A 72,089-nucleotide genomic window follows, 5' to 3' on the forward strand; every position below is an offset into this window, starting at 1 on the left:
GAGGGCCCAATAGCCGAGGCCTGATGAGAAAAAATAGTTTCGACATGCCATTTGGGGGAAGGGAAGCTCCGAGATTATCAGAGTATAAATTCAATGTTGATGCAACCAGCATCGTATCCGTCATCGGGCGCATCAAGGAAACCAAGTAGCCTCGACCATTGCAGTCTGATCCTACCCATAGAGATCCTAACCTGATGTGTAATTATCATGGCACTCATGGCCACATGACCGAGAACTACCGACAATTGAGAGAAGAAGTTGCCCGGTTATTTAATAACGGACACCTGTGGGGATATCTGAGTGATCGAGCCAAAAACCACTTCAGAAATAAGGACGCAAAAAAATAGATTGAACAAGACGAACCCCAACACGTCATCAACATGATCATCGGGGGGGTCGATGTCCCTCAAGGAACGATGATAAAATGAACTAAAGTGTCAATCATAAGGGAGAAATGCAACCGAGATTATATCCCGAAAGGAACCATGTCGTTCAGTGACGAGGATGCAGAGGAAACCGTACAACCTCAAAATGATGCACAGATAATTTTCGTACTTATCAATAAATCTCGAGTTAAACATGTGTTGATTGATCCAGGTAACTCGACCAACATCATCAGATCGAGGGTCGTAGAGTAGTTGGGGCTACAAGATCAAATAGTGCCAGCAGTCCGGGTGTTGAATGGGTTTAACATGGCATGTGAAACTACTAAAGGGGGGATAACTCTACTCGTGAACACCGTCGGGAGCATCCAAAAAATAAAGTTCTATGTGATCGAAGGGGACATGAGATATAACGCTTTATTCGGGAGACCATGAGTTCACAACATGAAGGCTGTACCTTCGACCTTACACCAGGCGTTAAAATTCCCTACTCTGGGAGGAATCAAGACGGTATACGGAGAATAGCCAGCTGCAAAGGACATGTTTGCACTCGATGAAGAACTCTTAGAGCCAATCGTCCCGACATTAAGGAACAGAGAACCAATCAGAAAGGCCGAACTCAAATAACAACCACCGATGTCGGTCCCAGTCGAACCGGAAGATCGAGGAGCTGACGAGGAAGACGATTACGGAATTTTAAGATCTTTCATAGCTCCTGATGATACCGACGCCACCAAATCAACAGTTGAAGAGCTGGAGTAAGTCATATCGATGGAACACCTACCTGACCGGAAGGTATACCTAGGAACGGGGTTAACTCCCCGAGCTCAGTAAAAAAATGCATTGAATTCCTTATAGCTAACAAAGATTGTTTCGCTTGGTCCTATCTTGATATGACAGGGATCCCGCCGGAGGTAACCACTCATAAGATGCGTTTGGACCCAAAGTTCCATCCGATTGAGCAGAAAATGAGGCCGATGTCCGAAGTCAAGCATACCTTTATTAAGGACGAGGTATCTAAACTCCTTAAAATAGGATCAATTCGGGAATTTAAGTACCTGGACTGGTTAGCCAACATAGTAGTAGTACCTAAGAAAGGAAATAAGGTAAGAATGTGTGTAGATTATAAGGATCTGAACAAGGCATGCCCTAAGAATTATTTTCTTTTGCTTAACATCGATGGAATAATCAACGCGATGGCCGGGCACAAGATACTCGGATTTCTCGATGCCTATTCCGGGTATAACCAAATTCGGATGGACCCCGGCGATCAAGAACAAACTTCCTTTATCACTAAATTCGTTACCTATTGTTATAACATAATGTCATTCACATTAAAGAACGCCAGTGCCACTTAACAATGCCTAGTAAACCGAATATTTGAAGAACAAATATGAAAATAAATGAAAGTTTACATTGACGACATGTTAGTTAAGTCCCTGCGAGTAGAGGACCATTTGAAACATTTGCAGGAAACCTTCGACGTATTGAAAAAATAAAATATAAAGCTAAATTCAGAGAAGTACGCGTTCAGGGTCGGATCGGGAAAATTCCTCGGATTCATGGTATCCAATCGAGGGACCGAGATTAATCCCGACAAGATCAAGGCCATAGAATACATCACCATAGTGGACAATGTCAAGGCCGTTCAGAGGCTAACCGGGCGTATAGCCTCCCTGGGCCGGTTCATATCCAGGTCCTCGGACAAAAGCCATCAGTTCTTCTCACTGTTGAAAAAGAAGAATAACTTTCCCTCAACCCCAGAATGACAACAAGATTTGGAAGAACTCAAATGATACCTTTCGAGTCCGCCCCTGCTCCACACTCCTCTACACTCCGAATGAGGATGAGCAATTATACCTCTACTTGGTGGTATCCGAGGTGGAGGTAAGTGGAGTTTTAGTACGGGAAGAGGAAGGTACGCAATTTCCTATTTACTATGCCAGTAGAACTATAGGCAAGGACGAAACAAGATATCCTCACCTGAAAATATTGGCGCTCGCTTTGCTAAATGCCTCCAGGAAACTAAAATTGTACTTTCAATGTCACTCCATAAGTGTCGTTACCTCTTACCCAATGAGGAACATCATGCACAAGCTTGAGCTCTCGGGCTGATTAGACAAATGGGCCATCGAAATCAGCGAAAACGATATCGAGTATGGACCCCGAACTGTCATAAAATCTCAAAATTTGGCCTACTTTACGTCGGACTTAGTGCCCTAAGTCGAAAGAGAACTATTGCTAGCCTCAGGGACTACCTCGGGAACTTGGACCCTTTTTACTAACGGTACCTCGAAAGCAAAGCGGTTCGGGATCGGCATCGTGCTGAAGCCTCCGACAGGGAATGTAGTTAGACATGCTATTAGAACTGTGAAATTGACTAACAATGAGGCCGAGTATGAGGCCATGATTGCAGGTCTCGAATTAGCTAAAAGCCTTGGGGCTGAGGTGTTCGAAGCTAAGTGCGACTCCCTCCTTGCGATAAATCAAGTCAATGGGACGTTCGAAGTAAAAGAGGAACCAAAGCCAAGGTATTTAGACAAGTTACAGGTAACACTGCATTAATTCAAGGAGTGGGCTCTACAGCACGTGCCCCGAAATTAAAATAGCGAGGCCGATGCTCTGGCTAACTTGGGGTCCTCGGTTGATGAAGATGAGTTCAGCTCGGGGACAGTAGTACAAATCATGAAGTGGGTGATAGAAGAAGGTCATGCCGAAGTAAATTCCATGAGTTTAACTTGGGATTGGAGGAACAAGTACATAGATTACTGAAAGACTAGGAAATTGCCCTCGGATCCTAAAGAATCGAGAGCTCTGCATACGAAGGCTACTAGGTTTAGCTTGTCCTAAGGGACCCTATTCAGAAGAACATTTGATGGTCTACTGTCTATATGATTGGGGCCGGGAGATACCGAGTATGCCTTGGGAGAAGTTCACGAAGGCACTTGCGGGAACCATTCGGGAGCGAAATCTTTGGTTCGGAAATTAATCAAGGTCGGCTGCTACTGGATCGACATGGAGAAAGACGCGAAGGACTTTGTACGAAGATGTGACGATTGCCAGAGACATGCACCGATGATCCATCAACCAGGAGAGCTACTCCATTCGGTCTTGTCCCCATGGTCGTTCATGAAATGAGGAATGGACATTGTCGGTCCCCTGGCCTGGGCACCTGGTAATGCTCAATTCATACTATTCATGACCGATTATTTTTCTAAATAGGTCGAAGCTCAAGAATTCAAGAAAGTCCGGAAAAAAGAAGTCATTGACATCATTTGGGACCACATAATATGTCGATTTAGGATACCGGCAGCGATCGTATGCAACAATGGGAAGCAATTTATCGGCAACAAGGTAAATAAGTTTTTTAAAGATCACAAGATTAATAAAATACTATCAACACCTTACCACCCGAGTGGAAACGGAGAAGTATAATCTACGAACAAGACCATTTTCCAAAACCTGAAAAAGAGGTTGACCGATGCCAACGGGAAATGGAAGGAAATCCTGCCCGAAGTCCTATGGGTGTACGGTATGACCTCGAAATCTAGTATCGGGGCCACCCCATTCTCACTAGTCTACGGTGTTGGAGCCTTAATACCAATCGAAATGGGAGAACTGAGCCTCAGGTTCTAATATGCGACTGAAGAATCAAATGGCGAGGCCATGATCACGAGCCTGGAACTATTGGATGAAAGACATGAGGCTGCCCTAGTCTAGTTGACCGCCCAGAAATAACAGATAGAAAGATACTACAACCGAAGAGCCAACCTATGACATTTCAATATCGGGGACTTGGTGTTGAGGAAAGTAACATTACACACCCAGGACCCAATTGGGAAGGACCGTATCGAGGCTTCAGAATTATCGGCAAAGGCTCATACAAACTCGAAGCAGGAAACTGTGTGCAACTACCGAACAACTAGAACGTTACTCACTTAAAGCAATACTGCTGCTAAGGTACGATCTCAATTACTCTTTAATAATATTTTGAATCAGACTAACACTTGCAGGCAATGGCCAAGGGAGAATATGACTATTAGGTCTGAAAGCACGTGTTGCACTCTTTTTTCCTTGAATTGGTTTTGTCCCAAAATGGGTTTTGCGGAAAGGTTTATAATGAGGCAACAGTAAATCGTGCTAACTTAGATTTGAAGGTCGGTCTCCAAATGGAGTCAATGGGCGCATCAACAGTATCATAGCCCTCTCAAGTTCAACCTCGAATACTGGGGGCCATCATCCTTGGGTTAAGGTTTTTAGCAAGGAAAGGAGGACACTTCGTACTTGAGTAGCTAAGGCTTGGTGGTTAGGATACATTATGAGGGCCAAACGATCATAAGAACCAAGCCACGTAGCCCACCTTAGTCATGGTACAAATTTTTATCATGTACTTTACACATTGAAATGAAAGAAAGTTCTGCCTTGTTATTATACATTTTCTTGCCTCTTAAAACACGATCCTAAGAGCCCAATGGCTATCCCTACTCGGGGACTAATGGGCCCAAGGTCTACCCCTACATGGGGACTATCATTTGAAAAAGGTTCAGATAAACCAGGCTACTAAAATCCGGGAGCACCAAACCTATTAGACGGTGCCCAAAAACAAAAGGCTACGGCCACCCAAAAAATGGCACGGAGACGTCCGAAGCTCATAATCAAAAGAAAGGCCTTTATAAAAATTCAAATCTTTCTAAAAGGTTACCTTCGGCAAAATCATCATCTAAATCACTTAAGCATCTTGAAAAAACTTTCGATCGCACTGCGTTTTTAAAGCCTCGAGCAAATAAGGTTGCATCGAAGTCAAGCTCCATTCGAACTTTTGAAAAAACGAACGCGCTATAACTACATTGGATTCTATGCTAAGGCATTAGGAACATTGTAAGAATAGAAATTATTAAAAGATACTAAAAAGGTAAAGACTCGGAATTGCCAGAAAGGGAAACTTCTATATATATTCTGAAATATATTTACAAAGGACCAACAAAAAGGGCCTCAAAATAAACAAAAATATACATAAGACAAAAACCAAAAAAGTACCAAGGCATCTACGCCTGATCTTTATCAGGGCCTGACTCTTCACTAGAGCCTTCGGATCCTTCCAAACCCTAGAAACCCTCAGAGCATTCAGGACTTTCGGGCTCATAAAGCTTCTTCACCTCGGCTTCAGAGTTTTTGGCTTCTTCTATCTCAGTCGACAAGTCAAAGCCTTCGGCGTGAATCTCCTCGAGGGTCTCTCTGAGGAAAGCCGCTTCATGTATTCGTCCTTTGCCTTTAGGCGGACTTCGGTTGCCTCCACATCGGACTTGTATTAGGCCACCATTTCACCGGCATCGGCTGAGGTAGTATCCAACTTGTACTTCACTGCCTCGTATTCTCTACCGAGGGCGTCCCTCTCTACGATAGCCAATATCATATGTGCTCGGAGATTGTCATCTAGTTGGGACCACTTGTCACCTTTCTCCTTCGCCACTTGGAGTTGGACCTCTACTAATTCTAGCTTCGCCTTGGCAGTTTCCTTCCCCGAGGCCAGCAAGTCCATTTTGCTTTTCCACCCATCAGCCATGGCTTGGATCTCGTTCATCTCGACTCGAAGTTGGTCGATCAGGTATATCTTTTATTGGACCTACGAGGTTGTGTTGTTAGTCACCACGACTAGCTCCTCATTTTTAGCTTCAAAAACATTTACCTTTTCAACTAGATCGGCATGTTCCAGCCTCAGGGTCAAAGCTTCCTTTTGAGCCTTGTCCAACTCGGCCTGAAGGTCCTTGATGGCCCCATATTGTTGCTCGCTAAGGAGCTTATGCATATCCTTCTTTTGAGCCTGCTCCTTGAACTCGAACTTGAGCTGGTTGATCACGGAGCGGTACCGGAGGAAGCTCTCGTGGTGAAGAACCGAGGTCTGCAAAACAACGAAAATAGTGAGAGATATCAAAACCTAAGTTGAATTTAAGAGGGAGTATTGATTCCTTACCCGGTTCAGCATATATTGCGCCTAATTGAAGAGACACGATGCGCCTACCTCGTTCATCTTTGCCTGATCCTCCTTGGTCACAAGTCATCGGAGGTAGCTCGTTATGCCCTCGGGAGCGGATAGAACCCGAGCATCCTTCGGGATAGTTAGAATAACCGATCTCTTGTGACCAGGGTCCTCACTCGGAGCGGGAAACTTATTAACCACTTTTGGGCTTGAACTCGTCCTTCCAACTTTCGAAGAAACGTCCTTCCTCGGAATCTCTAAGTCTCCCAGCACCGAAAAGTTTTCCAAAGTAGACGTGTCCACGCCATCGAAGAAGGAATGGAGAGTATCGCCCGTGCTGTGAACTCCCTTACTTGATTTTTTCTTTCCTGCTTGGGCCTCCTCATGTATGGACTCGGTGTATGAAGGAGACTCAATAATGTCTATTACACCGGTCACCTCCTTCGGAATGGAGGCATCTTCTTGGGAGATCTCGACCCCAGTCTCCATAAGTCAGAACGACATGACTGATAGGACGTTTCGGCTTCTTTGTTGTTTTGGTTGTAACATACGAAGGAAGGAACCGAGGAACATCTATTCTTTCCCATCATTTCGGCAAACCTACTCTCTGAGAAACGAGGGGACTATATGTATATGGGTAAAACCGGGGTTAACCTACACCCCGATTTTCCGGTGGGTCAAATGAAGCAAAGGCATGATTATATGGGGTCGGAATCGAAGGTGGAACGCCTCGTACTGAGGTCCGAACGGAGTGGTCACTACCGGGCTTGATAAGACATAACTTCTCTGATCCTGGAACGAGCTTCGAAACCTCGAAAAATACGATAACAGTTACACACGACCAACAGAGGTCTGTGATATCCGCACCCCATCGGGTATCACAGCGCAGATCTCGGTCCGTATCGGCAGCGGATCAGTGATTAACGAAAAAGAATTTTTTTTACCTTTCTTAGAATTGTACTAGGGGTGAAACTCTTCTACTATATAAAGGGGGTAGTTTTTGTTTAATGGACACATTGTAACAAGCATATCAAAGCAATACAGACTTGTTTCTCTGCTTTCAAGTTACTGAGAATTTCTTATTCTAATCATATTTTTTCATACATATTTGGCTCTGAATCGAGGGTCCGGCCTAGGGCAGAACTATTGTTAAGTTTGAATCCGAGCCCGGACTTAACGTCTCAACTGGTTTGGTTATTTATTTTATCTTTAATTCGTTTATCTAACATTCTTTATTACTTGTGTCGACTCAATCCACATATCCTTAAAACCGCATATAAATTTAATTGTTATGCATTTTAAGGGTAAACAATTATAACATAACATAAAACTCGATTCTGAGAAAAATTTGACTTTTATAATGAATGACTACTATTTAAATATGTTGTTATAGGGAGGACTGATTGTATTGAGTTTTGGCTTTTGATCTAGGGTTGGTATATTTCGGGTAAATTCGATAGCCCAAACTGAAAAATACTAGTATTAGGTTATTAGTTTTGGGTTATTGAATTACTCGTTCGATAATGTTTTAATTAGTATTATTTGACTATTGAGCTATTGGTTTGGGACATGGTTTGCCTAATTTTATTGAATGTTTAACCAAATATGTTTTATTACAATTATAATTTTATCTTAGATATATAAAACTACCTTAGGGCTTGGAGACCTTTATTCTCAATTTCTCACGCTTGTAGCATCCTCACTCTTCAGGTCTAGATAAGTTTTAAACTTTCTATTTCTCATTTTCTTCATGCTCCACCTTCACCCATAACAATTTATTTTCAATTTGTGTTCCTCAAGCTCTTCACAAAAATTCTTTTCGGTTGTTTTATTCTTCACAAAAAATTCATGAAGGCATTACTCCGTTTATTGTTTTTTCTATTGCGAACAACATTTGGTTCGATTAAGGCATTACTTATGATCCATTTGCTAAACTCATGAAGCTCCTGGAAAAAGAAAAAACTCATTAATTATCTATTTATTTCTTTTACTACTTAAGGCGTTGCTTCGTCTATTGATCGGTATCTGCGAACTAATATCTTATAGGGTCGATTATCGATTTAACAAGTTCATAACGGATAATAGATATGCCGAACCAATAACATTCAAAATCGAACCGAATCGGGCAATATTCACCCCTATTTTGATCTTCGACTATGTATCACTTTTTACTTTCAACTATAACGAATTCAGAATTCTAAAGTGATGAATTAGAATAAATGCGATCTTATTTTATGCGAATAGTTTAAATTATTTTATACATATATATTACTTCGTATGTTTCAATTTGTTTGAACTTTTTCGAAGTATAAAGGTTAAATTGACTAATGTTTTTATTTGAACTCAAAAATATATTTTTTTTTAAAGTTTTTTTGAAAAAAATTTACCATATTTGAATTAGAAGCCTTGAGTACATTTAAACTTAGATACAACTTAAACTAATACACGTTGTCTTAAACTAAATGTACGTACTAATTAAACAAAGACTTGAAAATGGAAAAGGAGTGGAAGCTGAGATAAAGATTGCTTGCAAGATTCTTAAAGATGCGTAGTCCCACCCAATGGATACTTTTCTTGTCAACTTGCCATTCTCTTCCAATATTAGCAATACGACGACTTATTTTAATGATTTTACAAGATTCCTTGCCTTCCTCGCATCACTCTCCCACCTCAATATTTTGCTTTACTTGCCTCTTTGCTTTTCCATCTCTATCAATTTTGCATCATTCTTATTTTTAACTTTGGTTAGTGCCTTGGGGAAGATCACCAAGAGTCTAAATTAGCTAGCTGATGGTCGGTCGCTTACTTGGTCATGTTTACGATTGAATTTATACGTCATTTCTAGGTAAGTGAATTAATTTGATTCTGAAATAATAAAATAATTGAAGAAATGTACAATATTTAGCCTTAAAATGTAGATGAAATAGCAGAGATGACAATTCCAGGAACAAGGTTTCCGGACACAACAATGATGAGATCAAAAGACAAGAAAGTTAGAATGTATTAAGTTTTGTATAGAATATAATGTAGTGTAAGTTTAGCCAGAGAATTTGTGTCCCCTACAATGATAACTAGGCTAACTATTTATAGTTGTATATAGGAAGGAGGTCCTAGGATCGTGCCCTCCTTTAATGTCAATTATGATGGTCATTGATGAAGATGTAACGGTGAATATAAATGCTTAATTCTCTGTAACGAGTCGTCTCTCTTAATGCTACAAAATATTTTTTATTAAATGCTACCAGGCGCAGAGCATTTAATACACCTTTATGAACGTTATCCCTTCCGGTGGCAAGCGGAATGGCTGCGTTCGATCTTCTGCCATCCTCGTCTAGGGTTCCACGTGTCTTTCCTTTAGATGACTACATGTCATATCATACTTTACCCTTTACAGATAGTCCCTACTTTCCGGCGACATAACTTTGTGTTATCGGAAAGTTGATAGAAATACTCTTTTGGCGAGAATTACTATAACTCCCTCAGAAGGCTTCAGACAGCTGATTAGACGCATGTCTCTCCGCATTTAATGCCTCGAACATGCGTCATCCCACGATTCAACACAATTTTTTTCGATTATCGAGGTAATCATGGCCATGAATTTAGCCGCCAAAATTTTACTTATACGCATCTTTCTTTTCCTTTGCACTTCGTAATTTCTCGAACTTCTTATTTGCATCTTTGTTCTCCATCCTTTCTCCAATTCTCTTCAAACAAAAACCTTTTCCTTCTTCTTATTCAATGGCTTCTTCCTCCAAGCGTGCCAGTTCTTCAAAGAACAAGAACAAAGCCAAGGATTCAGCTCCTCCAAAAGTGAGTTCCATCATCCCAAGGAGACTCAGTACCGCAAAGGACTTAGAAGAGAAATTCCCTACTGATAACCCTCGTACATGGGATGTTAGTAGGTACCCTTCATCCATTCGTCCTTCCAGTATTCTTATTGTGAAGGAAGGTTGTCGCTGCCATGAGTTGGATATCATTGCTCTTGATCTATCAGAGCGAGTGACCCTTCCCAAAAAATATTTTACATACTTTTACACGTATCCCTTTACTTTGGGTGTATTTTCTTTGAGTGGAGAGCTTGATTCCATGATTGCGGAATTTTGCCTTCGTTACCAGGTGTGTTTGGCACAGGTAAGTCCTTCAGTGTGGAGGATGGTCACCTGCCTTCGACGCTTGTGCCAGGAGAATAGAAAGGAGCTAACCTTAGCACATATGAAGAGTCTTTATTCTCCCAAAATCTTCCACGGGAGAATGATAAACCTCTATAAGCGTGGCCACCATACTTTTCTATCTAGCATGGATGATGACAACGATCATAGGTGGATGGAACGGTTCGTTGCAGCCGCCACCAACGACATCATTCCGACAATGGCTTCATCCTTTCCGGACGCTTGGAACCGCACTCGTAAGCTCTTTGTTTAGTATTTCCTTTTACTAAGTATTTTTCTATAGCCGTATTGATCCTCCATCCTTCGTTTGTTTCAGCAACGCGATGGATTCCATCGGTGATGGAAGGCTTGGACAGGTGGGTTCAAAAGATCTTGGACGTCACGACGCCCGAAACTCGTTTGTGAAAAGAACTGGCCCTTACATATGGGTGGAAGGCCAAAAATCATGGTAATTCTAACTTATCTTGCTTCCATTATTTTTGTATATGGAGAACTTGGTTGAACCCTTCTGACTTGTTCACGAAATTAGGTCTACCTGGGGGCGTTGTTGTTGTCCTCGGGGAGGACGTCTTGGCTGACCATGATGATGCAGCGAGGCTGCTTGAGGAGGCACTTACTTGAACAGGTATCTCCGGGACTTTTTTGGGCACAAACACTTCTTTATAGAGTCCCTGGCTGGAGGATAAACAACCGAAGAGAAGGCGTTCATCCGTGGTCGGGGATAAGAATAAAAGGGCAAAAATTGATGCCACCGAGTCATCTCTGGTGGCAATGGTGACTGGTCCTTCTTTCGGGCCGGTCATAGACACCGTGATGATTGGTGATGATGATGAAGCTAGTGATGAGGAAGCTTCTCTACATAGAAGACAACGATCCTCGTCATCTCAACAGGATGCTCAACCTGTTGAGAGAGTTACACCAACCTAGGATGATGCCTCTGCACTTTGGGGAGAGTTTGATTTGGTAGATAATGTCAGCTCCTACTTTCGGGCCCCAATTGTTGTGCTCGGTACTGCCGGGCTAAGTATCGGGTCCTTACCGTCTTTGGTTGGCGAGCATCCAGCAACCAGCACTGCATTTGATGCAGTTGCTTCTCACTCTTCAACTCCACCAGCTTCATCTCCATCTTCACCAATACCATCAACTGCTACATCACTTCCATCTTTATCCACTCTTCCACCAGCAGTTGCTACATCATAACCACCGGCCGCACCTCACCATGAAGAAGGTGTTCCTCTTCCACAGTCCCCAGTTCATGGGAATTTGGGACAAAATTATGCTTCCCCTTCTGAAGATCCACAAAGGAGGAGGAATGTTACTCTTTCGGTCTCTACCGGATGCAACTCGCTATCCCGGTTGGTGGATCTTGCTAATTATCAGAAGCCTTTGGATTCAGAGAAAGACTGGAAAAAGATTCAGACACTCTTGGGAGAGTGTTTGTTGAACAATGCCATGCACAACGTCTCAGCGCTACGTTCCTTTCTTCCTTTATTACTTCTTTTATTTTTGGGTGTAAGCATATCCTGAATTTCACCCTTCTTACTTTGTAGGCCAACTTCTTGCTCCTGAGATCCTTCAGAGGTTGATTTGTGAAAATAAAGAGATTACCTCCGTATGAGATCAGCTTTTGATAGAGAAGAAGTAACATGTCGCTCACCTTTTGGAGCTGGAAACCAAACCTGCTGAGGTTGTTATGTTGGAAGCTCGTTTGCGGCAAGGTGAGCAAGAAGTGATAACCCTTAGCTAAGAAATTGGTCTGCTGAGGGTTATATTTGACGAAGTCAGGGCCAAATAGGTTGAAGTATATAATGCCGTTCTTGCCGCAACCGATCGTGAAGCTGCCTCCGCTGAAAGAGTGATTAACTTAGAGGCAGTTTTGAACTCCAAAATTGAAGAGCTTACTGTTGGGGGGGGGGAGGGGGACACGCCCAGCTAGAAAAGAAGTACAGGAAAACTATCGAGCATAATAGGCTATTTAGTTCAACTATCCGCGACCTTGATGTCAGCCTCAAATCTGCTAGGTCCGCCCAGGAAAACCTTTCTGTCGAGGTGACCCAACTCAAAGAAGAACTCAAGAGTCGAGAGGCTTCTCTCATTGTTGAAACAACTTACGCCATGTACAACATGAGTAGAAAAATCTTGGAAGAGGCCAAAGGTGGTGTCATTGACTTTGATGCCGAAATTGCTAAGGCCTGAGAGCTTGCGTTAGCTGCTAAAAATGGACTCCCGTCGCAGTCTGATGTTCCTCGTTCTTCTCATGCCAGTTTCGAGTTTTCAAGAACTGAAGAAGAATTGGAATATGACGATGCCAATGTCCAAACTGATAAAAATATTGAGCCATCGGTGGACCCACCTACTTCTCCCAGGGAAGCATGCATTTCTCTTCCTCCTCGTTCTGGAGACACTGCGGTTTAGCTTTTCTTTTCTTTTTCCCATTTTGTACTTTTACTGTTTTGGCACATTCTTGTAAATAAAGATATAATTTTGCTCAGGTATTGTTTGAGTCTTACTTTCATTTGAATATCCATGCAAGTCTTTAACCTTTGCATTTGTTTAAGAATTCTGCGCACGTTTTTCTGTTCGCGCTTTACTATGTGTAGTTTCGGATGCATTTTCCTCGAAGCACTTTGGTTCCGAGCATTATCCTTTTAACGTGAGGTTTTCAATAAGTATTTGCGCAAGTTTACTTTTTGCGTCCTTTTGTGTATGTCTTTGGGTGCATTTTTCCTCGAAGGCATTTTGATTTCGGGTATAAATTCTTCCGAAATCAACCCTTTAACGTGAGGGTTTTCATAAGTATTTGCGCAAGTTTACTTTTTGCGTCCTTTCGTGTATGTCTTCGGGTGCATTTTTCCTCGAAGGAATTTTGATTTCAAGCATAAATTCTTCCGAAACCAACCCTTTAACGTGAGGGTTTTGATAAGAGAGGGCCCTCTTATGTTTACGGTGCTCTTGAAGAGGACGTCTCCTGTTCATTACGGTGCTAACATTTGAAGTACATGTTTAACTTTCAAATGACAAAGTTAGTTCATAGTTCATACAAGAAACAAGATAAAAGGATTTCAGTTCATATAATTCCTTCTATTTTCAAAAGTACACAATATTTATTGTGCTTAAAAAGAAATCGCCATTACTTGTGGCTATCTTGTACAACTTATTTGTACGGGGTTGGCTGCGCAGTCCTCGATCTCGATGATGCATTTTGTTTTCGGAATTTTGTTTCCCGGTTGATGTGGCAGTCAATGTTGTCGTATTCTCATATCATCCCCCCCATTGTTCGAATGTGAATTGGAACACTAGAAGTCTTGTATCTTTAAAGATTCCACCAATGAATTGTTAGATAATCCTTAGGAATCCATGCTATCGAGTAAAAGCATATCTAACAATCCTCTAGTGATTTATACTCGCGAACGATCAGGTAACCTCTGTTCGGTAGAAAACATAACTTCCCAATGGGAATTTGCTATTGAACCAAAGATTATCTAACTGTCCCCGAGTGGAAGCTTGTTTGGTTGCCTTGCTATCAAAGGTATTGTTGTTGTTGTCTTCGTAGTATGCTTTATATCGCTGCCTCATTAAAAACCTTGCCAGAAAAACCAAATTGGGAGAAAAACTAAACGAAGGGAAAAAGAGTACAACACATACTTTCCGTTTAGATATTGTTCATCAGAAATAATATCTTTTGAGGTGTGTCGCGTTCGAGTTGCTAGGCAAATTGTCTCCATTAAGGTTCTCCAACTCGTATGAACCTTTCCCAGTGATAGTCGAAACCCGGGAAGGACCTTCCCACGTTGGTCCTAGCTTCCCCGCGTTGAGCTCCCTAGTATTTTGGGTTACTTTCCTCAAAACTAAATCTCCTACTTTGAAATAATGGAGGTTGGCTCTTTGATTATAATATCGCTCCATTCTCTGCTTTTGAGCTGCCATTCTTACATGCGCCAAGTCCCTGCGTTCCTCGAGCAGTTCCAAGTTGATTAACGTTGCTTTGTTATTCGATTCTTCATTTGCCCGAAAATATCTCAAAGTAGGTTCGCCCACTTCCACCGGGATTAAGGCTTCAACACCGTACACAAGCGAAAAAGGAGTTTCTCCTGTGCTCGATGTGGTCGTTGTTCGGTAGGCCCATAGTACTCCGGGCAATTCTTTGGGCCATTTGTCTTTTGCTGCTTCCAACCTATTCTTGAGGTTGAATAATCACTTTATTTGTTGACTTCGTTTGACCATTTGCGCTCAAATGATAACCAAAAGACGTAATCCTCTTTAGCTTCAAATCTTCGAGGAACTTTGTAATTTTTGCACCCACAAAATGTGGCCCATTGTCGCATGCTATCTCCTTTGGTATTTCGAACCTACAAATTATATTTTCCCACAGGAAATCGACTACTTCACGTTCTTCGGTCTTCTGATAAGGACCTACTTCCACCCATTTAGAAAAATAGTCAGCCAAAATTTAAATAAACCTTACTTTTCCAGGAGCCGGTGGCAGCGGTCTGACGATGTCCATCCCCCATTTCATGAACGACCAAGGGGATAGAATAGAATGTAAGGGTTTTACCGGTTGGTGTACTAGTGGTGCGTAGCGTTGACACTTATCACATTTTCGTACGAAGTCTTTGGCATCTTGTTCCATGCGAGGCCAGTAATATCCTACCCGTACCAACTTCAGCACCAAAGAATCTGCACCCGAGTGATTGCCGCATATCCCTTCGTGGACTTCTCTCATGACATAATTAGCTTCTGACGCTCCTAAGCACTGGGCCACCGGGCCTTGGAAGGATTGTCTATACAATTGGCCTCTCTTGAAGCTACAACATGCATCTTTGGCACGTAATGCCCGTGATGCTTGGGGGTCTTCGAGAAACTTCCCGTGCTCGAGATAGTCGATTATGTTATTTCTCCAGTCCTAGATCAGACTAGTCGAATTTACCTCATAGTAACCATCTTTATCAAGGATTGAGTTCTTCAGTTGTACTACCATCCCAGACTCTGATCCCTTTATTTTCATCGATGATCCTAAGTTTGCTAATGCATACACTTCTACGTTACCCTCTCTTGGGATATGAGTAATTGACCACTCCCGGAAGCGTGCCAAAAGAGCCTGGACATTTACCATGTATTTTTGCATACGTTCTTCTTTGGTATCAAAGATCCTGTAGTCCTGATTCACCATTAGTTGTGAGTCACATTTGATTTTGACAACCTCGGAATCAAGTCCCCGGGCCAATTCGAGCCCTGCAATCAAAGCTTCATACTCTGCTTCATTATTAGTTAAAGGGATCGTTCTAATAGCGTGCCTTAAGGTTTCCCCCGAAGGCGTGATTAAGACTATTCTGAGTCTAGGCCCTTTTATGTTGGAAGCTTTGTCCGTAGATAAGGTCCAAACCCCCGATGTCAATTCTGTCACCATTACTGCCTCCTTGGTTGCCAATGGCAGTAGTCCCGGACTGAAATCGGCCAAGAAGTCAGCCAATACTTGCCAGTTAATTGCAGTCCTTGATTTATATTCTATGTCAAACTCACTCATTTCGACGGCCCATTTGGCCAATTTACCCGAGAGCTCGGGTTTATGGTGGAGGTTCCCCAAAGGAAAAGTAGTCACCACAGCTATCGGGTGGCATTAGAAATAGGGCCTCAGCTTCTGAGCGGTGACTACGAAGGCTAAGGCCAGTTTTTCTAAATGTGGGTAGCGCGTTTCTTCTCCTGTTAAAATTTTTCTAACGTAATAAATGGAAAATTGCGTACCTTCATCCTCCCGGACTAAAACCGCACTTATCGCAACTTCTGAAATTGTGATGTAGACTAGCAATGTTTCACCTTTTTTTGATTTTGAGATCAATGGAGGGCTTGATAAGTACTTCTTCAGATCCCTTAGAGCATGCGGGCACTCCGGTGTCCATTCTAAATTATTTTTCTGTTTGAGCAGTGCGAAGAAATGATGACATTTTTTTAACAACTGGGAAATGAACTTGCTCAAAGCTGCTAATCTTCGTGTGAGCCTTTGGACTTCCTTTAGGTTCGATAATTGATCCGGGATATCCTCCATGGCCTTGATTTTGTTGGGGTTTACCTCAATTCCCCTTTGTGAGACCAGAAATCCTAAAACCTTACCAGAACTGACCCCGAACGCGCACTTCTTGGGATTAAGTCCCATGTTATGCTTCCTCAGGATGTCGAATGTTTCTTTCAAATGCTTAAGGTGGACACCTACATTCAGAGACTTAACAAGTATATCGTCTATATAATCTTCCATAGCCATTCCTATTTTATTTTCAAACATCTTATTTACGAGTCGTTGATAAATGACTCCGAAGGTTTTCAACCCGAAGGGCATCACATTGTATCAATATGTATCAAAAATTTTTATAAACGAATTCCTTTCCTGATATTTCGGGTTCATCTTGATTTGGTTGTACCCGGAATAAGCATCGAGGAAACTTATTAACTCGTGCCCGGTTGTGGTATCAATCATTTGATCGATATTTGGCAGTAGGAACGAGTCTTTCGGGCACGCTTTATTAAGGTTTTTACAGTCTACACACATGCGAAATTTATTGTTCTTCTTAGGAACTACTACTACATTGGCTAGCCAGTCCGCATATCTTACCTCTCGGATCGAACCGATATTAAGTAAGCGGATTACCTCTTCTTTGACAAATTTATTCATGGCCTAGGCAATAGGGCATTTCTTTTGTCTTACTGGAGGTACGTTGGGATCCAAACTCAGCTTGTGCACGACTACTTCCGTTAGGATACCTGCCATATCCTCGTGCGACCATGCAAAACAATCAGCATTAAATTTAAGTAATTCAATAAAACCAGACCTGAGTTCCGGGTGCAGTCCTGTCCTCAAATGGAATTTTATTTCTAGGAATTCTTCGAACAATGCAACTTGCTCCAGTTCCTCTGTCGTGGACTTCATTGCGTTCGTCTCTTCTGGAACTTGGAAATATCTCGGCACCTGATAATGTTCTGACGACTCTGCTCCCCGGCTAACTTCTTCTAGCTCGGGAGTAGGTGTCAGTTCCTGTAATTGTTATGTCGTGTGATCCTTCCTTTTGCTACTGAAAACCGAGATTGCATTCATCTCCCTTGCTGCAGGTTGATCACCTCTAATCTGCTTGATTTCTTCGGGCATTGGAAACTTCAGGAATTAGTGATACATTGAGGGTACAACTTTCATCTCGTGTAACCATGGCCTTCCCAGAATAATATTATATCCCATGTCACCATCTACTACTTCAAAAAGAGTTGTTTTCATTACTCTGTCAATGTTCGTAAGCAGCAAAATCTCTCCCCGGGTTGTCACGCTCGCAAGGTTGAATCCAACCAGGAGCTTTGTTGCCTGAATAATTCTTCCGGTGAATTTAGCTTGCTCCAATACTCTCCATTGCATGATATTAGCATAACTTCCTGGATCCACTAGAATATTTTTAATCTTAAAATCTAACACATTTAAAGAAATTACCAGTACATCGTTGTGTGGTAACAGCAAACGGTTTGCGTCCTCCTCCGTGAAAGTGATATCGTCTTCCCGGAGTCTTTTACTATGAGTTATTGATACTTTCGTCTTCTTCGTTGCCAAAAAGGTGACCCCGTTAATCTCATTCCCTCCGAAGATCATATTGATCGTTTGGCGTGGGGGTTCTTATCCTGCTTTCGAAGGTTCCGCGTTGTCTCTGTTACGACCATAATTGTTCTTAGCTTGGTCACTCAAGAATACTCTGAGGTGAAGATTCTTTAATAGTGTTGCCACCTCTTCCTGGAGGTGTCGGCAGTCCCTGTTCAGTGGACGTTCGTCCCATGATATTTATACCATAAGTTGGGATCCCTCTGGCTGGAATCGGATCTCATAAGTTTCAGGAATCGTGCAACTTTAATGCTTCTCATGGCTGATACCAACTCCACTATACTAACGTTAAAGTTATATTCCGATAACTTGAGGTAGGAAGGATCCCGAGACCCCGACGTCTCTTTATCCTAAAGTGATCTATTATTTCGACCACGATCGGTCTCTCTGTCAACGGTGAACTTGTCTACTGCCGGGAAGTTTCTGCCACGACCTTCAGTCCGCCCGTAAGGCAAAAATCGGCCCCTTAAAGTCTGTTTGTCCGCGTCGCAGTCATCCTTTGATTTTTCTCTGCTCGTCTTCCGTCCCTTGGCCGACGATGTAGAACCGACCTTGTTATGATCTTCGATCCTTATATTTGACACGTATCGGTTGTGGACATCTACCCAAGTTGTTGCTTGAAACTCAACAAGCTCTCCTTCAGCTTCCGGGAAGCGTCTGAGATTCTCGGATTCAATCCTTTGGTGAATGCTTCAACTGCCCATTCATCCGGGATAGCCGGGAGCAACATTCTTTCTTTCTGGAATCGGGTAACGAACTCTCGTAATAATTCAGATTCTCCCTCTGCGATCCCTGGATATGTCGGTTATCCGGGCTTGTACTTCTCTGGCTCTGACATGAGCCATGATGAAAGAATCCGCGAGCATCTCAAAGGAATCTATGAAATGCTCGGGTAATAATGAATACCACGTTAGAGCTCCCCTCGTGAGAGTTTCTCCAAATTTCTTTAGCAACACAGATTTAATTGTGTGAGGAGCTAAATCATTTCCTTTTACCACCATTGTGTAGGTGGTAATATGCTCATATGGGTCTGAAATCCCGTCATACTTTGGCACTTCAGGCATTTTGAACCGCTTCGGGATTAGTTCTGGTGTCGCACTTGGCTTGTACGGAAATTGAGTATACTTCTTCGAGTTCAGGCCTTTCAATACTGGTGGCGCACCCGAGATTTGGTCCATGCTGGCGTTTACTTCCCTCATAAACCGTAAAAGTTTATATTTGAACGGGTCATTCTCGTTGTTGAGACCGGATCCGCTCCCTCAGCCCCATCGGAGCCGACTCACCCCTGGGAGTGTTGTTGTCGACTCTCTGCGTTGTTTAGTTTGCGGGAACACCAGGAGGAATTGGACTCGTCTGTTTGCATTATTCGAAGCCCCTGATAGCGCCTGCTTCAACTCCGTCATAACCTTATCCTGTCACGTGAAATGGCCTAGAATGATCATGTGTTGCTCTTGCAGGACCCTCGTCGCATCCACGCCATGCTCCTCATTAGCATCATCGGGAGTTGTCTGCCAAACCTGTCAAGGATACTGCCTATCATGCACCGACGTGGCGTCATTCCTCTCATTGCGGATGTCACTAATTGAATCCTCCAAATGAGGCTGATCCCCTCAAATTTTAGGGTTGTGCGCGTTGTTAACAGTGTTATCTGTCATTTTTTGTGATTTTTTCTAAGACAAAAATAATCAAATCACATTAGTAAAAAAGGTAAGGATCAATTTAATTGCACGGCTATCTAGGCCCCACTGTGGGCGCCAAACTGTTTACCCGTAAAACGGTACAGTTGAATTTATACGTGGTTTCTAGACAAGTGAACTAATTTGATCCCGAAATAATGCAATAATTGAAGAAATATACAATTCTTCCGGGAACAAGGTTTCCGGACACAACAATGATGAGATCAAAAAGCAAGAAAGTAATATTGTATTAAGCTTTGTATAGAATGTAGTGTAAGTTTAGCCAGAGAATTCGTGTCCCCTACAATGATAACTGGGCTCACTATTTATAGTTGTATCTAGGGAAGAAGGTCCTAGGATCGTGCCCTCCTTTAATGTCAATTATGAGGGTCATTGATAAAGATGTAACGGTGAATATAAATGCCAAATTTTTTTGTAACGGGCCGTCACTCTTAATGCTACAGAATATTCCTTATTAAATGCTACCGGGCGCAGAGCATTTAATACACTTTTAAGTATGTTATCCCTTCCGGTGACAAGCAGAATGGATGCGTTCGATCTTCAGTCATCCCCGTCTAAGATTACACGTGTCTTTCCTTTAAATGACCTCGTGACATATCATATTTCACCCTATACGACTCACGTTGTACCTTTTCTCTAATTCTATTCCGAACTAATACTAGTTGGATAAGGTAGAACTAGAGTTCCACGTCCACGTTGAAAAGTTCTACTGCTACTACTAAATTTCAAACCTTTAAACCATATTCAACAAGGACTCATTTTACCATAGCCAGTACTCTGAATTTGTACATGGGACAGTAATTTACAGCAATTTTTCTTGCTTATTTTGTTTATTTAACTGTATTCAATATGGATTTAAGTGGTGGAAAAAAATAATATAGATCTACGTAAGTACACTACTAGTGTAAATATGTTTTCACTCTATGAATGTAATCTATTAACGTAACATAGCAGGTTAGTTAGTTGTCATATTAATTTACAAAGCTTAAATTCAGAATTTGAATTTTCTGGGTTCGGAGTGTCAATAAACTATGATCATTTTAATTGATGGGTTCGAAATTTAATATTTTTATACATACTAGTAACTTTCTTTGATTAAAGTTACTGATTTCTGACTGATTCTATATATATTGTTATACATCCGTCTCGATTAATATTTATTATCAAAATCTATTAAGTACTCCTAAGTCCTATCGTAATCTGAGAAATTTCCCACCCTTAACCAATTTGTGGTACGTGGAAAGCAATCCATAAGTAGTTACAGTAGCTTGACATAGAGTCATGTGCCATAATGGAACTTTGATATTCACATAGTAAGTATGGGTTCGTTGAGAATGCCAATACAACACACCTAAATGGGTTTACGTGTCATTACTTATCATCTACGTTAAACATTGTTCCTTCCTTTGCAGACATTAACGGACCCTATGGACGCAGATGTTTTAATTTTAGATGACATGCTTTAGACGTCAATTAAAAATTAAATAGAAATAAAGGCTGAAATTTTGTGATTTGAGCCGGTATATATGCTAATTTCTTTGTTATAAGTATACCCAAAAAGGTGCAACAAGTCAATGAATTGCCAAAACTCTCTATCCAACGTCAAACCAATTGGTGGCAGCAGCCTATTGAAAGAAGTAAATATGTTTTTGACAGTTATAGAATGGAGTATTAATTTTCCTACAAAGCACTAGGAGCAAAGTCAATTTTCAGCAAGCGTCACTCTTAATGCACAGGTGTTCTCAGTTTTTCAACATCTTTGAGAAAAGTTCAACTTGATTGCGCACTTTCACCAAATTAAGGTTGGGTAAATTGACTAAGCATATGACGAATTCTTTGTTTTGACCAGGTTGTTACCAATTTAATTGAATTTTCAGAATTTGGTAATTAATCAATCAATTAGACCAGCTCAAGTTCTTTCGGAGGACTATACGAAGAAATTAGCTTATCATATCCGCTGTTTGGCCAATTAAGTGATTTAACCTTATAAATTTCTTCCTTTCCTTTATATTCCCTCGGATCCACTTTAATTAATTTTTTAATTTTTTTCAGATATCAAGAAGGAATTAACTTTTTTTTTTAAAATTTACTCTTGGATTAAAGAGCCTATGAGTATTTGTTATATTTCTAAAGAATAAATTAAGGTTAATATGATCATTTCATTATAAATTAATGCTAAAAGGTGAATTTCTTAATATGTGTGAAAACAATAAAAAAAATCAATTAAAATAGATTATCACTCATTAAAAACAGTCACTTAATAATATTAATTAAGTGTGTTATTTTACTAAAGACCCTTTAATTTATGCATAGGAAAATGCAAAGTAGTTTTGTACGGCTTTTTAGAAATTTGTACAACATTTAATAGACAAGACTAGTTTTGGAAAAAACAAAAGCCTTTATCTCTAAAAAAATTACTTATTTTGGACCAAGTTAAAAATACTAGACAATCAATTAAAAAGCAACTGAGGGAGTACAAGTTAATGTGATAACACATGTTAGCTAATCATGACTAGATGGTAAAAATTGTTTAAGAAGCATGCAGTGCATTTATTAAATTTGGCATAGTAACTTAATACAAAAATCCTTTAAATTCATGTCGTCACATTTTTAGTATTTAGAGGATTCGTCATAGCTGAACTATTTGTTGTCTGTTAATCCTTTTTTTTTTTTTTTGGTCAAACCATCGTTAACTCTTTCTATATTTGGGTTAAGAAACAGTTAACAATTGCAGCATTTTGAATTTTTAGTAAGTTATCGAATAAACAAATTCTGTGAACCAAAAAATAAAAGAATAAACACATTCCATTATACTTGTGGGGTTATTCATGTTTCGTTTAGTAAATTCTTCCCATTCTCTGTTTTAGAAATAAAAGTTAGACAAACAGAGGCTGCTCTCTCTAAAGACGTCCGCAACTTTTCTTCAATATTTAATGAGAAAGTGATGTTTTGAAAAGCAATCCTCTACCCAAATATCTGATTAATCATTATAATAAGTTAAGAGTGTGTAATAATTCAAACAAATACTAAAGACAATACACCATGTTGAATTGTTTATTCAGATCAAGCCTTTGATATATGATTCATGTTTTACACTCCAACAACCCATCCAAGTGCCTGTCTACATTTTTCTCGTTTTCTTTTTGGTTCAAGCGGAAAAATGAACACATAAAGAAACTCAATAGTTGGATGATCAAATATCAAATGCAAGTCTGAAATGTGAAACACATACTCTTTCCGTTTCAAATTTGGGCAAGTGTTTGTCACATACGAATTAAGACGTTACTGTTTACCCGAAAAATGGATAGAGTTGAATTTATACGTAGTTTTAAGGATACGTGGTATAATTTGACACAAATCGGAAAAATACGTAGAAATATATCGAATATTGACTGTAAAAAAGGAATGAAATACAAACCAAACTGAGTAGAAAACGATTTATGAACAGGCAAGATGAATCAATGTACAAGGTTCAAAAAAGGATAATCTTTTCTATATATCCGTAAGATCTCAATAATATATGAATATGAGAGTGTATAGATGCCTCAATGTTTCAATGCCCTTTACAGAAGTGATAGCCACTTCTCTTATAGTGGATGAATCCTACTTTGGATATAATTAAAAATACATAGTGGGGATCCCATGATAGACTAGTTAATTAGTTTTTCCTTAATTCCCGCCGGGATTCTCTCTCTAAGTGCAGCTACAATGGCTCTTTGTCTCATAGCTCGATCTTGGTTGCTCTTGGTACCAATCGATCTCCGGATCTCGAGCTCGATATTGACTCGAACTCGATATTGGCTCGGGCTCGGTATTGATTCGGGCTTGGTATTGGTCGGTCTCTGGCTCTTGAGCTCAATAACACTACTTCGCATCATAGCTCGATATTGACTTCGAGCTTAGTATTGATTGGTCCCTGAATCTTGAGCTCGATAACCTGGCTTCAGATCTCATCTCGATATTATGAAGAAGACCTTCAGCCCATTATGTTCCAATCTTGACTAATTATACGAAGATCAAAACCGATTTTGACCATATACAGATAGTCCCCTCGTTTCTCGGGAAGAATGTGGCGAGAAATGACATGATTTTCTAACGATATGACTAGATATACACTGATGTTTCCATCGAGCCTGACCATGACGTACGTGATAGATGTCCCGTCGGTTCAGTTACCAAGGCATTAAATGTGCGTCAGACGATGGTCGGCCACTGCTGATTTTGAACCGTCATTGCCAAATCTATAAATAGCTCCTCTCTTCACCATGTTTTACTTTCAGATCTCCAATCTCCAAATCTTCTAAGTTCTTTTTTTGCATCTTCTGAGTTCTTCATCTGCAAATCTGTGATTTTCACTACAAATCTCTTCTTAGAACACCAAATCTTGTCATCTCCCTCAATCTTCAACTTCAAATCCAAATGGCGAAAACGCCAAAAATGGTTCCTCAAAAAGAAAATGCTTCTTCATCGCGACCTGCCGGCGACAAAACACCGGTGGAGCCACGACCTAAAAAGTGTGTTCCCGGGAGGGGGGGTTCTCACTTCTGATTTTAAGACCAATAAAGCCTCGTCGGTTCCCGGTCAATGCGAGCCAGTATTGAGGTATATATGCTCGATAACTGAGGGGTACCTTAAGCAGGTAAGGAAAGATTGCAACTGGAAGAACAAAGAAGTGGTGATCCCGGCTCCCGAAGAATATATCACCACCCATATGAAAGAGTTTTAAAGTGTTTACACTTACCCTTTCACGTTGCCCCCCCCCCCTCCCCCTCCCCCCTCCCAACCCGTTGTCGTTCACTTTTGCTGCCTGTATCAAATAACCCTAGGACAAATCCACCCTTCCTTTTGGCGAATTGTCATTTTGCTCCGATTTTTCTTGAGCAAAGTCGAGGGGATGCCTTTTACCCTCGACCATCTCATCAGGTTATATATCCCCCACCTCTATCGAGCTGGGTTAATAAAACTCCAATGCCGAGTTACCAAAGTACTATTCTCGAGCATAGACGAGGATAAGGACCGAGGTTGGATGAGCCGGTTCGTTCGAGTGAGGACTTCCGACCTAATCCCGGCTGAGAAGATGCCATTTCCTGAGAGATGGAATATGAAGCGTACGTACAATCCCACTGTTAGCTCCTATTTATTGTTTTGTTCCTTTGTTTCTTTCTCATCGATATCCTTTTCCGTGATGTAGCAGTCGCTTGGATGCCCGGTGCAGTCCCTAACCTCAAGGGCTGGGTTCGGGACCTGGCTTCGACTTCTACGTATGCCAAGCGCTCATGGCGCGATTTATCAAAGGACCGATAGGAGGCTAAAACACATGGTAAGCCTCTTTCCCATGTCTTTGTTGATTTTATTAAAGCGTCTCTTACTTATTTTCTTTTCATACAAGCCTTGGTAAAGATGTTATTGTAAGGCCCCTATCTGGTGGGGAGGAGACTTCGATCCCGGTACCGAAACCGGCGAAGGACAAAAAGAGGAAAAGGATCACGACCTCTGAGGATCCAGAACCTAAGAAGAAGATGGCTCGTAAGCTGAGGAAGAACATCATCCTTCTGATCGAAGATTCTGTTCGGCGTCTAAGGCATGAAGACGAAGAAGAGGAAAACGATGACTCTAGGCTGGTGGCCCGAGTGAAAATGAGCACCGAGGCCCCAAAGTCTACTGAATCGGTGAAGGATGTAGAGATTCCAACTCGAGATGAGGGAGTTTCGGAAAGAGAATTGGGCGAAGTCCCCGAGTCGTCGAGGATCGAGGCTACCTCCTACCATAATGAGCCAATAGTGGGTTAGACTGCAAGGACTGATCTCAAGGCCCCTCGAGATAGAGAGAACGCCATAAGTGATTCACTTGGGGAAATAGAAATTGGAGGGCCCCCACTGCTCCCCTCGTTTTCCGAGGAGATAATTCAAGAGGCTCGGGCCTTGAAGACCCTTTCCATCGAAGAAGGCCACGGAAGTGAAGATCCCTTCCGTGATTATTTTACTAGGTTCGAATATGCTACCTGCCTGAGTGACTTGGAGGTCTCGAGGAAGGACTCGGGTGAGGCATCGAGCCTTTTCAACGAAGTGCAGCAAGCTCTGAATCGGGTAAGCCTTAACTCCCCTTGTTGGTATTACCCTTGTGTTTGTTTTTGTTTTCCTGTCTAACTTCTTTTCTTCTTTCTGCATAGGCCTCAGCGCTTCATCGGGAAGCATTTTCTCGGTCTCGAGCTGAGCTGAGTCGATATGAGGCCGACCTACGAAGGCTCACGGAGGAGATAAATGCCCTCAAACTTCTCTATGGGCAAAGAGAAGAGGAGACCAAGGACCTCCGAGCCGAGTTGGCCAAGGCTCACCAAGATCAGACCGACCTGACCGAGCAGGTAATGAAAATCTTAAAGACTAATGGGCTCGATTCGGGAATGGTGGCTAATATTTTGATCTCGCAGCTGCAGTAGAAGATTGAGATGATCGGGCAGCTCCGTGAGGAGGTCGACATGATAAAGGCAGAGACCTTGGGGTGGAAAGAAGGTATGGACCGCTTTGCTGCAAAAAACGAGACTGCTTTATCCCAATTGTCATCGGCCAAAAGTCAGCTTCGAGGCATGAAGGAAAAAAGCTCGATTCAGGTAAAGAAAATAGAGGAACTTGAGGCCCGGTTGGCTTCCGAACTTGCAAAGGCCAAGTCTGAAGCCGAAAAGGCAAAGGCCGAGGTAGAGGCGATCGTGGCTGTCTAACGGGCTGATGCTGAAGCCGATCAAGTCCAAGCGAGAGAGGAATCCAAGACCGCTCGAACTCGAGCATATGGATTGCTGAACTCGCCAAATGCCAAACTCGGAGGGAAACCCTCGAGGAGATCCACGCTCGAGGTTTTAATCTTTTTGATGAAATAATAAAGGCTAGAGAACATGAAGCCGATGTTGGAGCGTTGGCCTCTTCTGATGATGATGATGATGCCGAGAGTAAGAGCGAGTCCGAGAGCGGGGAGGACCTCGATGGAGAAGAAGCTTCCCCCGGAAAAAATCAGGAACTGTAGGGCTTTTCATTTTTGAGTTTTTTTAAACTTTTTGTGTAGGGTCCTGATCGGACCTTGTAAATGTTCTCATATATATAAAGATCTCTTTCTTTTCTGACTTGTCTTTATCTTATTTTCAGCCTTGTGAAAGTTTTGTTTCATTCATGCCTTATGAAAGTTTTGTTCATAAGCTCGAGGCTTTAGGCAATCTGATCAAAGTCGGACTAGTGTAGTCTTTATAATTAAGTGAGCGTTTTCCCGAACTCGCATTAAGAGTAGCCCTTGGGCTTAATAGTCGAGTGAGCGTTTGCCCGAACTCGCATTAAGAGTAGCCCTTGGGCTTAATAGTCGAGTGAGCATTTGCTCGAACTCGAAGTAATGTAGCTCTTAGGCTTTATGATCGAGTAATTGTTTGCTCGAATTCGAAATAAAAAACAGCCCTTAGGCTTTATGGTCGAGTGAGTGTTTGCTCGAACTCGAATTAAGAGTAGCCCTTAGGCTTTATGGTCGAGTGAGTGTTCGCTCGAACTCGAATTAAGAGTTCTCAGGATTAAGCCCATGAAAACAAGAAGAGCTGATGGTTTCTCTAAGTTATACAAAACTCGATATAGCCTGAATGAACTCAAATGAGTCTAAGACTAATAGCATTTAGAAGAGATGGAATGCTGCCCTGGTAGTAGAATGAGGGTGTAATTGTGATAGATAAAGGATGACGTTTGGGCCTTCGATTGAGTAATGATTTGAAGAAAAATAAGATTTCACGGACGACACGGGATTAGAATACCCCCCAGATGAATCACGTTAGGATGCTATGAAATACGATCATGGAAATATAGTATCATATCGCCCCAGGTAGATCAGGATAATCACTTCAACTGTTCCACGATGCAACGTGAGCCCTAGTGATTACGTAAGAGGTTTCAAATTATTAGTAAGTAGATTGTAGATTAATATTGAGGTGAATCAACAATAGATGGATAAAGTTCCAACGTATGAGAGGAAATAAGGATTCCATCCTTTAGATGAATAGTAATAAGGAAGCATTGAAGGAATTGGACTTATACATCTATGAAAAGAAGCCACGAGAGTAACTTGGAGTTCGGTAGCAAACCTCAGTGCGATAAATTGAAGTAAGAGTTATGGCAATAAAGTCATGCAGATAGATAACCGGGTCTATGAAATAAGATATAACAAAATTCGTAAGTTCGACAAAGTACCAAGTGAAGAACTTCAGTATAGATGCCCAGAGGGATATCTTATTAAGCTCTGTATATATTTACCAAGTGAGGCCTAGAGGTTGGCTAAAAGCTAGAGGAAAAAAGAGAGAAGAGTCACGTAGGCACACTTACAAAGTCAGAGTCGTACATGCTGCATGATAAAAAGTAGCAACAGTTACAAGATTGGAAGGATTTCGACCACGAGTCGTGGTGTGAGAAAGAGGCCTAAAGGGGGGAATGCCCTGACCTTTGGGATTCATTCACAGATTAGTTGCCTAGATGGAAAGAGGAGTACTAAAGTATTTGGAAGACATAGGTTATGAAAATGATAAGTTCATCAGTCAACATTCGAGGACGAATGTTCCAAAGGGGGGAATGATGTTAAACCTCATATTTTTGTACGTGAAAGTACGCCATAAGTAAATTAATGTAAGCTCAAAAATGAGATGTTACATTTTGCATTTTCGTACGTTAAAGCTTCGTCGTAAGTTAATCGACGTAAGTTCGGGAATGAGATTATTTTGGGATTATAAGTATTATGCTATTTCAAATAAGTGATAAATAAATTCGCGAAGGTGAGAGGGTAAGTGAATCGAAGAAAATAATTTTCGTCGAATTTTGACAATTTGGGATAAAATACCTGATATTTATGGACTAGTACCATACAAGGTACCACATGACCATGATAGTAAGGTGTACAAAGTGTGTTAAAAGTGTGTAGTATTTTAAGTAATTTTAGATAATTCCTAATTATGTAGATAATTATATAATTATTGGTTAATGGAGGATTAACAAATTAATTAAAAATATTAAGTGGATAACTATTGGGTGGGAAATTTCCCAACGTGGCAGCCACATACATAAGCCATTAAGTGACTATTGAATAACTTTGCAAGGTGGCAATCTTTAAAAAAGTGATTGAAGAATACCTTCTCAAATTCAAGATTTGGATTATTCACAAAGATATGAAATTTACAAAAAGCCATAAAGACTCTCAACGTGATTGCTTCAGTAAGTATCTTACAAGGTTGTGATCAAATTCACAAAGTGATCATACAAAATTGCTATAAAAATTCATACGAGATTTCATAAGATAATAGCAACGGGATTTTGCGATTCTAAGGGAATTCGGTACAATCTTTCTCAAGAATATTATACGGATATTTTCCTAATTCGATCCGCCGTTACATGTTCTTCGCAAAAGACGTGGGTTACAGGGATTGTCAAGAGAATCGGTTCAGGTATGTTAAGGCTATCCCTTCTTTCTTTTGGCATGATCCGTACGATACAAACGAAACGAGCAAATGCACAACTTTCATAAATAGCTCTATTCATAGAAGTATTAGAGATTCCTACGTTCTTGATTACGCATGTGAATTATTATTATATCTTCTGTTCAAGGGTCTCAGAAAAATACGTAGTTGATAAAGTTTATCCGAAGACATATTGGTCTTATAACATTCCGAGAAATCCTATTAACGTATTTCATATGCATTTTATTCATTTATACATGTACATTGACCCATGACCAGATGGCGTTATATACGCATATTATATATATATATATATATATATATATATATATATATATATATATATATATATATATGGAATATGGGAAAAGGTTACAGCGTTATATATACAGCACCACCTGATCAGCTGGTATACGTTGACGATTTACCCACAGTGGCCGAGATGATATGATGGGATGCCCTCAGAGGCTTGATATTGTTATGAACGCATATACCTAAGCATGGTATGATATTTCTATGCATATTCATGACATTGTAAATATTAATGATTCACAGAGTTATTCAGACATACATGTCGAGTCTTTTACTCCATGTTTTCTCATGTCTATTGTTTACTGATTTTCATTCCTTACATACTCAATACATTATTTGTACTAACGTCCCTTTTGTGTGGGGACACTGTGTTTCATGCCCGTAGGTCCCGATAGACAGGTCGAGAGTCCTCCAAGTAGGCTATCAGCTCAACGAAAAATGTTCGTGCGCTCCATTTGCTCCGGAGTTGCTATTGGTCAGTATGATTAAGACATGTGTTGATTGGTATGACGAGGCTCTATCCCGACCTTTATGACATTTATTTATCCTTAGAGGCTTGTAAACATGTCGTGTATGTAAAAGATTGTACGGCCTTGTCGGCCTATGTTCAGTGTAATTTTGGTCTTATAAGCCCTATGTCACAGGTATAAGTTTTTATATCAGATTGGGTCATCTTATATTGAGTATTCCCTTATGTTTATTCTGGTTAACCCATGACGGCCCGTTTGGCCCATTTGCCAATGACAGCACAATAAGAATGATATGTAAAGTTGGTACTCAGTTGAGTAAGGTACCGGGTGCTCATCGCGGCCCATCGGTTTGGGTCGTGACATCCGGCCTGCTCGGTGCCTGGGTTTGGCTCTGCAACTGAGCTATCGCTGCCTGTTGAGCTTGCAACATCTCGAAAATCATACGCAAGCTGATTTCATTTTCCTCAACGTTTTGGATATTTCGAGCTGTAGATCAAGTTCCACCATGAATGCGATGTTCAGGGTTAGAAAGTTGGTTTGCCTCGATGGTCACATGTGAATTAACGTCTATTGGCACTTCGACCCGAGCTCCAACGGCATCGACGAGCGGTCTTTCATCCCGGGGCGTCAAGTTGTTGTTCTCATCTTGAAGGCCAACTTCGTTATCGATAGGTAGGGTCATTAATCGAGAATTCGTTGTTTTCAGCCTGAAATCAAAAATACTTCCAAGAGCAAACATAAAATAGTGTGTTTCATAGAGATTCGCACCTAATAACTACGATTATCCTTAGCCCCACGGTGGGCGCCAAACTGTTTACCCGAAAAACGGATAGAGTTGAATTTATACGTAGTTCTAAGGATACGTGGTATAACTTGACACAAATCGAAAAAATACGTAGAAATATATTGAATATTGACTATAAAAAAGGAATGAAATACAAACCAAACTGAGCAGAAAATGATTTATGAACAGGCAAGATGAATCAATGTACAAGGCTAAAAAAAAGATAATCTTTTCTATATATCTGTAGATCTCAATAATATCTGAATATGAGAGTGTATAGATGCCTCAATGTTTCAATGCCCTTTATGGAAGTGATAGCCACTCCTCTTATAGTAGAGGGATCATACTTTGAATATAATTAAAAATACATAGTGGAGATCCCATGATAGACTAGTTAATTAGTTTTTCCTTAATTCCCGCCGGAATTCTCTCCCTAAGTGCAGCTACAACGGCTCTTTGTCTCATAGCTCGATCTTGGTTGGTCTTGGTACTGATCGATCTTCGGATCTTGAGCTCGATATTGACTCGAGCTCGATATTAACTCGGCTCGGTATTGATTCGGGCTCGGTATTGACTCGGGCATGGTATTGGTCGGTCTTTGACTCTTGAGCTCAATAACACTACTTCGCATCATAGCTCGATATTGACTTCGAGCTTAGTATTGATCGGTCCCTGAATCTTGAGTTCGATAACCTGGCTTTGGATCTCATCTCGATATTATGAAGAAGACCTTCGACCCATTATGTTCCAATCTTGACTAATTATACAAAGGACAAAGGTCAAAACCGGTTTTGACCGTATACAATTACTTTTTTATTTTATTACTTTTACATTTACTAAATCATATTCATAATAGTAAAAGAAATAGTAAAATTGTGGTCGAAAATTAATATAAAAGAAAAATATCATATCAAAATTTTAAATTTAATTATTTTAATGATATCTAGTCTTTGAAGTTGCAAAAGTCAAGATTAGAAATGGAATTATGTGGAAACTTTTAAAACATCTAGAAATGAAAAAAGTGTCTTATGAATTTAAAAAAATGAAGTACTAGTCAATTATAGATTATCCACATAAAGTAATACTACACAAAGACTACGTAATAAAGTCACCTAAATATTGAGGATTTTGGCAGCTCAACCTCCCAACTTTAACAAGATCTCATGGGAGGCTTAAACATTCTTTTTATTGAAACATATTCATATCTAATAACAGGGAAAAGCCATAATAATAGGGAAAAGTCATAAGTACCATATGAACTATGGTCGAAATTCTAACTACACACCATATTTTTTCTATTACCCCTTAAATTATTTAGTAGTAGAATTACTAACTCCTTAAATGCTGTGGTGGCATACAGAGTGTGTTTCACTCTCTTTGAGAAAGTGAGAAGCGAAATAGTGAAAAAAATTATATTTTTGTTACAATTAAAAAAAATCACTTTCTTCGTTTTTTTTTCTTCTTTTCTGGCAAACACCATTAACACCGATGATCTTTTCCGGCGAACTATTTTTTCTTTTCTTCAATTTTTCCTCTAATCTTCTTCCTCTCACTCTCACCGACACCTTGACACTGTAACCACCACCTTCACCTTCCCTCAGCTCCTTTTTATTCTTCACCATTTAATTTCCACTTCGGCACTACCACCTCGGCCCCATCACCATTACCCAAACCCGGATCTTATCTTTCCAGCTTCCCACATAATATAAAAGTCATCGGAAAAAAAATCAAAATCGGAACTCACAATCGGTAACAGTAAACTCTCCGCTGGAAAAAATGAAGTTCCTGAAATTTCAATATGAAACAAGCAACAGACCTACATGCACAGACTCAAATCATATAAGGACTGAATCAAAGAATGGATCTTTATGAACGGTTGAAAATTTTGAATGTGAAGAAAGAATGAAAAATAAAAATAAAAAGAAAGAAAATATAATAGGATAAAAAAAGGAAAAGAAAGAGAAAAAAAATTAAAAATTATGAAATAGACACATGGCAATGCGTGTATTTCACTGCCATGAATTTGGTTATCTAGTTTCAAGGGTATTTATTCCGCTTAAAAAAGTTTAGAGGATGATAGGAAACCCAACGACGACGACAATAACAACAACAACAATAATCCAGTATAATCTCATTAGTGGGGTTTGGGAAGAGTAGTGTGTACTCAGACCTTACCCTTACCCTAGAGTAGAGAGGCTGCTTCCGATAGATCCTCGGCTCCATCCCTCCAAGAACTCCCTACCTTGCTCTTGGGATGACTCGAACTCACAAGCTCTTGATCGGAAGCGGAGGATGTTTACCACTAAACAACCCACTCGTTAGAATGATAAGAATCCGTAACCAGTGGCAGAGCCAGAATTTTCGTTAAGGGGTGTCAAAATATATAAAAGTAAACATAACAGAAAATTAAGAGGAGTCAATACATAATATATTTACATATAATTTATTTTTTTACCTAGCTACGCAGTATATTTTTCCCGCGAAGGAATATCATTTGACACCCCTTCCTATAAGTTCGCTCCGCCACTGCCCGTAACGATAAAATATGTAGTTGAAATTTCGACCTTTTAGTTGAAAGAGGTACTTGTGCCTTTTCTATAGTGTTACTCCCTGTTTCCTATGAAGCTAACGTTCTATATAATAATATCATGGTCACTTGATCCAACCCTCCTCTCCTGCTTCTTCAAGAAAGACATAAGCCCAAAATTTAAAAGTAGAAGAAAAGGAATGATGAAGAGAGCGAATCTAGCAATGAAAATTGAAACATTAACAAAGAAAAGAATAAAACATAAAACAATTTTTAAAAATGGAAGCGTTGGAAATATTTCAAAGCAAAGATACTTTGCTTGAAAGAAGCAAAAAAATAAACATTCTGTTACTTTCATAAGGCGTACACATGTGTAACTACAGTCCATCAATTTTACCCACAAAAGAAACCAAAATACTTTAATGCAAATAATATCAATTGCATACAAAATCCTAAAGTCTGTACGCTAGCAGTAGTATATAAACAGAGTAACCATCATCCCTGAAGTGTAGTGTAAGCCAAACAAATTTTTAGCGAATAACTCTCAGTCCCCATCAAAAAAAAAAAGCTTTCTTTTCCTCAAGTTTTTCTCAAACTAAAACAAAATCCATTCTGCAAAACTTCACTATCAATGGCGTAAAGCATTAACAAGAAATACCCTTGCGTGTCCGAAACCTATAGAAAACCAATCGGGCCCATCCCCTGAAAAAATAAGACCCTTAAGATAGCTATTTACAGTTGATGAAGTAGTACTAATAAGCTTGGCGAGTGGATTCGATATTGCTTTGGGGTTTAAGTGTATGAGGAATAGAGAGAAAAGCAAACCTGGGAAAGCACGGAGAGTTATTGTTGGAAGGTTTATTCGATTGCATCCATGAAATCACGGCGGCGCTTGTATTTACTAGGATGAGTGATTCTGCTTATCGTGTTGATACCACTCCGCGCCTCGCTCAATGGCGGATCGACAATTTGGCTTCTTGCACTTACCGCAAGTCCGATCCTTTTAAGATCGGCAAATGGAATTGGTCAGTCAGTCTTTTATATATTCTTATTCTGATCAAACAGAGCAAATTACAGCCAACAAATTGCCATCAATTTTAGCTATTACTAGTACTTTCTCTCACACATATATTCTCCGTGTCAAAATAACAATTCAATTGTCAAAAATACTATGTTCAGTTGCTTCATCCGTCTCTGAATTTGGTGTTACACAGTTTTGCAAATATCTATAAATTGTTTGTTTAAGTTTATCAATCAATTCAATTGTTTGTTTCTCATCTGATGAGCTCATTGAATCACCTTAGGCCTCTGTTTTATTACCTCAAAAACAGATGACACAGTGGGGTAAAGGCTATATTAATAAATTTATACAGTAGCTTTTTTTTCCTGCCTCGTGGCCTAAGATTGTGGCAAGTTGCCAGTGTATTCTTTCTTCATTTTTTTATATGGGTATTTCTTTTTTTGGCAAATTTCTTGAAAAAGGGAGACAGTTCAGGTGAATATTTATTATGATAGTAATGTATGGTAGTGACATTAGTAAGTAAGCTAGGAGTGTACGTATGTTAATTAAGTCTTTTTATTTGATTTAAGGCACTTAGCTGTGGAGAAGAACAGGACATTGTTCATTAAAATATACCCAGAGATATCAAATTTTACAAGAGACAATCCTCCAATTGCGTCTTTTATAATTAGATTAATCTCGTCCGCTGGAGATCGCAAGACCTTGATTCACCCAGGTAAAATTGTCTTACACTCATCAATCTTTTTTGTTTATATTTTGATCTAAATTTGTGAATTGGTGATTAAACATATCATTTTTGTTTTGTGTCGATTGTTTGGAATCTGCAGAAGTTATAGACAAGCAAATCAAGAGTAGCGACGATTTTGTTTGGCCAATTGAAATCCCCTTAACTGGGAAGTTCATCATTGACGTTGAATTCCTTGATCTGAAGACTGCAGCTCCTAATGTACTGTTTTCTCATCTTTTCTTTATGTGCATATATACTTAAGAGCATGTTTGCCATAATACAGTAGTGTAAACAATTCATTTGCTACCAAAACACTTAAATTGGACGAATTAGAATTTCTTCCCAACCAAACTTAACGTCAGTAGTGGATCCAATGAGTTGCTCAGAAATGATTCAGAAGATCCAATGAGTTAGCTCAGAAATAATTCAGAATTAACAACGCCTAAATTCTGGATCTTCCACTGGCTAGTGTGATGTTCTGGTCTATGAGTGAGGATAAAACTTGTTCAGGAGATGAGATCTTTCTAAATTCTAATGTTGCATTTTGAAACCTCTCTACTCATGTGGAAATAGGTTTTAAGATTACCATGGTTCTCCTCGTTCATGTTCATTTTGTGTTTTGTGAACTTGCAGAGCGGTGAGCTGTGCTCAATCTGGACTGAAGGATTAACCGAAAAACAATCAAATGCTACTGCTCTGACATCACTTGGCCGAATGTTGTCCGAAAGCATTCACACAGACATCATAATCAATGCTTCTGATGGAAGTATTGGGGCACATCGTGCTGTTCTTGCTTCAAGGTCGCCTGTCTTCCGAAGCATGTTCTCCCATGACCTCAAAGAGAAAGAATTATCTGCCATAAACATCTCCGACATGTCAATAGAAGCTTGCCAATGTTTTCTGAATTACATTTATGGAAACATACAAAATGAAGAATTTTTAATCCATAGGCTAGCTTTGCTTCGAGCCGCTGATAAATATGACCTTTCAGATTTAAAGGAGGCATGTCATGAAAGTCTAATGGAAGATATTGATGCCAAGAATGTTCTTGAGAGGCTTCAAACTGCTTCCCTTTATCAACTACCAAAGCTGAAGGCCTGTTGTATGAGGTATCTTGTGAGGTTTGGTAAAATATTCGATATAAGAGATGATTTCAATGCCTTTCTGCAGTATGCAGACCGAGAAATCATTGGTGAAATCTTCAATGAAGTTCTTGCTGCTTGGAAAGGATTCTGATATCTATTTAGAGATAAAGGGGTATTGAATATGGCATGTTCATGCTGGTTGATTCAGTACTGATTACCAGATCAGTGTGTAACATATGTTCATTGGGCAATATTCTTTGGTTTAAATGGATTTGGTTTGTGTATATTCAATCTTGTACATAAATTTGATTTTACTGAAACATGTGTTACCATTGGACTTATGGACGTCGATATCATCTTGTATTTGGTGATCATTAATAGCAAGCCGAAATCATCTGCATGAATGTGTTGTACACCTTATGTGGTGTCTGCAATTCATTTTTTCCAAACACTATAAAACAAACCTGAGAGATTCATTTAAGTAAATACTACCTAAACAACGCTAAACAAGAAAATGCAATATGGGATCCCTCCACTCTTAAGACTTATTATCAAGTCTCGATTTCGAGTTCTGGGAATGGAGATTTCGAGTTCTGGGAATGGAGAAACTCCTGGGGTTGTTGATTTGTATTAGTGGGATTAGTGGGGTTTGGATACCGTATGGTAACTTTCACCAGTGTCCAAGCCAGGAGTTTGCCTTCTGTTACGGGTTTGATAGTTCTATTTCCTTTCTCATGATTGAGTGAGTTTGCATTTAAGGAATTATGCTGATTCATTACTTAAGAAAGGCTTTGAATATGATGTAACAAACTAACATTGTAACTTTGCCTAGACGGAAGGTAAATAGTCAATGTCAAGGCAGAGACCTCCCAATGAAGCTACCTTTAAATACAACATCAGATTCTTGAGAGTTGTCATAATTCATACGTTAAAGTGTCAGGAAATGATTTTTATTGAATGTTTGTGTAGACAATGCTCTTTGTATTGTAAAATCAATTTTTTTTAAGATTGTTTTCTAGTGTTAGGTTCGGTATAAAAGTAATTGCACATGAAATTTCTATGCAGTTCGTATTATAAGATAAATGATAAGATATGACGGTCACGTTCTTATGGTATATTTAAAACTCAAAGTTGACAATCTTGTTTAATGTTAGTTGAACCAACCGAAATTAAGCGAGTCATGTTACACTTTTGGGGGAAATTCTTGGAGAAAACACTTTAACAATTGAATGTAACCAAACATTACAAAATAATTTTCAAGAACCATTAATATTTTCTTTCCCGTCATGAGTTTCAGTTAGCAGAAGTTTAAAGAGATGGATAGAAGGGATATTTCTCACCTCGAAAGAAGATTTTGTTGGTCTCTCCAATTTGATTTTAATGCTGCAAAAGGGAAGATAGGAAGTAGCAAAGTACTATTTCCACCATATTAAACTCTCCTCTACAGGGGACTTTACCAGCAAATGAAGAAGATCAGCTGGGAGACTTCAAAAGAAATATGGAGGGGAATATTACTAGGATCTGATTGGGAAAATGCTCTTTGACTTGGTACAAGGAAAATGAACCAAAGAGATGAAGACACGTGTGTTATAAGATGAGAACAAATATTTATTAAGAAAATTTATCCCCCCTTTCATAATAGTACACCGTTTTATACATTTGTCAAAAAAAACACTTTTAGCACACCGTTTTATACATTTAGAGCTAACATGTTTCGTCAAAAAAAATTCTTTTTTAGTTAAAAAAGCAATTTAAAATTTTTTTTGATATGTTTGGCCAAAATAAAGAAATACTTTTGGATAGCAGCAGAAATTTTAGCTTCTTTGAAGAAGCAGAAGCAAAAAATTCAAGACAAAAATATCTTTACTATAAATTTATATTTTTCAAATTATCTTTTTCTCCTGAGTAAAATTCACTTTACCCCCTTAACCTTTAAGGGATGTGAAACAATACCCTCCCCTCACGTTTTGAATGGGAAAAGGAACCCCCTTATGCAATTATTTTTCGGTGAGAATTTCTTTTTTGGAGTAAATTTTTTTTTTTTCTCTCTCTATCCTTTCAAAGGCGAAGTATAATATTTTTCATCCAAACAAATACTTGAGTTTCGTCTTTCTTGCTTGCAAAATTTAAGATATTTTTTTATTATATTGAGGTTATATTGAAGTCATTGTTAAAATTTCTGCAATAAAGAAAAAATCTTGTATGCAAAATTCAAAAGATATATTGAACGCACATCCACTATGGATGCTTTAGCATTTTAATTAGAAGAGAAAAAAATATAATGAATTAGTCAATTCTCTGACATATATATTAGATGAAAGAATTATTGCTATGAATATTAATTTATTTATGTATTTTCTTTTTTTTAATTGTTATGCTAAAGCAATTATTGAACTTTATTTATTTTGAAATTGTCTTTATTAAACAGAAATTATAGTTGACAAGGTCACATTTGAAAATTCAATAGGGAGGTGTTTTTGCATTTCATTATATCTTAAACTATACGGGAAGAGATTAAAGGGGCAAGCCAAAAAATATATAAATCATAATTATTGTTATATGTAGAGCTTTTGGCTATAATGAAAGAACTTGATTATTCTAAAAATTATTTATTAAAAAAAAGATTTTTATTCAAAAACAATTGTTTCACCGAAAAGCTATTACACAAGGGGTTCTCTTTCCCTTTCAAAAGGTAAGGGGTATCATTTCCCAACCACTAAAGGTTAAGGGGTAAAGTAGATTTTACTCTTTTCTCCTCCTTAATTTAAAGTTCTCCTTTTTCTTTTTGTTTTTATACCATCATTTTCTCCTCTTTATTTCCACTGTATTGTTTGAAATAATTTTCTTGTTTCAATAGACCCCCCCTTACGAAACTAATTTCAAATACATACCTCCTAAATGCTTTTAGAAGAAATTGGATATAGTTTCAATATCTTGAATTTAGGAACACGTCATGAAATAACATGGATTTTTCATTTTCGAACTAAGGCAGATAAAGGAATAAGGTGAAAACCAGTAGTATTTGTTTTCAGAGATAAATAAAATTTCTATTGAAGAAAAAGGGCAACCAGCAGTAAACACAGTGCAGATCTTTACAAAAGTAGAGATTTCACTCACGCTGATACAGAGCTAACTAATCTACCATTTTCTCTTCTTTATATACTATATTCATTTTCTAACTTGCACCAGAGCGCTAACAAGTAGAGACTTGGAAGTTGGAACGAATTGGGATTTTAACTACATTTCTTTCTTTTCTATTTTATTTTTTTAGTTTTAAATGTTTTTTAACTGCTTATAGTTTAAATATGGTCAAAATAAATTGGATTTTCTTTTAATAAAACAGTGCTCACATGGCATGCGTAAAATGCTGATGTAGTAACACGTGTTTTTTCCGACTTGAAAATTTTAAAAAATTAATGCATAATTCAGAAAATTTAGTGATATACAAGAAAGGGCTTTGTGTTATAAAATAAAAACTGTAAAGTAAAGAAACCGAATACAAGTATAGAAAGAGATTGATATATTATTCAACTTCAAACTAATGTAAATATGAACTGAAATCTCCTCTATTTATAGAAGAAATAAAGTAGTTGTGAGGCTTTTCAGGAAGCAACTGCGAGACTTTTTTTGAGCTGCTTGTAAGCTATCTGCATGAGCTGCTCGCAACCTGCATGTTTAATAAGAAGCTGCTGCAAGTCATTTCATTGAGTTGCTTGCAACCTACCTGCATCAGCTTCTTGGAGATAAACTTCAATATATGGAATACTAAATGGATAATCTTCTTCAGGAAGATTATTTATAGCGGAGTAATAAATTGACATCTACAATAATATTTTCATAACACTCCCCCTTGGATGTTTATTATTAAGTGTCTCGTTAAAACCTTACTAGCTAAGAAAAACCCTGTGGGAAAAAAATCCTAGTCAAGGAAAAAGAGTACACTAATATATACATTGCAAGCTACCTCATTAAAAACCTTACCAGGAAAACCTAGTGGGAAAAAACCTAGGCAAGGGAAAAAGAGTACAGTGCATACTTTACTCCCCCTAATAAAGATTTTTTTTTTCAAATACCTAAGTCTCCGCATTCCAATCTTGTATATCATCTTCTCGAAGGTTGCAATTGGCAAGGACTTGGTGAACAAATCTACATGATTTTTACTTGAACAGATTTGATGCACATCAATGTCATCATTTTTCTGAAGATCATGTGTGTCGAATAATTTTGGTCAAATGTGTTTCGTTCTATCTCCTTTTATTATAAGACCTCACTTTAAATATCGCAATATATGCTTAATCCCGTTCCAATGTCTCCGTGTAGGAGAAGAGCTATATCTTGCTAGTAAATTAACAGAAAATGTTATGTTAGGCCTTGTAGTATTAGCAAGATACATAAGTGCACTAATTGCACTCAGATAGGGTATTTCAGGACCAAGGAGTTCTTCATCCTCTTAAGGAGGTCGGAACGGATTCTTATTCACTTCAAGTGATCAAACAAATATTGGTGCACTCAGTGGGTGTACTTTGTCCGTGTAAAAGCGTTTTAAGACCCTTTATGTATAGGCATATTGATGAATAAAGATTATGTCTGCTAAATATTCAATTTGCAGACCTAGACAAAGTTTTGTCTTTCCAATATCTTTTATCTCAATCTCTTTCTTAAGATATTCAATTGCCTTTTTGGAGCTCTTCTAGAGTTCCAACAAGATTTATGTCATCAACATAAACAACAAGTATAACAAATTCTGATGACATTTTCATTATAAAAATACATGGACAAATAACATCACTTATGTAACCTTCTTTCAGCAAATATTCACTGAGGCGATTATACCACATGCACCCAGATTGCTTTAAACCGTGCAAAGACCTTTGTAATCTGGTCGATTACATTTGTCGAGACTTTGAACTATATGGTTCAGGCATTTTAAATCCTTCAGGGATCTTCATATAGATTTAATCAAATGAGTCATATAGGTTATAACTTGCATTTAAATGGCATGACATCTTCAGGTGTCTGGACTGCAGGTCCGATCCTTATAATCTTTTACAATATTGTGCACTATATTGTATCAAATATATTGTCGACGATCATTTCGTATCGGTTCGCAAGCGATATAACTTGTTGAGATCCCTAGGTATAGCATAGTGGCCACCTGAGCTGGTGGAGGTAGTAGGTACCCGGTGGAATTGGCGAGGTGTGCGCAAGTTGGCCAGCAACATAGTTATAAAAAATAAAATAAAATAAGTGGCAAGGTGCTGAACTTGGCTGTTTCACGTGAGAGGAAATTATATTGTAGGAATTTTCAGCGAATAATGTCCAATGCTAGTGCTTATAATTGGCGTTAGTTTTTGCAGTTTGAGGTTTGCTTTTCAGCTATCAGATTTACAATTCAAGTCTTAGTTTTGTATTTACTATCTCTTTGTCACACATCAGTGACTATAAATTACTGATTCAGATTACAGCCTTCTATAAGGTTCAGTGACATTTTTTAGTTCCAGCTGCTAAAAATCAATAAAATTTGGTGATTATTAAATTATAAGTGTGCCTTCGAAGTCCCAACGCTCTATTTTAACTTGTTGGGTTAGAACTTCAATGATTTGCTGATTAGACAAGATAACATATCTCAAGCTTTTGTATATGGTGCATTGCAATTTCTGGAAAAGCTGGGAGAGCTGCTTCTGAAAATGCTGCTGTTCCACCTGTTGAACAACTCAGTGCAGCAGAAATGGAGCGCCGGATCAAGTTACTGCAGAGCAAGGTAAATGTAGTTCATTTTTACATGGTTCTGTGTTGCAGAAAGTCATTGAATTCTGAACCTTTTTCATAAGGCTACCTGATTTTGACAAGAAGCTGCCTGTTTTTGTCCTCCTGCCCCCTCCCGGTTAAGTTGGCAACTGATCATGACATTTACTTCTCGTTTAGTTGGTCACAAAAATATATAAAGTGGCAGTGAATTGCAGATACTTCATAAGCAACTTGTCATTGGAGGTGTTCTATCAGAAGCTGAATTTTGGGCTGCAAGGAAGGTTATTATCTAAAAAAGACTCTTAGTTTTATTACTTTTTTGTTAAAATGCTGTTATTGACTTAATGAAAGTGTTGAGCTATATCTGGAACACCTGAATACCTGGCAGCTGTTTCCTCTATACATTGTGAAAAGTGTTGCAGTATTTTGTCGTGCAATTGAACTGCAGAAGCTGCTGGATCAGAGTGACAGGAAGAAGCCTAAACAGCACGTTGGCTTTAAAAATGACATGTCGAGTGTAAAACCTCTATCTGATGCTCAGGTAAGAGGCAACTCTTCTCTCCCTGTGCTAGGGGTTACAATGCCTGTCACTAGATGCAGCAAAGATACCTGCCTAATAGGTTGCAGTATGATTTTTTTTTTAACTCAAACATATGTCTAAGCAAAAGCGTTTCTTTGAAATCTGATCAAATATTATTCTCCTAAGGCAGAAGGTATTTAGTACTTCTGTACCCCTATTATTGATCCAATAGCAAAATAGAAGTAGATAGAAATGCAACTGAATTTCGAGAGAGATCTTTTGCCAGCAAAATTGTCGTCACTGAGAGATCTTGTACTTTATGGACATGAAAGCTTAACTATCTGCTTTTCTCCATTGGGTTTTCAGACAAATAGAGTTACATTTATCTTAGCACCAGTGGTTATTCACCAGGTAATCTTATGTGTTCTATGAATTGGTTAAAGTTAACGGAATATTATAAAGAAATCAAACTCAGCTTAAAACCAGGTAATGATCATTTGTGTTGTCTTGTTCATAGTATGTAGATGATATAACATAAGGTAGGGAAACTTCATCTGCCTAGGTGAAATGAGAAACACAAACTGATTTCATCTGCCTAGGTGAAATGAGTGGGTTGTACTTCAAATGGATGTCTCAGCCAAACTAAGAGTTTTGAACTTACAAACTGATAGAGCTATTGGTTAAGAGTGTTCAGGAATGACACGTGCTTGGTTCCACGCTGGAGCATAAAGTAGGCAAAACCTTGAGTTGTAGGGTATTGTGTTGTGAATTTGCACCTGTCAATAGAGAGTAGAGGTGTTTCAAGACTCCTTGACATCTTAAGCTTATGGATATGGAAGAAATGGAGCCAAGTTGTGAAACTTGAACATGCTCCAGGAAGGCCCATCACTCCTAGAGGCTAGAAGTTATTGGCTTCTGCAGTGCAGTCAGGAACCACACTTCACTTGTCAAATTTGATACACACAAGTTATTACATGAAAAAGGAGTACCCTCAATCCTTAAGTTCCATTTTACCTAATTCTTTAAGTGAAGTTTCTATTTCCAGATATCATATCTTTCCCACGGCTCTTTAATATCTACAACAGATGCTACTTGATGAATTTTAAATAAAAGCAACTGACATTAAAGCTTTGTCGAGCTCATTATGACAAAAAAATGATTTTGACATCCTTAGATGTAACTTTGCTTTGTAATCGGTGCCTAATCATATTGGAAATTTGGTTTCAGATCTTTGCTGAGAAACCAGCTGTCCGACATGGCATATCTGAACTTGGTACTAAGCAAGGTAAAACAACTGTGCAAATAAGTGTGATAGATTCTTTTTATTTGCAGAAGTGATTTAAACTCTATCAATAAGGTTCATCCTGATCTTCTTGATGTTTTCATACACAAGTGCATGCTGGGCTAAATATATGTACTTAGTTCGTTCCAAAATCTTGGGCTAACTTGCCATCATCAAGTCTTAATCTTAGGCTGAAGTTTTGGAAACCTTTTTTAACTACCATAGGAAGTGGAAGCAAGCGGAACAACTTTTGTGCCACCTTATGTTTACCACATTTTCTGGCTTCCATCGCATTTTTTTGTTTTTGGCTTTACCACTTGATACTGAACTCCAAAGCCAGTGATTACATCACCTCCCCGTACATCATCAAACTTTGTTCTGCACTACAATTGCTGACGGCTTAGTAATGAATGATCTTGTCCAGTAGAAGATTAGCTGCCCATGTATCAAATGAAATAGAATATTTCTATAGAAAACTAAAGGTTTTTTCGTATAAATTTGTGATCAAGGTGTCCTTGATAAAATACTAGAGGGTTTACATCAATAAATTGGTAGCACATTAAATGAGGTGATGTCTCCAGCCCGACACTGACAATCTAGTCTAAACTATTTAGCCGAATTTTCAGTTGATGAAAAGTAATCACAATTTACAAACGTTTATTGTGTTGCCTTATAAATAATAGGTTGAGGAGGTTCTTAACCAACTCCACTAGGGTCTTTTGGCTGCTCAAGAAAAAAATTGATGATTGCTTGATTGCTATTTTCAGTATTTTTTTTAAGTCACGATTTAGAAGAAAATCAAGAAAAAACACAACAAATAATGATTACTTTTATTTAATTTAATCTCTTGTCTTTTTTACTCACTTTACCTTTAGATAAAATTCCGCATATTGGGCTTCAATAAAAAATATATCTAGAAGACATTATGTGTTCAATTCCTCCACCCCATCCATATAAAATTCAAATGCAGATGCCTGATAATTTTAAACGGGGAACATGGCCAATGATGATTCATATAACAGAACCCGACTTGTTTGAAACTGAGTCATAGTTGTTGATGTCTCCTTGTTCTTCCCATTTTTCTTTTGTTTGCACTTTGCAGAAGTTGCCTGTGAGTTTTGACATCATGTATACATTTTAGACCGTCTTTTAGTAGGTAGACCTACTGGTCTTCATGTTTGCTTTTGTAGGTAAGCTTCTGGCTCATGTGTTTTGTGGTTCTAACTTCATTTATTTTGTACTTGTTACAATCATTTCAAATTTGACTTGATGCTTTTCCTTCTTATATTTGTTGTTTGTCCAATCTGCAAAGATGTTGAACTGGATGGTTCACGGTCTGTTGCTGAAGCATTTCACCAGGGCAAACAGGGTAAAGCGCATTTTGCTGTTAAATTGTTCAATTATCTCTTCCAATCTGTGTCCATAAAAAGGGTTTGTACAACTCACCAATTTGGTTTGGGTTTCTGCGCGGAACAGCTGAACTAGCTATCGAAGTGTCTGATGAAAAGGCATATAAAGAACGCCTGGAGAAAATTCTCCGAGTGGCTGAGACTGAGGATCTTCATTCACCTTGAGATCGTCCAGTTGCATTCCTGAGTATCAACGTGTGGCTTTCATTAGGTCTATTTCGTTGAACTCCATCTCTGTATATCCAATTGATTATCTAATATATGATTATCTCCTGAATCAGGTTCCTTGAGACTACTTTGATTCTCAACGCGCAAATGCAATAAAAGTTTTGGGGGATGCAGTTGTTGGGATGAGACAGTTGAAATCTAACAAGAAGCCTTTAGCTTCTAGAGGAATCCATTTCCGAGATTAATTCTCGAGGATTAACTGAACCAATAATTAGTTCAGAAGTAGCTCTCAAGGTACTTCTACTTCGTATTGGCAATGGAGAAGTTAACTATATATATATAACTGTTAGCAGATTCTCCGCTTAATCACCAAGTATCATCTGGAAAGAACCCCAGTGAGAGTCTTTTGGATCAGTTACCTAGTGCAACCAAAAATGAATTGCTACTTGTGAGTAATTCCACTGTATTTTAATTTATCTTGAACTGATATTTTGTCCTGTGCTTTAGTTATGAGTTTTCATTTTGCTTCTAGCATTAGACATCAATTCTAAGCGTTTCTGGTCATCGTATCCAATGACAACTAAATATTTTTAAATTAAGGTAATGCTCGACCTTGATGCTTCACTGTCAACGTTATATAGAGTTCCTGCTACCTTATAACAGAATAATGCTGTTATGGTCCAAAAGAAAAATTTAGTTACAGAACTTTGTTTATTCTAATTGTTCAAAGTTAGATGTATATGTTATGTGTTACTATAGTTTGGTCCCTCAGAAATATTACTATATTTAGAACTTATTTCATTGGGTTTTCCTTCTATCGAGATAAGTTCCATTTAATTTTAGAACTTATTTCATTTTCTTCTAATGCTTATCATTTGACAGGTAAGTAGATTAAAGGATGTGATGTCCCAAATATATGGAAAGCTGCAGGTAGTGAGTGGCCTTTCTGAAATCATTTTCACCATTCATATTTTTGTTGTCTGTATGAATCCATGGAAAGGATTCATACAGGAATAAACAGAAACTAAACATATTTGGTAGGGGGTGGCATAGGAAACATGAGGACATAATAAAATTCAAGACTAAATTACCAGCCAAGGTGGACTGTTCGTGAGCAATTAAGGATAATGTTAATCTCTTGCTAATTATTGGACTATCTGATTTGAGGAGGTATTTCTTGTGTGGCATTAAATTTTTATCTTCTTATTGATGTTCAGGAGGTTGAGGAATCTGTGCGATCTGATATCCGACATCAAGTACAGCCAGTGTAAGAGAATTTCATGTATAATTGTACTCTTCTTATTTTTAACTCCAATTTGAGACATTTTGTCTCCAATTTGCCTTGCTTTTCTCCTGTCAGGAACAGGAAGTTTTTCTATTCTATCTTGCATTCGGTGATGGAAGATGCCTAAATCTTGTTCCTGGGAACTGTCTCATACTGCATGATTTACAGTATGTTCTTTTAAAGCTTATTAGCTGGAACTAATTGACAAATATGTTCTTATGCAGATTCTAGATGCATTTGCTCATTACGACGCAGATGTAGTGGGGAGAGACAAAATAGACTTGTTTAGGCGAAGTGCCCGTTTTCACGCCCTTTATCTTCTAGGAGACAGGTCCTATAGCTGACTACAACTATTTTTAGTATATGGCTTTTCCACAGTAGAATGTAGATCATTAAAATATAACCTGGTAATTTTTGTTTGCTCATTTTCTTCACTCATAAGAAATTATATTTCCTTTTGTCTTCAAGGGTCACACGGATGTACGCCCAGTAAAGAAATGAGTGCACGTCCAAATTGTACATATATTGAGATTTTGTCGAGGCAGGTATATCCGAGTCTTTATTTATTTGTTGGTTCTTTTTTTTTTTTAATCTTCTCTGGCTAATTTTGTTGGTGGTAGAACTGAACCTTCTGTAGGTCCTGTGTATTACAAATTCAATAATTGAAGTACCTTTTTAGCCGATTGATAGTCCATTGCGTACGCTATTTTGGATGTTTTATAAGTTGGACTGACATTTTGAATTTATTGTACTTGTGTAACTTATCCAGCAAGCACTAGATTTTGCATTTTGTTAATGTGTAAATGTCCATTAGATATAGCCAAGAAACCATTCTTCTATCCAAGCACTCGGACACGAAGAGGTAGAGTCAGAATTTAAAGTTTATGAGTTTTTAAATTATCTTTGAATCAATAGCATCTTGGGTCAATTAGTTCTGTAGCTCCAGGCTAGTCTTCTTTTATGAAAAAGTTGCTTTTCTAATAACAGAAAACGTACACGATAGTTGGAAAGCAAACTAAAAACAGAGTCCAATCCTCAATTGGTCAATTTGAGATCCACAAGACCAAGAAAAGTTGTCGAATAAATCAAGCAAACATTAAAGTAAAAATAAATGAACCCCTACTTCAGACCTTTGCAGAGCATAACCAGTTTTAAATTTGAATACTCTAATATGAAAATGAAGTCCTAAATTTTAATAACAAAATGTGGATTTAGGTATAAAGTAGTATTTAACAAGAAAAAAACAGATCAATTGGTGAATTTGGATCCAAATAGGAGAGATGAATACAAAAAATTCAGCCAACAAATTTGAACATCAAAGTAAAAGCAAGATGAACATTGTGCACAAATTTAAGTAATGGAGTAGTAGTATAAACAAATCAAACAATGGTGAGAAATTCTAAAATTAAAACATCGCAAAACGAGATGGAGTACTAATTAATAGGATGGTGAAGGAGCAGGGGAGAAACCCAAAAAGGGCCTTCGACCAGTAGGGGAGGAGCAGAGAGCATTAAGACAATCAACAACATGAATACTGTCCTTCAGTTTGTGAAACCCATTCTTGAATACTCCAAATCCAAACAACAAACCGATCGCAACCACAACTAGTACAACGCATGTACACAACATGCAAATTCTACCACCGCAACACATTTTTGGATCTAAACAAATATGTTATGTTTCTGTTTTGGATTGTGGGTTTTTTTACATATATAGCAGCAGTTGATCTGTTTGTTGGAAGGAAAGAAGTGTAGGGTTGGACTTCTCTTTTCTATCTCTCGGTTGGTTCTGGCTAGCGGTTACTCTACGCATCGTTTCTGCTTTTTAAAGTAACCCATCACCAAAACCATTTTCTCCTCTATATATATATTTTTTTGTCTCGGTTACTTTTTTTTCCTTAGTGAAGAAATTATAAGTACTACGTAAATTACTTAGTTTAAAAGGCTATTTTTATCTTTGAGTAATGTATTTCTAGTATTGTTAATTTTGTATTATTATTTATATTTTATTTCTCATAAAATAATACGTAATTTTTTGCATAACTTAATGCCGATATTATTTTATACTGCTAACCAAATACTATGTTAGTTATGTGACAATATTTTATCTTATAAGATCAACCAAATATTGTGTTTTGTGTTTGGGATTAATTATCCAATACAATCGACCAAATGACACCTTTAAAGTGTAGAGAGAAAATAATAGAGTATATGGTACTATTTACAGTGTAGGAAGTTCTCTTAGGTCTCATTTGTTTTTTTTTTAAATTAAGACGTTTGAATTTGAATACACGTCTGAATATCAAAATGTGTATTAAGATTAAGACATCTGAATACACATCTGAATGTCAAGATGTGTATTAAGATCTGAATACTAAATGATTAAAACTGTTTGATTTTTAACATCTGAATGTATAAAATTTACGTTTATTTGAAAATTAATAAACATAAAATTCAAATAAAATACTAATTAATATAATATTACATCACTAAAATATATAGTTTTTTAAAATATGATAGTTGCTGGTGGTGATGGCTAACAGTAGTGCTTGTGAATGCCGACTAAAACTGGTGGTTGGTGGTAGTTTAGGGTAGTAGCTAGTGGTGATTAGTAGTGGTAGCTATTATGATTGAGGATGGGTGGTGATGGGTGGTGATATTTAATAATGGCGGGTAGTGGTGGTGGTTGTTGTGATTGAGGAAGATGGTGGTGGGTGATGGTAGTTTATAATGATGGGCAGTGTCAGCTATGGTTGTTGATGGTGATGAGGTGGTTGGTTGTGGTAGTTGAGGTAGATGAGCGTTGGTTGTCGTTAATGATGGTGGTGGGAGTGGTGGGGATGTTGGGTGGTGGTAGTCGACAATGATAGCGGTTATGATTGAGGATGATGATGGTGGTGGGTGGCATGGTGGTAGTTGATAATGGTAGGCGGTGACGGCAGTTAATAATGAATATGGATAATAGCATCTTAATGAAATTAAGTCTTTGTTATAGATCTTAATGGTACTATGTGATTGGATGTAATTAAATATCCTCCCTTTAATTGATCGTAAAAGATTTATTAGTGCTTCTATTTGCTAGTTAATGAATTAGTAGGCGTTACGGAACTGAATTCATGGCTACGTGAAGTGTATTGTCAAAAGAACATAGAGTGACTTTATAAGCCATTTTGAATATCATTCTGTATTTTGAGGCATGAACATTATATATGTATATTTCCTATGTGTAGTACATATCCTTTTTACATTTTATCAAACTTTTGATACTTCCTTTGCTTTCTTCTTTTTTGGTTGCGTAGCTCTTCCCCTTCTATCCGAAAAAGATTCTCAGTACATAAAAAGTGATATTCACTTTTTGCCTAAACTTTTCCAGTTTGGCTATGAGACCATTATTACACAAATAACCATTTTTAGGGATATTATTTAAAGATTAGTCAATACTTATTTTGTCATAAAATTTTGAATTAAAAATCTCAACTTCAGGACAATTCATGATATTTTTGCCCTAAAAATTTGAACTGAAAAAATAAACTTCAAAACGCACGGACTAATTTTAAATAGCAACCCTTTAGAGTTGTAATCCGGTGTTATTTCTACTTTGAAAGAATAGATGGATGAATAAGGATTTATGGATTAGGAAGATTAGTTTATCTAACCCCCAGTCCAATGTGGATTTTGCTATCGTCTTCCTGTAAATTCTTGAGTTTAGATATTTGTAAATGGAGGTCAATATTTATGTCCTTCCTCTTTTACCAACTATACACATTTACAAAAGTACGAAAATATCACGTTATTTTTGTAAACTTGACTATGTAATTTTTTAATCTAAGTTAAGCTACTATAATATAGTCTCCGGCATAACCACTTATGTTATCCTCTTAGCAATCATGCTGCTTTATTTTATTTTGTACATCTTTGGTTTGAATGATCAAAAATATTTCTCGCAAATAAATAAATAAATAATCATTTGATAATTAATTAAAATTATCAAAAATTTAAAGTAAAATATTTTTATCAACTATAAGTATTTATTTCCTTATAAGATAACTAACTAAAAACTTAACAGGAGAAACAGACGAGGTGTGCTTTAATGCTATTCTGAATTGTGATCTCAAGAAAAAGAATCACAAATTTTGGAGCGACGAGGATGAATCCGAAGAAGAAAACGATCACGAAAGAATGGAGAACCTATGTTTCATGGCAATAGGAGAAATTGACAAGGTATGTCCTTGTAACGACCCGACCGATCGTTTTGCTTTCTAGATCCTTGTTCCCCTAATTAAGACTCCTCGTATGTGCTTTTACTGTTTTATAACTTGCGGGGACGGTTAGTTCGGGCTTGAAAGGGTTCGAGTTGAAATCGGAACACTTAGTTCCTTAATATTGGCTTTAAAGGGTTAAAATTGACTTGGGTCAACATTTATAGTAAACGACATCGGAACCAGGATTTGACGGTCCCAATAGGTTCGTATGATGATTTTGGACTTGGAGTATGTTCGGATAGGATTTTGGATGACCCGGGAGCATTTCGGCATTCAATATTGAAAGTTGGCACATTGGAGGTTTTCCAAGTTCTTCAAATTTGGTTTGGAGTAGATTTTAGTGTTATCGAGATCCGTTTGGAATTTCGAACCCGAAAATAATTTTGGGTGGTGATTTGTGATTTGCCCGTAAAATTTGGCGTCATTCAGAGTTGATTTGATAGGAATCAGACGCGCTAAAATGTTTCTAGAAGTTTTTGAGTTTAATAATTCTATTCATGCGCTTTAGCGTCTGATTCGTACTTCTAGATGTTATTTTGGTATTTCGAGTACGTGAGCGGGTCCGTATTATGTTGTTGGATGTGTGAGTATTATTGGATAGGAATCGGACTCGAATTTGGCTTGGGGGACTGCTGGTGAACCAGTTCTGGTGCGTCCGCACTTGCAAGATTTTGGCCGCAGGTGCGAGCTTTTGATCGCAGAAGAGGGTTTGGGCGAGTAGTCAGCGGCCCACAGAAGCGGAGGAATTTCCGCAGAAGCGGCCTCACTTCTGCGATGAAAGGGCCGCATGTGCGAGAAGGGGTTGGCCAGGCCTGGATCGCAGGTGCGACGCGGCTTCCGTAGAAGCGAAAGCAGGTGGCCTGGGCTAGGACCGCATCTGCGATGGATTTCCTGTTGGTGCGACTACGCTGATGCACCCTAGGATCTGCAGAAGCGAAAATCGTTGGGGCAGTGAGGGCTTTTAGTATCGGGACTTGGGTAATTTTAGCTCATTTCTTTCATCTCTTGGGCCATTTTGGAGCCCTTCGAAGAGGGATTTTCACCTTGCACTTTGAGGTAAATAATTTATATATGAGATGAGTTTAATACATGTATTTTGGGTAAATTCTTAGCATATAAAGTGTAGAAATTGTGGGTTTAGTTGAAAAACTTAGGTTTTGATAAAAATGAGATTTAACCACGAAAATGATTATGGGATTGGGTGAAAATTATATATTGTTCGTAAGGTTAGGGGTAACAATTATCTTCGAAATTTTTTGAAATCTGGGCACGTGAGCCCGGGGGGTGAATTTTATGAATCTTCCAATTTGGGTTGGGTAATTACTCTAATAGCTAAATTAGTAACTTTTGAGCGTATATTGATTAATTTATATAATTTTTGGCTAGCTTCGGATTATTCGGCACCAAGTTGGGTCCTTAGAGTGAATTTGTGGCTGGAAAGTGAGCTTTGAGACGAGGTAAGTCTCTTACCTAATCTTGTAAGAGAGAATTTATCCCATAGGTAATTTAAATTACTATTTACTCCTAATTGTGGGGGCTACGCACGCATGAGATGACGAGGTGCATAGCTACTAATTATGCTTAAGTTTGGGTAGTCTAGGACCCAAATCATGAGATACTTGTAATGTTTGCACTCTGCTTGTTAATTTAAGTGCCTAAATTATATTGAAACTAGATAAAGGATTCGTAAAGACCGAATTTCACTTACTTGAGTTTTGGCGGGTTACTTGACCGTTAATAGAAATTATGCTTCTTTGTGTATTAGCGTTGTCATAGATTTTAAATTGGATGTTCATTAAGTATTCTCTCTTCGTGTGGAGCGGGCCGAACGCCTCGCCAGTATAATAGATGCATCTATGGTTCGTGTCGCTCGACCCTCGACAGCGTACACATTATTCTGGATCGAGTCGTATGACCTCGGCATAAATCGTGCGTGTTAATGCTTGGAGCCCGAATACACTTGATATTAGTTTCATGAATTGAGAGGTTATGATTTATTTGTTTGCCCGAAATTTACTTGGAATTAGTATGTGTTGGTGGAAGATTTTTGGAATTTACTATTAGTTAAAGAATCATTTAATCACCGTTGCTATTGTGTTAATATTATTATTCACATATTCTATGCCTATTTAGCATTTCTGTATTTTATTATTTGCCCATAATAAGTGTCGATGTCGATCCCTCATTACTATTTCTTTGAGGTTAGATTGGATACTTACTGGGTACATATTATTTATGTACTCACGCTACACTCCTGCACTAATCGTGCAGGATCTGAGGCAGGTGCATCTGGCAGTCATCCCGATGCGTACCCCCGTTACCCCGAGGCTTAGTGGTGAGCTGCTTACTGAGTCCGTTCTGCAGCACCCAGAGCCTTTCTTTTGCATTTTATTTTCTGTCTACTCTATTTCAGACAGTAGCTTAGTGTTTTGTATATTCTACTAGTTTCTTATACACTTGTGACACCAGGTCTTGGAATACATGCTAATAGACTTTATGATTTTTGAGCATTTATTTCACTGCATTTGCTCTTACATTGGTTTTTACCTTACCTTATCAAATTTTCTACTCCTTATTTTCTTAATAAATGAAATTCAACTACTTTGAAATTATTAAAAAGAACAATTGCATGGTTAGTTCACCGTTGACTTGCCTAGTGGCGATGTTGAGTGCCATCACGCCCTATAGGAGAAATTAGGTCGTGACAACATGGTATCCGATCACTAGGTTCACCTAGGTTTCACGAGTTATGGGCATGCCTAATAGAGTCTTGCGGATCGGTGCGGAGACGTCTTTCTTCATCTCCTATCGTGAGGAGACGTCTTTCTTCATCTCCTATCGTGCAGTTGATGTTGTGCTAAGTATGTTTCTCTTATTCTCTCACAGATGGTGAGAACGCACGCGGCAGATGTACCCGACCATGGAGGAGCTGCTCCCCCTGTTGCTAGAGGCCGAGGCAGAGGCCGAGGGAGGGCTCCAGCTCGTGGTAAAGGACGAGGGCATCCTACAGTTTCTCTAGTTATGCCACCAGTGGATATTCTGAACGACATCGATGGAAAGAAACTTGTAAAAAGGGCATCCATATTTGACTACACAAAAGAACAGTTGGATATTATGCAAACAAACGCTAAAGTAATCAACATGCTCTATTTTGCGATTAGTGAAGAAGAATATAAGAAAATATCCACCTGTGAGACTGCTAAAGCTATATGGGACAGACTAAAAAATATCCATGGGGACACCAACAAAGTTAAGGAAATTGAATCCAAGTCAACTCTTGAAGAATCTGAAAATGGTGAAGATCGAGAAGACTTGGCCGTGATACCCAGGACGAAAAAAAAAAAAAGAGTAGAAAGATGCAAAATAGAAAATCTCAATCCATCCAGAATCATCAAAAGAACCACAAGAATGAGGTTCAACAACAAGAGAATGTATGCTGCTACGAATGTGGTAAACCTGGAAACATGAAATTAAAATATCCTGACCTCAAGAAGAAGAATCATAGAATCTCAACTTGGAGCGACGAGGATGATCAAGAAGAAATGACAAACATATGTCTCAAAGAAAGAGGACAAACTGACGAGGTGTGCTTTAATGATATTCTGGATTGTGATCTCAAGAAAAAGAATCACAAATCTTGGAGCGACGAGGATGAATCTGAAGAAGAAAACGATCATGAAAGAATGAAGAACCTATGTTTCATGGCAATAGGAGAAATTGACAAGGTATGTCCTACTCCTATTACGTATTGCGATAAATGTGATAAATTGCAGGAAAATATTGAATTGGTTCTCAACTACCTTGAAAAAGTTCTTAATGAATATAATAAGTTGAGGAAAGAGAAGAAGAATTTGGAGATCCAACTTGAAGAATATAACAAGTTGATATATGAGAAGAAAGATTGGGAGATCCAACTCGAAGAATATAACAAGTTGAGAAATGAAAAGAAAGACTGGGATATTCAGCTTGAAGAAAATTTGGTGAAGAACAACTTACTTCAAGAAGAGAATTCTGAGCTTCACAAACAAATAATCAGCTTTCACAAATCCTCTGACCACTACTTTGATCGATCAAAGTCGACTCCCAACTTTAACAGCTATATAAGTCGACTGAAAAGAGATTTACCGGTAGACGTTCTATTTCAAACAAGTTGACTAAAGGAAGTTTCAAGTCAACTAATAAGGTATCTACAAGTAAATACTCTTCTTCTCATATTACATGCCACTACTGTAGTAATTTTGAACATAAAGTATTTGCATGCAATTATACAAAAAGTCATGTTAGATCAAAATATGTTTGGAGACTTAAACAAACACATGCATCTCCAATTACACTAGTTACTAACCCTCAAGGACCCAAAAAGGTTTGGATACCAAAAATAAATTAATTTGTTTTGCAGGAATCTTGAGTCCAACCATAAAAAGGGATCAATGGTATTTGCATAATGTCTGGTCAAGGCACATACTTAAAATGCTTCATAGTTCATATTCTACAGAGGATGAAGGAACTACTATATGTGATGGCTAAGCTGAAGTGGCTGGTATCACTAAAGTTTATTCAAGCTCATTTTGCTGCATTAGGTGTTGCATATCTAGTTACTGGTCTAGTAAGTATAATATGGTACAAAAATAGTAGTCAATTATATATAGTTTGAGTCAACTAAGTTGCATCATACTACTATTCTGTTTCGTATTATTTATTCTTGGCTTAGAAATTTTGAATAGCTCAAGTACATGTCTTGCATGAACCATGTCATTTGTTTAAATATTAGGACAAGCAAGCATGTTTCTTTGTACATACTTGAATAATGTCATCATGTGAGATAATTTTTGAAGTGAATTTCTTGTTACTCTCTTGGTGCGAGTATCGATACCATTGTATATCCAAGAAGGGTATTTCTCCTTGGAGCCACTATAACTTCTGCATATGGACATATTCGACCTCGAATGCTTGAAGTCGACAGTATCGATTCACCATCATGGAGGAATTTTGCAATTGAAAGAGACAAGCATCAAGCAAAATGAACTACATCATGGATATATATTTAGAAGCGAGCTTGACGAGATGGTAAGGTTATAGCCCAAGGTTTCACACAACAAGAGGGTTTGTTTTTGTGAGATCTTCTGTTTGCATATGCATCTTGCTAAAAAATTTCACAAATGCATATTTTTTTGAATTGATACGACAACAAAGAATTCATTCTGTCAAACATACCTGAATTAAAAGTTTTCCAAATTATTTTTGTGTTTGAAAATTTTATTTTGTCTTAAACAAGTCCCAGAGATTTGTACAATACAAATTTTATTTTATTTTCAACTTTGGGAGGCAAATAGAACTACTTGATCAGGAGCCCAAAGTGGTACAAATCTATATTACTTTTGGTAGTATTAATGAAATGTTGTCAAGATTTTCTAAGCTCGGGCGAGGTGATCAACTTTGAGATGAGCAAAAATTAATTTTCTTCATCAAATTCAAATAATTCAAAGCAAGGAGAAATTTGGTATGTCCGCCAATCAAATGCCAAGGTATGATTGACTCTCTATTGCACTTTGATTACAATGGATACTTTAGTATAACTGATCCTATCAAGTCACTCTATATTGCCACAAAAGAGCATTGAGATACTTGCTTGACATTCAGAATTATGGACTATTATATGCAACAACTAACTATTTTGATTAGTAGGATACATCCAGTTACAATCCTTGCAGGCAACAAAGTGGATTGAAATAGAAGAACTGGCATAGAGATTTTCTAATACTCATGTCACAAAGGGGGGGGGGGGGGGGGGGGAAGGATTCAACAACCTTATCTATCCAAAAGAAAATGCTCCTCCATGAGATGTTGTTGCAGATAAAATGACGGAATATCTGCTAAGAGCACAAAGCATAACACTGCGTCATTGGACTTCTTATGACAAAAGGTAATGTGGAAGTTTGCCTTGAGGATGTTGAACAACAACCTGCAGACATTTTCTCACATATAGGAAATAAGTTGGTATGGAAATAATATCATATTGTATTATTTCATGGCAAAAATAGTCCATTATTTTCTTGTGTGTTTATCACTTTGAGTTTGTAAGTCTATGATAATATTTTTGAAATTTTCGAGTTAGTCACAAACTTTTTAACGGAAAGTATTTTCTGCTATCTTACCCTTGCAAAAAGTTTTCCTCACTTTGTTTAAAATTGTCCTTTAGTCGATCTATTGCGACGATGCAATTTCTTAGCCTTGGACTATTTGATTAAATTAAGAGTTCTCAACTTATTTAAACATTTTCTTGTTCTCTTAACTTGAGACTCTCTAAGTGATTACTTGTATGAATTAATTCTTGGATGCATGTAAGTTACGGTCATACATTAAACCAGTTGAGAATATAGATTTTCATAAAATTTGTACGTGCTTTGGTGGAACCAACTATTCCTTGAGTTTTTCTCTAAATATGTACGAAGGTGCTTCTATACAGTTTTACTAAGTTTCCGAATTGATTATATGCATCTACTTTTATTGTGAATACTTACTTTCATAATTCCTACAAGGTTATTCTACCCTTTTGATGATGACAAAAGGGGGAGAAAATATATGAGTATAGAAAGCTGAAAAACAGAATGCATGCAGTCAGTGAAGGATTGTGGGAGTTGTTCACAACACGCAACGGAAGACAATAACAATCCTAGTAAAATCTTTTCGTGTTTACAATTTATTTATATGTTAAAGATCGGATCTAAGACGTACCTGGTGAAGAGAGTCTCGATTCAAAAATTCTTCGATAGTGCGAATACTCTATGCGTATCCATACCGAGGCTGATCTTTATTACTATCAACTCTTTGATCAATGAAAACCGTGAATAAATTGAACGAAAAATATTGTGTTGAAATTTTCTCAAAAATCTCAACTCAAAGGTAGAATAACAAGAAATAATTTTCTCGCAATAATATTTTCTCTTAATTTTTTTGGGGCACACATACACCTTATAGGTTTTCATATATCATTCAAGTTCACAAATATATCTCTATATATAAGTGAATGGAAAAGGAAGAATTAAAATGGTGTTTTAATTCCTTTCCAAGTCAAAGTTGAACTTTAGAAAAATAATTTCAAGGAAGAATTAAAATGGTATTTTAATCCCTTTCCAAGTCAAAGTTGAACTTTAAAAAAATAATTTCAAGGAAGAATTGAAATGGTGTTTTAATTCTTTTCCAAGTCAAAGTTGAACTTTAGAAAAATAATTCCAAGGAAGAATTAAAATGGTGTTTTGTGGACTTTGAATTAGTCACCTTATTAATATTTAATATATATTTCATATATAAATAAATATTAATTATAAGTACCAAATATATATATCACACATATATATATTTCAATCAAGAGATATAATTTAATTTTCTATTCCAAATAGAAAACTTCAATTTGTTCACAATATTAATTATATTCTCTGTCTAGCAAAGAATATAACAATATTTTATTTGGACTAATAACCAAATTTATTTGACTAAATTAAATTCTTTAATTTAATTATCAAATAATAAAGTAATTCATCCTTTAGCAAAGATCATAACACTCGTTAGTGTGCGACCCCATAGGTTCAATACTAAATTGGTAGTAAATTGATCATATCAATATACTAATTAAGGGTGGCGTCTAGCAACATTCCTCAACGACCGGATAGCGTGAAGTATACAATTTACTCTCAAGAACCCGTAGAATAATAATGCATTAATTTCTTCTATCCTTATAGCTCTAGGTCACCCTAGGATATGGTTCAACTTTCAAATCCTAATAGGCGATCGATCAACTATGTGTTTATGTCAAAAATAATCGATTGTTGAATGATCTAAGAAACTCTTTTCTACTTTCATTCAATCGCCCTGGCCAAGGTCTTAATTTGTTCGGTTATAATTCATGATAACATGGAACTTAAACTCATTACCAAGAGTTGACAGATTTCATCTTGATCAATCACTAATTCTACAAGTATTTAATCGTACCCAATATTCTTTCAACTATCGCCCTAGGGCCATAAGTGTCAAGTATCAAAGCACAATAAATAACTTGTCAATTACTATGATGATATCTATAACGACCTTACCGGCCGTTTTGAGTATTTATGCTCCTTTCAACTATTTGAAGTCTTGAATAACTTCCTACGAGGTATTATGACTTGTATGAATTATCGGTTTTGGTTTTAAGGTATTTCGGAGTTAGCTTGGAAGAATGAATTTCGTGTTGGAAGCTTAAGTTAAAATAGTTAACCGGATATTGACTTATATGTAAATAACTCGGGAATAGAGTTTTGATGATTCTAATAGCTCCGTATGGTAATTTTAGACTTAGGAACATGTCCGAAAAATTATTTGGAGGTCGGTAGAGGAATTAGGCTTGAAATGGCGAAAGTTAAATTTTTGAGAAGTTTGACCAGGGAGTTGACTTTTTGATATCGGAGTCGAAATTCAGTTCTGAAAATTTTCATAGATCTGTTATGTCATTTATGACTTGTGTGCAAAATTTGAGGTCAATCGAATTATTTGTGGCTAGATTCAAGGCGTTTGGAGGCCAATTCACGAGGCAAAAGCTTAGCGGAATAAGAATTTCACGGTTTGAGGTAAGTAACAGTTTTAAATCTGGTCATGAGGGTATGAAACCCCAGATTATTGTATTATGTGAGTATTTTAGAGGTGACGCACATGCTAGGTGATGGGCGTGTGGGAATTGGGACTTGGTCCATTCCGTAAAACTGGAAAGTTGAATAAGCTTGTCGTTAGCTATGTGCCCTTTTTGTGCTATAAATTTTTTACACCGAAGCATGCTTAGGCTATGTGTTGGTGCTGTAAAGACCACAGAGGTCTTGTACATGTTGAATTATCTGCTAAATTGTTATTTTGTACTCAGTTACAGTTTACTTGTTTATTTTATCTCAGTCTCTATTGTTCATTATTGATGCATCATATTATTATTATTTGGGCTGAGTATCATGATTATTGAGAGCCCGAGAGACTGGAGAGATTTATGACTGAGTGAGGCCGAGAGCCTGATTGTGAGATATTATATTATAGCACGTGAGTTGTCCGTGCAATACGTGAGTTGTCCGTGCGAATCCTTATATTATACTATAGCACGTGAGTTGTCTGTGCAGCACGTGAGTTGTCCGTGCGGATCCAGATATTATACTATAGCACGTGAGTTGTCCGTGCGGATCCTTATATTATACTATAGCACGTGAGTTGTCCGTGCGAATCCAGATATTTACACTATGGCACGTGAGTTGTCCGTGCAGATTATAGCGCTTGGGCTGTAGGAGGCCCTCCGGAGTCTGTACACCCCTAGTGAGCGCGGGTACCCATTGAGTGTGAGTGCTGAGGGCTGAGAGCCTAGTGGTTGAGTTGTTGTGACGAGTTGAGTAATTATTGCCCTGAGAGGTTGTACTTGCTTTTCATTTGTTATTACACTTAGTTGCTATTTGTCATTGTTGTGAAATTCTCTAAAAGATTTTATATCCGGATTACATGAACTTGAACTGTATAAAACTGATTTGACTTAAACTGCTGGAATTGATAGCATATCTACTCTCTGCTGGAATTACTGAAAATGAACGGTAACGGTGTAGCTCGTCACCATCTTCAGTTCCTTATTTATTATTGTTACTTGTTGAGTTGATTGTACTCATATTATACCCTGCACTTCGTGTGTAGATCCAAGTGTTCCCGGATATAGCGGGCGTTGATTCTTTTGCACAATTGATTTTCCAGAGATTCTGAGGTAGTTGCCGTGTTTCGTAGACCTTGCCTCTCCTTCCTTATCTTTTTATTTACTGTATTTGGTCTCAGACTGTTATGGACCGTATTTTCCAAACTTGTATTCATATTAGATGCTCATGTACTCAGTGACACCATATTTTGTGAGTGTTTGTATCGGTATTTGCGAGATATGTGGATTGTGTTTAAATATTATATTTTCAAGCTTAAAAGAAATTATGGTTTATTGAGATTGTCGGCTTGCCTAGTATCGAGATAGGCACCATCACAACAAGTTAGAATTTTGGGTCGTGACAAGTTGGTATCAGAGCCTAGGTTACATAGGTCTCACGAGTCATGAGCAAGTCTAGTAGAGTCTTGTGGATCGGTACGGAGACGTCTGTACTTATCTTCGAGAGGCTACATGACTGTTATGAGCACTTCCCTTCTTGATTTTCTCATCATGCGATTTGATTCTATTGAGGCTTGTGCCTTTATTTCCTTCCTACTCAATCTTATGCGACGCGAAGAGCTTGTTATCATTTGGGCGTCGAGGAGTTATAGTGGTATTGCAAACGTGGTGCAGGATGTTTTTCCCTGCATGTTCGGGCAGGCTTTTATCGTTGCCTTGCAGAAGAATGTTCTTTTATTCCAGCTCAGTATCTGTATTTTCTATGATTTCGAGACTATACACGGGTTGCTACGATGGCTATGCGTTGTTATTACACAATATTGGTGTAATGGTAAGGTGCTCGTTATGTGTTGAGGTGGTGAATGGCTAGAAGAGAGGATTTCTCAGTGCATGATTAAGGGGTTCAGCAATTAATTCCAGCGGAGGAAAGGCAATCGCACTATAGATGTCCAAGTTTAGTTGTTAAAGTAACAAGACTTGGTATTTGCGAGCATGGTCGAATTTTTATCATGATGCGGTGTCGCCGTCCTTGTTTGAATGCATTATGGTCCGCCGGTGTTACGGTCTTCTTGGATTTTGCCTTCGGGGTAGGGTGTTATGAAATGGTGCATGAGGGGAGGTTGCCAGAGATAGCTGTGTGCAACGGTTCAGAATCGAATGGGTATTTCTAATATTGATGGCTCGAGAAATATGATCTTCGAGGAGGCTTAGAATCGGTAATAATTTATTGGTTCAGGTGCTACAGAGATGCATTTTGATTTGATGCAACAGTTGGGCAGCAAAGTATGAGGGAAGATATGGCGAGAAGTGTTTCGCGGTGGTTGAAGTACTAGCAGGTCAAGTAGGAGAAGTAGAGGTTGAGAAGTTGCTTAAAGGAGATGGTTTAACTGAAGTAAGAGTGGCAGATTAGCATATGGATTTTGTGGTAGGGTAGTCGCATGCCTTGAGAAAGTGTAGAACGGTTTGGAATCGCGATAGAATGTGATTTGGCCTACGAACTTTATTTGGAGTGATGGTTACTGTACGAAGAAAGATTGAATATGGCAAAAAGGAGTTTGTTTGAAATGAAGAAGGATGTGAAGATCTGATTATCGTTTCAGGCACAATATGACTTGAGTTCGGAAGGTATTGTTGAACTTTCAGTTGATGTCAATAGGAAAAGTGCAGACTTATACAAATGGTGGGCGAGCATGAGCTCAGGAGAATTTACTGATTACGTTGTCGTTGCACCCAGTGCAGTGTCCTTGGAAGATGTCGGTAAGGAATTCCACAGGCGGGTTATCTCTTGTGAGCAGTTAGCAGTGGTATGATGTTGATGAAGCTTCTGCGAGGAATATTACTTGCTACCCGATAAGAGGTCGAGTGTGTGACTGTGGCTGGTGATTCAGAATGTTCATGAAAAGCTTAACAAAAGACTTCGAGAAGTCTGGCGGGTTAACGGTGCGAGATCATGGTAATTGAGAAGGAAAAATCCTTGCGGGTTCTAAGTTTATATAATTGCAGCTTAAAGCTAAGTGGGGGAGCCTGCTATTAACAATTTGATTTCATGGTTATGTGTTAAATTTTAGTTTTGGTCAGAAACATACTTGTGGATCAGTTATGACTTGCAGAGATGGAGATCGAGGATGACTCGAGTAAGGAAATTCCTGAATACGGGTCATATGGCACTTTATAGAAATACAAAAATCATGGAATGATTAAATTATTATTTTGAAGAACGTAGTGCGCACGAAGTATGAATTTGATTGGTGGTGTTAAGGCATGATTACTTCTTTGGGGGTTGTTGTGCTAATGGAGCTTGTGCCTTTCGGCCCGTTTGGGCTGTGCAATTTAGATTTGAGCAAAGTGGGTGACTTCCAAGAAAATTCTAATTGGTTTGAGAATTATATATAATAATTAAGAATGTTTCCGGACTTGTGTATGGATAAAATCTGAGATTTGCATTTGAAGGTGTCGGGACTTGCGGTAATTTTGTATGACTATGGATTCTAAATTTCAGTATAAGAAAGGAATGAGGAACAATTTTAAATTCACATAAGGTATTTCCAGAGTGAGTGTTACGGTTGTGGTATTTATGGGGTAATTATGATGTTGTGAGACTTTACAGAAATTTTGGTGGCAATATTCTTGGGTTTGGTGACCTGCGTGGCTTGGTCGAGTTAGAGGGATTCGGTTCTGATAGCTTGGTTATGTGCAAATGGATTTCAAAGTATTTTTAATGGTTTCTACCATGGGTTGAACCGGATATATTCTACCAGTGTAGGGAACATGTTACGTATTATGAATTCCTCCTGGAAGGAAGCAAGATGAAGGTTACTGAATGACCGGGTATGTAATTTGCTGGTTACCCAAAGTTGATAATGAGATTCTCGTGCTTGTCACATGATGGCATGATAGATGTGGTGTATGGCACGCGATTAAGATTTACATGTACAAGGTGGCAGTTCATTCTTGAAAGGAAGATCACGAATTTTGGACAGAATGATCAATTTCAGATAATTAGATGAATGTTATAACTGCTCGGTAATCCCTGAGAAGGGTGCGCATTTCAAAAGACGCATTGTGTTTTGACTTACGGATGTTCATTGGTATTGCAGTACTCACCTGGTTGATAAACTACTGATATTCAAATTATTGCTATGTGGCACGGAAGAATTATGAAAGTATTCCTTATGGGAAGATCGTGAATGAAAGATGTGTTAGTCATTCTAGTGCTGGAGCTGGGATCAGTTACGGTGATTCATGTGTTTGATGAATTTGGAGACTAGGAGTACTCAGAAGTATATTGTTTCGGGTTGCGGCCTGTTTGAGGTGAGTATTTTATTTTAACTCAGTGGAGGCACTACTTGCGTTAATTATTTGTGATAGCTATGTGCTATAAGTGTGCATATATGTGAGGTTTGAGCCAATGTGCGGGTATCGGGGCAAGTATTCATACTCAAAAGAATGCTTAGGCAATGATATGCCTAGAGTTGACTGTTAAGCGTAAAGTTATAATGTTTCTCATGTTTGTACCTTTGTTGAGAACTATCTGGGCTACATTTGAGGTTACAAAGAGGCTAATTCCCCTGAATAAATGGGGTAGTTACTATTTCTGCGTTAACTTGCCGATTTGAAGTGTGATAGCAGACTTTGCACATGCTTACGCTCCGGCGTGTTATTTATACCAGTCCATGAGCATGAGAATCTTATTTCATTATCATATACATGTGTACTTGTTTAATTGCTCATGTATGATATACTGGGACTGGAGGCCTGTGACCATGCCAGGCGATTTATATTATTGGCACGTGAGTTGTCCGTGCCGTGTGTGGGAATTCTATTTCTATGATAATTTATCTAATTTATTAATTTTCTTCCTCTACAATTGTGAATATGTGCCTACGGTTATCCTCTTTACGAAATTTGAGGAGTTGAATGTAACATTGCAGTTGTGGTGGTGCTTGTTGAACTTGCAATATGGTTCTCTTCCTTGAGACATCTCCCATATTTGGGTACACGGATTGCGCAGTTATGGCTTGAGTTATATTGATGTGGTGTGCCTGTGGGATAGTTGTGTTTAATAATATACGGTCATTGGACCTAGAATGGGTACTATCAGGTTTGATTACGGTATACTCGGGAGGATAATATTGAAAGTTGACTTAGAAAGTGATTATGGTTCTGGTTGGGGCGAGAGATCTCCATGACTTGTTTCTTTGATAAGGGGTCATGAGATTTTTGCATGTTTCTTTTATTATCAGTAGTGTACGAAGGTTTTGGAACGAGGTTTGGCTTGGTATGAGGTTTAATACTTGTACTTGGTTGGTTTGGAGTAATTATTGTGATCGGGAATGGTGTTGCGAGCCTGTGAGTTGTGTAGTATGTAATGTGATTATATCTGGGGTTATGGATATGGCTTGATACAACTTGTTCAGATTTATACGGCGTGTGAGATTTAGATCTTGGAAAGACTTCTGGGTGTTAGAAATTGGGCTCCAAGTTTTGGACTAAGGTTAAATTAATGATTTTCAGTTGTGTTATATTGTCAGGCCTATATAGAATAGGGCGACGTGGGATCACCCCCAGGTATGTGCATGGTAAGGAGGAACAGTGATTTAAAAGCTTAGGAATAACTCTTGGCACGTTCGAGGATGAACGTATCTTTAAGTGGGGGAGATTGTAATGATCCGACCGGTCGTTTTGAGTATTTACGCTCCTTTCAACTATTTGAAGTATGTGAATTGTCGGTTTTGGTTTTAAGGTATTTTGGAGTTAGCTTGGAAGAATGAATTTCATGTTGGAAGCTTAAGTTGAAATAGTTGACCGTATGTTGACTTATGTGTAAACGACCCGGGAATAGAGTTTTGATAATTCCAATAGCTCTGTATGATGATTTTGGACTTAGAAACGTGTCCGAAAAATTATTTGGAGGTCGGTATAGGAATTAGGCTTGAAATGGCGAAAGTTGAATTTTTGAAAAGTTTGATCATGGAGTTGACTTTTTGATATCGGAGTCGGAATTCAGTTCTGAAAATTTTCATAGATCCTTTATATAATTTATGACTTGTTTGCAAAATTTGAGGTCAATCGGAAATGATTTGATATATTTGGACACAAAATATAGAAGTTAGAAGATTTGAAAACTCATAATTCGATTCGATGCGCGATTCGTAATTTCGGTGTTGTTTGGCATGGTTTGAAGCCTCAACTAAGTTCGTATTGTATTTTGGGACATGTTGGTATATTTGGTTAAGGTCCTGAGGCCTCGGGTGGATTTCGAAAGGTTAACGGAATGGATTTCGGACAAAAGGAGCTGCTGGAATTTTTCTGCTGCAAAAGCTGTTTTTGGACAGCAACTAGTGCAATCATAGAGCTGACTTTGGAAGCTTATATCTCGAAATCTATAAGGAATCTAAAAAGTTTGAAAACATGAAAGTTGTAGCTCTTTGATTATAATTTCCAAAAAGTTAAACCATTCATCATTTGAACATTTGTACAGAAAGTTATAGTCGACTGAATGAAGGTGGGTAAAGTAGTTTCGCCAGAAATTTCTGTTTTGCCAGAAATTTCTGATGCGTGGAGCCGACTTTGGAAGCTTATATCTCAAAATCTATAAGGAATCTGAAAATTATCAAAACTGTAGCTCTTTGATTCTAGTTTCCAGAAAGTTAAACCATTCATCATTTGGATAATTGTACAGACAGTTATGGTCGACTGAATGAAGGCCGGTAGCAGTTTATATTTGCCCGAAAATCAGGCAAAGTCGCATTTCACACATGCGACTTTCCTGGGCAGAATGCTTAAAAACGGGAGTTAGCCATTTTTACTCATTTTTGAGTTTTGAGTCTCGGATTTGGACGATTCCAAAAAGATTTTTCACGACTTCAACTTGGGTAAGTGTCCTATATCCAAAAGTTATTATATTTCATAAATCCATCGTTATATTCATCATTTATTTCGGATTTAAATGGAAGAAATCAAGATTTTTGCAAAACTTTTAAAGAACGAAAATTTTAGAATTGGAGGTCGAGTTGTTATCGAAATTTGATAAAATTGATATGGGTGGACTCGTAATTGAATGGATTATCGGATTTTATGAGTTTCGTCAGATTCCAAGACGTGGACCCCACATGCGATTTTTGAGTTAAATTTCAGTTTTTTATGGAAACTTTGCATTTTCTTATGGAATTAATTTCAATAAATTTTATTGGCTGAATCGAATTATTTGTGGCTAGATTCGAGGCGTTTGGAGGCCAATTCACGAGGCAAAGGCTTAGCGGAATAAGAATTTCACGGTTTGAGGTAAGTAACTATTTTAAATCTGGTCCTGAGGGTATGAAACCCCAGATTATTGTATTATGTGAGTATTTTGGAGGTGACGCACATGCTATGTGATGAGCGTGTGGGCATGCACCATGGGAATTGGGACTTGGTCCATTCCGTAAAATTGGAAAGTTGAATAAGCTTGTCGTTAGCTATGTGCCCTTTCTGTGCTATAAAATTTTGACAGTGAAGCATGCTTAGGCTATGTGTTGGTGCTGTAAAGACCACAGAGGTCTTGTACATGTTGAATTATTTGCTAAATTATTGTTTTGTACTCAGTCACAGTTTACTTGTTTATTTTATCTCAGTCTTTATTGTTCATTATTGATGCATCATATTATTGTTATTCGGACTGAGTATCATGACTATTGAGAGCCCGAGAAATTGGAGATATTTATGACTGAGTGAGGCCGAGGGCCTGATTGTGAGATATTATACTATAGCACGTGAGTTGTCCGTGTAGCACGTGAGTTGTCTGCGCCATCACGACAGGTTAGAATTTTGGGTCATGACAATATCATGTCAAAGGAAACTCCTACATCACATTCTTCAAGAGAATATCCTATTGACAGTTTATGGTAATTCTAACCATTAAGAATTATCCAATGAATCTGTTCAATGATTATATTTCTATATGCATCATCTATTTATATGATTTAGTTAACGAGATCAACTAATCTTTATCCCATAAAGACGATCGCATAAATATTGATCTAACCGGATTACCAATGTCCAAATTAATAATTCTATGATCAAGAACAAATTTAGATTAAATTATTAAGAAACTTCACTCTCATTAACATGATCTCCATCACGATGACAAGTCTCAAAATTTAATCAAGGACCTTATTAAATTAATCAAGCAACTAATAATAAATATGATAAAAGAATATCAAATGCCATATATTTTTATATCAAGTAACTTTCACATAAATATGTTCAAATCATTAATTATGAGATTGGATCTAGGGTATATTCAATATATCTCTAACAATCTCCCACTTGCATTAGAGCCAATCGCTCTTGTATTTCATTTCCAATTTCCACTTGTGCTTGTCAAACTCCTTTGCTCCAAGAGCTTTAGTGAATGGGTCTGCATCATTTTCCTTTCCGTCAACTTTTTGAATCTCGACGCCTCCACGTTCAATGATCTCTCTTATCAAGTGATACCTTCGCAGAACGTGTTTGGATTTTTGGTGTAATCTTGGTTCTTTTGCTTGAGCAATGGCTCCAGTATTGTCACACAACAATGGAAGTATGGAACTGCACCTTCTATTGAAGGAACCACACCAAGTTCAGTTAAGAACTTTTTCATCCATACAGCTTCCTTAGCAGCTTCACTAGCTGCTATATATTCTGCTTCACTCACTGAATCAGCTATTGTAGCTTGTTTGGAACTTTTCCAACTCACTGTACTACCATTTAAGGTGAATACATAACCAGAAATAGATTTTCTACCATCTCTATCTGAAGAGAAACTTGCATCAGTATAACCTTCAAGTTTCAACTCAAAATCTCCATAAATGAGGAATTGGTCTTTAGTCCTTTTTAAGTACTTAAGAATGGTCTTCACCACCTTCCAATATTCCTCACCAGGATTTGCCTGATATCGGCTAGTCACTCCAAGTGCATAAGCCACATCAGGACGTGTACATGTCATGGTATACATGATAACTCCCAATGCACTAGCGTATGGGATCCTACTCATGCATTCTCTCTCTTCAGGTGTTTTAGGACAATCCTCCCTACTGAGAGTAATTTTAGTGCCTATCGGTAGATAGCCTCTTTTGGAATTATACATGTTATACTTTTCAAAATGGTATCAATGTACAAAGACTGGGAAACTCCAAGCAGCTTCCTCGATCTATCTTTATAGATCTTTATTCCTAATATATAAGCTACTTCTCCCAAGTCTTTCATGGAGAACTATTCAGATAGCCAAATCTTGGTACTTTGTAATGGCGGTATGTCATTCCCTATGAGCAATATATCATCAACATACAATATTAAGAATATAATTATGCTCCCATTAACCTTTTTGTACATACAAGGTTCTTCTTCGCATCTAACAAAATTGAACTTTTCAATTGTCTTGTTAAAGCGAATATTCCAACTTCAGAAGCTTGCCTTAGTCCATAAATGGATCTTTATAGCTTGAAAATTTTATTATGATCAGACGGAGATGTGAAACCTTCAGGTTGTGTCATGTTCACATCCTCTTCTAGCTCACCATTAAGGAAAGTTGTTTTCACATCCATTTGCCATATTTCATAATCATAGTATGCTGCTATAGCAAGCAAAATCCGAATTAATTTAAGCATTGCCACGGGAGAGAAAGTCTCGTCATAGTCGACTCCTTCTTTCTAACGATATCCCTTGGCAACAAGACGGACTTTGTAGATCTCCACTTTTCCGTATGCTCCAATCTTTTTCTTAAAACCCCATTTACAACCTATAGGTTTTATATCCTTTGAAGGTTCAACTAAAGTCCATACTTTATTTTCCTTCATGAATTCCATTTCGAATTCCATGGCCTTTTGCCATTTCTCATAATCAGAACTTTGTATAGCCTTTTCATAGGTCTTAGGGTCATCATTATTATGATCAACCTCATTTGATACATCATTTTTTACCATTAGATTTAATATCGTTGGTACATGACGTTCTCATGTAGAGCTTCTAAGAGGTGTTTGTACAACTTGTTCACCTTGTGTTGGATTTGGTTGTTGTTTAATTTGGTTTGGAACTAGTTCATTAACCTGTTCTTGAACTACATTTAATTCTTGAACTTCAACCGTTGAAGATGGCAACTTCCTTGTCAACTTCAAAATATCCAACAAAGGTTCTTCAACTTGTGTCTCATGATCTTGATTTTGTGTTGATTCATTAGTTTCTTGAACTTCATCAAGTTCTATTTCTCCACTATAATTTCCTTCCAAAAGAAATTCCCTTTCCAAAAAGGTTGCTCATCTAGCCGCAAACACTTTATGGTCAGAAGGGTGATAGAAATAATATCCCATTATTTCTTTGGGATACCCAATGAACCTACACTTATCAGATCTTAAGTCAAGTTTATCAGACTACAGTCTCTTAACATAAGCTGGACAACCCCAAACTTTAATGTATTTAAGGTTAGGCTTATGTCCTTACAATATCTCATATGGTGTTATAGAGACTGACTTAGTGGGAACTTTATTAAGTAAGAATGTTGCTGCTTCCAAAGCATATCCCCATAAATTTATTGGAAGATCAGTGAACCCCATTATAGATCTCACCATATCTAATAAGGTTCGATTTTTCCTTTCAGACACACCATTGTGTTGTGGTGTTCCTGGAGGTGTCCACTATGAGAAAATCCCATTCTCTTTGAGATACCTAGTAAAATCTTCACTAAGATATTATCCACCTCTATTAGACCTTAGTACTTTGATACTTTTACCAATCTGTTTCTCAACTTCACTACGGAACCTTTTGAACATTTTAAAAGATTCAGATTTGTGTTTCATAAGATACAAAAATCCATATCTTGACATATCATCAGTGAAGGTGATGAAGTAAGAATATACACCTCTAGCTTGAATTTTTATGGGCCCACAAACATCTGTATGAATTAGTCCTAATAATTCAGAAGCTCTTTCTCCACTTCCAGTAAATGGAAATTTGGTCAATTTTCCTTTGAGACAAGATTCACAAGTTGGATATGATTCAAAATCATACTTGTCAAGGTACCCTTCCTTGTATAACTTATTTATTCTTTTCTCTCTAATATGACCAAGCCTACAATGCCAAAGGTATGTATAATTTACTTGATCATCTCGTTTTCTCTTAAGACTAGAAACATGCATAATCGAATTAGCATTCATATTAGGTAAGACATAAACATCATGTTAAAGATAGTCATTCACATATAAATCAACATCATAATAAATAGGGCAAATACTATTGCCTATGTTAATGTGAAACCCACGCTTGTCTAACACATAAGCTGAAATTATGTTCGAAACAAATTTAGGAACATAATAACAATCATCTAGCATAAGTACTTTGCCATAAGGCATTATTAAAGAAATTGATCCTACAGCTATGGCTGCAACTTTTGTACCATTTCCAACTTGTAGATTAACTTTTCATTTCTTTAGTCTCCTACTTATCTTGAACCCTTGCAACATATTGCAGATGGTATAACCATTGCCAGTATCTAATACCCATAATGAAGAATTAGTAGTAGCTAAAGAAACCTTGAAAATATTTTTCATTAATATCTCACCTTGTTTCTTGGCCTTTAGAGTTACAAGATACTCCTTGCAGTTTCTCTTCCAATGCCCTTTCTTCTTACAGTGAAAACATTCGGTATCATGTACTAACTGCAAGATCAACTCTTCAGAAATCTCTTTACCAAGCTTGTACCCCAACTTTTCATGTCCTTTGGTAAGAACAGTCACATAATTGACAAGGGGTCCAACTGGAGAGTTTTCAATATCCAACTGTGTATCAATCATCTTCTTAACATATTCAATGATTGCAGTTGGATCCATATTCTGATATTTCCTCTAGAGTTCAGAACTCATAAAAGTGAGAATGATGTGTTTAATAGCAAGGCATTCTTCCAAGTGCTTGTGATAAACCTTGGTGCCTTGAACATCATTCTCTGGTGGGATTAACTTTGCAGGATTATCAATCACATCAATGAGTTTTTCATGCATGGGAACAATTCTCAAATTTTTATACCAGTCATCAAAGTTTGGTCCTACCAGCTTGTTGGTCTCAAGTATTTCACGCAGTGATATAACAGACATATTGAGAAATCTAAAATATGAAAAAGAAAAGGCAATAATATAAGAATATCTTTACATATATCATAAAGATATGGACTTTTATCTAAATTATATTTTCACTAATTATTTTAAACTATTTACCCTCATTATAGTTTAAGAAATTTCTATTTCTTTTAGTGGAGTAAAGGAATCCTTTAACAATATGTCTGAGCCCCTTGGATGTCAAGTCGTTTCTCACATATATTTTAAAGATAGGTACTCTTATCAATTGTAACCCCATACGATATCCTTAAATAGCTCTATGTCAAATAGTCCCCTGGTAATCAGGTCGATCCTATTGGCATAGTTGAGTTCAACCATCATGAAAGCAAAGAACTTATTAAATTTTATACTCCCATGGGTAGTCCAAGCGTCTAGTGTAAAATTAAATAATTCTTCCAATCCATGCAT

At 37.9% G+C, this 72,089-nt stretch overlaps 3 protein-coding genes and 4 long non-coding RNA genes across 10 annotated transcripts; 3 read left to right on the plus strand and 4 right to left on the minus strand.

Moving 5' to 3' along the window:
- Positions 1–31,111: 31,111 nt before the first annotated feature.
- On the minus strand, positions 31,112–33,749 carry LOC138896493 (uncharacterized). The gene is made up of 2 exons (XR_011409700.1): positions 33,058–33,749; positions 31,112–31,639 (listed from the first exon to the last, which is right to left on the minus strand). It is a non-coding gene; the product is annotated as an uncharacterized lncRNA (long non-coding RNA).
- Positions 33,750–33,907: 158 nt separating this feature from the next.
- Positions 33,908–36,583, plus strand: LOC104121678 (BTB/POZ domain-containing protein At1g55760). The gene is made up of 4 exons (XM_009633729.4): positions 33,908–34,434; positions 35,000–35,145; positions 35,258–35,376; positions 35,791–36,583. Exons 1-4 carry the CDS (start codon positions 34,316–34,318, stop codon positions 36,391–36,393), a joined length of 987 nt encoding a protein of 328 aa, XP_009632024.1. The 5' UTR covers positions 33,908–34,315; the 3' UTR covers positions 36,394–36,583.
- LOC138896492 (uncharacterized) lies at positions 35,224–37,857 on the minus strand. Its single transcript, XR_011409699.1, has 2 exons — positions 37,583–37,857; positions 35,224–36,010 (listed from the first exon to the last, which is right to left on the minus strand). It is a non-coding gene; the product is annotated as an uncharacterized lncRNA (long non-coding RNA).
- A 3,738-nt stretch (positions 37,858–41,595) lies between these two features.
- On the plus strand, positions 41,596–42,801 carry LOC117273762 (uncharacterized). The gene is made up of 2 exons (XR_004503783.2): positions 41,596–42,044; positions 42,206–42,801. It is a non-coding gene; the product is annotated as an uncharacterized lncRNA (long non-coding RNA).
- Positions 42,802–44,814: 2,013 nt separating this feature from the next.
- LOC104121676 (uncharacterized) lies at positions 44,815–47,220 on the plus strand. Of its 4 annotated transcripts, XR_011409704.1 has the most exons (6): positions 44,823–45,161; positions 45,269–45,817; positions 46,252–46,299; positions 46,587–46,636; positions 46,879–46,985; positions 47,123–47,220. It is a non-coding gene; the product is annotated as an uncharacterized lncRNA (long non-coding RNA). The 4 variants fall into 4 exon arrangements; XR_011409703.1 differs by having other exon boundaries at positions 44,817–45,161; positions 46,252–46,636; XR_011409702.1 differs by having other exon boundaries at positions 44,818–45,161; positions 45,269–46,299.
- A 662-nt stretch (positions 47,221–47,882) lies between these two features.
- LOC104121677 (uncharacterized) lies at positions 47,883–48,465 on the minus strand. The gene has a single exon (XM_009633728.4). The coding sequence runs from the start codon at positions 48,305–48,307 to the stop codon at positions 48,092–48,094; it is 216 nt and encodes a 71-aa protein (XP_009632023.1). The 5' UTR covers positions 48,308–48,465; the 3' UTR covers positions 47,883–48,091.
- A 19,406-nt stretch (positions 48,466–67,871) lies between these two features.
- Positions 67,872–68,524, minus strand: LOC138895617 (secreted RxLR effector protein 161-like). The gene is made up of 2 exons (XM_070180325.1): positions 68,134–68,524; positions 67,872–68,092 (listed from the first exon to the last, which is right to left on the minus strand). Exons 1-2 carry the CDS (start codon positions 68,522–68,524, stop codon positions 67,872–67,874), a joined length of 612 nt encoding a protein of 203 aa, XP_070036426.1.
- Positions 68,525–72,089: the final 3,565 nt, after the last annotated feature.

This window comes from Nicotiana tomentosiformis, chromosome 7, assembly GCF_000390325.3.
Source record: "Nicotiana tomentosiformis chromosome 7, ASM39032v3, whole genome shotgun sequence".
NCBI lineage: Eukaryota > Viridiplantae > Streptophyta > Magnoliopsida > Solanales > Solanaceae > Nicotiana > Nicotiana tomentosiformis.

What these genes read in the sequence shown, in the direction of transcription:
- LOC104121678 (XM_009633729.4), top strand. Translation starts at nt 34,316, where the DNA reads ATGAGTGATTCTGCTTATCGTGTTGATACCACTCCGCGCCTCGCTCAA. An exon ending in CAAGACCTTGATTCACCCAG is followed by an intron (nt 35,146 to 35,257) that starts GTAAAATTGTCT and finishes TGGAATCTGCAG; the next exon opens with AAGTTATAGACAAGCAAATC. An exon ending in TGAAGACTGCAGCTCCTAAT is followed by an intron (nt 35,377 to 35,790) that starts GTACTGTTTTCT and finishes GTGAACTTGCAG; the next exon opens with AGCGGTGAGCTGTGCTCAAT.
- LOC104121677 (XM_009633728.4), bottom strand. Translation starts at nt 48,307, where the DNA reads ATGTGTTGCGGTGGTAGAATTTGCATGTTGTGTACATGCGTTGTACTA.
- LOC138895617 (XM_070180325.1), bottom strand. Translation starts at nt 68,524, where the DNA reads ATGACATGTACACGTCCTGATGTGGCTTATGCACTTGGAGTGACTAGC. An exon ending in TGTGGTTCCTTCAATAGAAG is followed by an intron (nt 68,093 to 68,133) that starts GTGCAGTTCCAT and finishes ACAATACTGGAG; the next exon opens with CCATTGCTCAAGCAAAAGAA.